The sequence below is a fragment of the Salmo trutta genome, chromosome 20 (genome assembly GCF_901001165.1).
Source record: "Salmo trutta chromosome 20, fSalTru1.1, whole genome shotgun sequence".
NCBI classification, from domain to species: Eukaryota; Metazoa; Chordata; class Actinopteri; order Salmoniformes; family Salmonidae; genus Salmo; species Salmo trutta.
This window is the reverse complement of record NC_042976.1, coordinates 22,219,584-22,284,041: the sequence shown is the minus strand read 5'-3', so window position 1 is coordinate 22,284,041 and position 64,458 is coordinate 22,219,584. Positions and strand designations below refer to the sequence as shown.

The following is a 64,458-nucleotide window of genomic DNA, read 5'->3' as shown; positions in this document are numbered from 1 at the left end:
TGGGAGTTGTGGAAGATTGGTCTCTGATATGCGGTTTAGGATGTCTGTGGCCAAGTCTTAATTTATGGTGTATTTTAGGAGGAAGGTTTTAACCTGTTAAATGGAAGGAAGGTTTTAACCTCTTAAATGTAAAAGACCCTATTTGATTTGTTTTATTCAATTCAGTCTGGTATGAGAACGGTAACCCCTATCTGCAAAAGCAGGGTGTCTGCGGAAAGCTGAGTATCTTGGCTATTGATCGGTGCTTTCACATCTTTGGTGTAACTTACTACCATATATGGGCATACAACTGTATAAACGCAGGCCGAACCAATGACCTCATTTCAAGATGGCTGCTACCTACATTCCGGTTAGCGTGGGAATACGTTGATACACACTGAAAGCTGGGACTCCACAGATCATGAGGATATCATATTTGTCTGCCTGTGACCTACCGTTAATGATCACCAGCCCCGAGAGTAAATTTTTTTATTTTACATAACATTTTCACCAAACATCTTGCTAGGTAAGCTTCAATTTGGTCTGTGTTTCAGCAATAACCACATGGGGGGGTGTATCAAATTAACCCTTAGGTTGGTACGAACAAATCTACACTATTGCCAATGTTATCTGATTATATATGACTTAATGTGATGTTGCCTGCTTACGCTCTGTAGGCATCCATTACACAGGGGATTGGCGACTATGGCACCTTGACAGTCTTGTAGCCAATGAGATAAGCTTTCCAGGGATATATAGTTGACCTGGGTGGGACAAAGCAAGGCTTAGACCTTTATGCGTAATGCGAACTATTGCGACCTGGCTCAGAGACGAGACGCACTGAGCACGCTACATTACTTTGTAAACAGATTTAATCGCTTTAATTGAATTTCTTTGGCGTGAAAGATGGCTTCTCAAGGGGGGAGGAGTTAAAAACTAAGAATATTGAACAGGAACCTTAAAAGAAGGCAGTGTGGCGATCCACACTTATTTTCAAGACATTATATAGCTAATTTACTATATGTATTTCGTTTTTTTATAAGTTGTCTGCTTTTTGTGCTTTGGATTTAGTTTACATAGGCCTATGTAACAAGTCATTTTAATGTTATATAATTCCAAAGTAGTTATTGGCAATGTTTCATATTAGTTCACTGTTTCCTGTTCCATTCTTGTAATTTTGGAGGCCACTAATCTCTCATGGCCGTGGTTCTCACCTCTGCCTTTTCTCCAAAGTGTTACTGTTTGCATTGTGTGTGTCCTTCACCTATGTGAGTCACTGTACAGGTGAAGTTTAGGCTTGGTGTTTTTACTTTACAGTAATGTAAATTTACTTAGCTGTAATTCTGTGACTTACAAAAATATCCCTTTATTTTATTCACCACAGAGTGGAGGATGCAGAGGATTTGGATGATGAAGTTAGGGAGAGACCCCTCCCCAGCAAGTGCCGCCACCAGTCAAGGTCTTCACCCCCCACTGCAATGTCAATCACCCCGCCTGATGGTTCTACATCCACCACTCGACAAAGACCCCACTCCTCTTCAACCACCCCCACTGCAGCCCTTGTACCACTTCCCACTGCAAGTTCATCTGGAGGTGCAGGGCAGGGAGGAGATCTAGGCCTAAACAGAGGAGAGGCAGTGGAAGCAGCACAACAGAGGGAGATGAAACTGAGGACAGGTGGCATACGGTCCTTGAGGATGATGAGGAGCCAGAACAATTTAGGTAAACCCAAAAGACCAGAAGGCCCACAGTTGCACAGGGGGGAAGGAAGATGTCCTAGAAACCTGTCACCATGGGTGTCATGCTCAACTACATGTCCTTGGTGATATACATGGGACTGGTAAAGGTATCAAGACTAGTTGACAACTGGAGCAAGTCCCCACTCTATAGGTTCGAGTCCCTCACCTCCATTAGTGAAAACCGATTCTTGGCCATCAACCGTACTCTTCACATGAGTGACCCACAAAAGGATCAGGAGAATGACCAGAAGAGGGGCACTGCAGGGTATGATCGTATTACAAGTGTCATGGTGGAGGCATGCAAAACGTACTTCCAGCCTGCTCAAAATTAATCTATAGATGAGCGCATGGTTGCCTCAAAAGCTCGAATTGTCTTGAAGCAATATATGAAAAATAAGCCGACCAAATGGGGCTACAAGCTCTTTGTGCTAGCCGATTCTGCCTACACGTGGAACTTTTCATCTATGAAGGCAAGGTGATCACACCCACTGGGAAGGGCCTTAGTTATGACTCTGTCATGCAACTGATGGACTTCCCCTTACTTGGCAGTGGGTACAAGCTCTTTGTGGACAATTTTTATACTAGTCCCATGCTTTTCATAGACCTCTTGAACAAGAAAATGGGGGCGTGTGGCACCATTCGTCCTAACAGATTAGGTTTCCCCAAGACCAAGGTAAACGACATAACAAAGACAGCGGAGAAGGGGACTGTACGTTGGGTCAGGACTAACACGCTGCTTTTTGTGAAATGGAACGACACTAGGGAAGTAACCATGCTCCCCACACAGCATAAGGCATTCAATAACGGGGCATGGGTGAGGAAGAATGTCCCTGTTTCTGTGAAGGACTAAAATGCCAGCATGGGGGGTGTCAACCTATCTGATGCTCTGACAGGCTACCACCAGGTCCTCCACAAGACCAGGATGTGGTATAAGACCATTTTTTTAACCACTTTGTGGACATTTCTAGAGTAAATGCTTTCATTCTGCACAAGCAGATGGCCAAAGCAAAAAAGTCAAACCCCTCTCTCACAGTTGGCCTTCCGAGAGCAGCTGGTGTTGGAAATGGCTGAATTGGGGGGCCCAAAGCAACCTCACAACCATCACAAGACCCCCCACTCAAGGTGAGCGCCACTATCCAACAGACATGACAAAAGGAAGAACTGCAAGCATTGCACAAAACACAGGGGCAATTTGTTTTTTGAAATGCCAAATCTAATGTCCGAAATCACTGCCTCATTGCCTGTATCCGTAATGGGTCTGCGATCAAACGACCACCCCTCATCACTGTCAAACGCTCCCTAAAACACTTCTGCGAGCAGGCCTTTCTAATCGACCTGGCCGGGGTTTCCTGGAATGACATTGACCTCATCCCGTCAGTAGAGGATGCCTGGTTATTCTTTAAAAGTGCCTTCCTCACCATCTTAAACAAGCATGCTCCATTCAAAAAATGTAGAACCAGGAATAGATATAGTCCTTGGTTCAGTCCAGACCTGTCTGCCGTTGACCAGCACAAAAACATCCTGTGGCGTTCTGCATTAGCATCGAATAGCCCCCGTGATATGCAACTTTTCAGGGAAGTTTGGAACAAATATACACAGGCAGTTAGGAAAGCTAAGACTAGCTTTTTCAAACAGAAATTTGCATCCTGTAGTACAAACTCAAAAAAGTTCTGGGACACTGTAAAGTCCATGGAGAATAAGAGCACCTCCTCCCAGCTGCCCACTGCTCTGAGGCTAGGAAACACTGTTACCACCGATAAATCCACTATAATTGAGAACTTCAATAAGCATTTCTCTACGGCTGGCCATGCTTTCCACCTGGCTACCCCTACCCCGGTCAACTGCCCGGCACCCTCCACAGCAACCCGCCAAAGCCCCCACCATTTCTCCTTCACCCAAATCCAGATAGCTGATGTTCTGAAAGAGCTGCAAAATCTGGACCCCTACAAATCAGCCGGGCTAGACAATCTGGACCCTTTCTTTCTAAAATTATCTGCTGAAATTGTTGCAACCCCTATTACTAGCCTGTTCAACCTGTTTTTCGTATCGTCTGAGATTTCCAAAGATTGGAAAGCTGCCGCGGTCATCCCCCTCTTCAAAGGGGGTGACACTCTAGACCCGAACTGCTACAGACCTATATCTATCCTACCCTGTCTTTCTAAGATCTTCGAAAGCCAAGTTAACAAACAGATTACCGACCATTTCGAATCCCACCGTACCTTCTCCGCTATGCAATCTGGTTTCAGAGCTGGTCATGGGTGCACCTCAGCCACGCTCAAGGTCCTAAACGACAGCATAACCGCCATCAATAAGAGACATTACTGTGTAGCCGTATTCATCGACCTGGCCAAGGTTTTTGACTCAATCACTGCATTCTTATTGGCAGACTCGACAGCCTTGGTTTCTCAAATGATTACCTCGCCTGGTTCACCAACTACTTCTCTGATAGAGTTCATTGTGTCAAACCGGAGGGCCTGTTGTCCGGACCTCTGGCAGTCTCTATGGGGGTGCCACAGGGTTCAATTCTCGGGCCGACTCTTTTCTCTGTATACATCAATGATGCCACTCTTGCTGCTAGTGATTCTCTGATCCACCTCTACGCAGACGACACCGTTCTGTATACTTCTGGCCCCTCGTTGGACACTGTGTTAACTAACCTCCAGACGAGCTTCAATGCCATACAACTCTCCTTCCGTGGCCTCCAACTGCTCTTAAATGCAAATAAAACTAAATGCATGCTATTCAATCGATCACTGCCCGCACCAGCCCGCCTGGACGGCTCTGACTTAGAATACGTGGACAACTACAAATACCTAGGTGTATGGTTAGACTGTAAACTCTCCTTCCAAACTCACATCTACAATCCAAAATTAAATCTAGAATTGGCTTCCTATATCGCAACAAAGCATCCTTCACTCATGCTGCCAAACATACCCTTGTAAAACTGACCATCCTACTGATCCTCGACTTCGGCGACGTCATCTGTAAAACAGCCTCCAACACTCTACTCAACAAATTGGATGCAGTCTATCACAGTGCCATCCGTTTTGTCACCAAAGCCCCATATACTACCCACCACTGCGACCTGTACGCTCTCGTTGGTTGGCCCTCGCTTCATACTCGTCACCAAACCTGTAGCCAGTGGGTTATCTACCAGTCTCTGCTAGGTAAAGCTCCGCCTTATCTCAGCTCACTGGTCACCATAGCAGCACCCACTCGTAGCACGCACTCCAGCAGGTATATCTCACTGGTCACCCCCAAAGCCAATTCCTCCTTTGGTCGCATTTCCTTCCAGTTCTCTGCTGCCAATGATTGGAACGAACTGCAAAAATCACTGAAGCTGGAGACTCTTATCTCCCTCACTAGCTTTAAGCACCAGCTGTCAGAGCAGCTCACAGATCACTGCACCTGTACATAGATGGGCTCTTTACAGATGGGCTATCTACCTAATCCCCATACTGAATTTATTTATTTATCTTGCTCCTTTGCACCCCAGTATCTCTACTTGCACATTCATCTTCTGCACATCTACCATTCCAGTGTTTAATTGCTGTATTGTAATTACTTCGCCACCATGGCCTATTTATTGTCTTAACTTACCTCATTTGCACTCACTGTATATAGACTTTGTTTTCTTTTTTCTACTGTATTATTGACTGTATGTTTTGTTTATTCCATGTGTAACTCTGTTGTGTTGTATGTGTCACACTGCTTTGCTTTATCTTGGGCAGGTCACAGTTGCAAATGAGAACTTGTTCTCAACTAGCCTACCTGGTTAAATAAAGGTTAAAAAATAAATGCCAGATCGCTTTTTGTTTCCTGGCAGAGAGAGACTGCTTCAAAGACTATCATGACACGCACAAGCTATGGTGAAAGTGAAATCTAATCATCTACACCTGGGATGTAATACGAACACGAATGCCATTTGTAAATAGTTCAGCTTTTTTCTAATTTTGCACATTTTTATGTGTAACTAAGTTTGTGTTTGAGACATTTCTATAAATGTTTTAATATATTGTATGTCTGTTGCTTTTATATTGTTTTTGTTAACAGTTCATTTCTATGTGGGACCAATACATTGGACATGCCTAGGCTAAACGTTCAGGCACTTTGGAGAGGTTGGAAAAAAACACTTATCCTCTGTATGTCCCCCGACACCACCACAATGTTTGAGAGATGTTGGTGTTGTAATTTTTTTTAATAGTGAACAAAACTTTTAGCCACATCCAGTGTGCAAAAACAGTGCAGTTACCATATTCGGACTCTTTGGAGAGGTTGAAAAGACACTTGAATGTACCCTGTATACCCCATAACACCGCCACAATGTGTGAGTGAGATTGATATGTTAGAAATTGTGTTTTTATACTGAACAAATAGCATTTAGGGATTGCAAATATGTAATGGCACTTGAATTATCTAATTTACAGACACATGCCACTTTGGAAAGTTTTAGGGACACTTGGAAATGTCCCGTGACCACACCTGACATCACTTACTTAAACATCTGCCAATTTCTAGTTATCAATCCCATTTTTTTCTGATGTTGTTCACATGTTGTGGAAGCCATCTGCTTTCAGCTCTAGTCATCAATAATTCTCTTATATCTTGTCAATAAAAGATTACTTTAAAAATAAAAAAAATTCAACGGTTATTATGTATTCTGAACTATGTAACTCCTATCTTCTGATCATTTCCTTAATCTCCCAGATGTCGTCTTTCCAAATATTCCAAGTTTTTGCATGTCAGTATCATGTAATTACACATGAATAGCAGTTACTTTTGGGTATGTCTATTTAGGGTGTCTGAATTTAAGTATTCAGGTATGTGGTCTGATGAGGCCAACGTGGAAGAGACATGTTGAGCATATTGAAATTAAGTGTAGGAAGGTGCTGAACCTCATGAGGGCAGTGGCAGGATATGATTAGGGGTCGGATAGACAAACATGGTTGTATATGTACCAGGCATTGATCAGGTAATCTTTGGATTATGGGTGCTTTGTATATCAATCGGCAGCCATAACGCTACTACAGCTCCTGGATAGCATACAGTCAAGGGCCCTGAGGTTGTCTGTGGGTGCATTCAGGACGACACCTGTTGAGGCAGTGCAGGTGGATAGTGGGGAACTGCCACTGCGTATAAGGTGTGACAAACTTGCATTAGCGTACTGGGTGAGGTTGAAAGGGAGTTCAGAAGGACATCCTGCAGTCAAGGTAACTGGGGGAATGCTGGGTGTGAGGAGTGGATAAGCAGAGGGCGTACGCAGGGGCGGAAATCCCGGGGGGGACACGACCCCCCCATCCTGGGAAAAATATGATTTGTATATCACTGAAACATAACTATGTAATTTAAATAATGTTAATAATATGCAATGAAAGCAATTGTGCTGATTTATAGACACTTAATAGCGCGTTTTTAAGTTTCAAAAGTTTGCGACCCCCCCCACCCTTTGCCTCACAATGGTTCGTTGCAAAAGCTAAATTGTTGCAAGGGAACATTTATTTATTTTATTTCACCTTTATTTAACCCGGGTAGCAAAGATTATAGCAAACACCACTGAAACTGAATTGGTGCTCGCTAGCTTTGCAAATTCAGCTATTGTTGGAAGCCAGCCAATATGAAACAAACTATTAAAATGACAAAAGGTTGCAGCATATGTTGTGTAAATGGTGAACTCATACAGCTGTCAACTCTTGTCATTTTAATCCGTTTCACATTTGCTAGCTACCTTTTAGATCGAAGCCCAAATAGAATGATTGAAGATGATAGAAGCCCATCTCCTACTGTAAATAACCTACACACTGTGTGTGTAGCCAGCCAGCCAGGTAGAAAAATGGCAGAAAAATAAAAGACGGACATCAAGAGTATTTTTCAATACACCAAAACGCATCGTAAGAACCCTAGTAGCCTAATATCTCAAAGACTGATAAAATGTTCATAAGAAAGAAATGAAATTCTAATGGAAATGTTTCACAATGATGTCATTAGGCAGAGCAGGCAACAGATGGCACACAGACAGCAGAGTTGGGGACAGATATGCAGGGACAGACTGGCAGAGACAGGGAGTCTCAGGTAAGTTTGTTGAGTCTTTGTTTGGCAACATTATGAAAGGTTCTCAATTTTTTTGACTTCTAAAATAGGAACATAATTGGAAAATGCCATGGATACCCCCACTCTCAACTTAAACTGGTGACTGAACTAAGATTTGTTAAAGGCAATGGTATTGCTGTTGTGATTAGTTGTGTAGTTTTGGGTACCGGTAGTTAGGAGTACGGCAAACACCTTATTTCTTTGGTTCCTCAATATACATTTACCATATTACAATGTAGGCTATGTGTTACAGCACTACTTTTGGTGTCCCCCTCAGGAATTGCTCTTGAGAAAATTTCATGTAATTGTCCCCTCCAAAGTTGATATCAGATTTTCACCCCTGGGCGTACGGGTGGACAATCGGGCAGAAGGTGGTAGAATATGGACTGGGGGAGAGAGAGAGAGGGCTGGCAATTGCATTGGGTTACATTCCTCTGGCTGTTTCTGAAACCAAGTGTAATGTGGACATGATTGAGGGCAGGAGAGAATGGGGTGAGGACGTGAGACTGTGGGTAGAGAGATACCTTTGGTCATGTGGTGTATGTGGACACCTGCTCGTCGAACATATCATTTCAAAAATATGGGCATTAATATGGAGTTGGTACCCCCTTTGTTATAGAAGCAATCTTCATTCTTCTGGGAAAGCGTTCCAATAGATATTGACTATCAGGAACATTGCTGCGGGGACTTGCTTCCATTCAGCCACAAGAGCGTTAGTGAGGTCAGGCACTGATGTTGGGTGATTTAGGCCTGACTCACAGTCGGTGTTCCAATTCATCCCAAAGGTGTTCAATGGGGTTGAGGACAGGGTTCTGTGCAGGCCAGTCAAGTTCTTACACACCGATCTTGACAAGTATGGACCTCACTTTGTGCACGGGGCATTGTCATGCTGAAACAGGAAAGGGCCTTCCCCAAACTGTTGCAATGAAGTTGGAAGCACAGAATCATCTAGAATGTCATTGTATGTTGTAGTGTTAAGATTTCCCTTCACTGGAATTAAGGGGCCTAGCCCAAACCATGAAAAACAGCCCCAAAACATTATTCCTCCTCCGCCAAACCCAAATTAATCTGTCAGACTGCCAGATGGTGAAGCATGATTCATCCCTCCAGAGAACGGGTTTCCACTGCTCCAGAGTCCAAGGGTGGCAATCTTTATACGACTCCAGCCGGCACTTGGCATTGTGCATGGTGATCTTAGGCTTGTGTTCGTCTGCTTGACCATGGAAACCCATTTCACAAAGCTCCCGATGAACAGTTGTGCTGACGTTGTTTCCAGAGGACAGATGATTTTTACATACTTCAGCACTCGGCTGTCCCGTTCTGTGAGCTTGTGTGGCCTACAACTTTGTGGCTGAGCCATTGTTGCTCCTAGATGTTTCCACTTCACAATAACAGCACTTACAGTTCACCGGGGCAGCTCTAGGTGGGCAGAAACGTTACAAACTGACTTGTTGGAAAGGTGGCATCCTATGATGGCACCACTGAGCTCTTCAGTAAGGCCATTCTACTACCAATGTTTGTCAAGGGAGATTGCATGGCTGTGTGCTCAATTTTTTTTTATACCTGTCAGCAATGGGTGTGGATGAAATTGCTGAATTCACTCATTTGGAGGGATGTCCACATACCTTTGTGTATATATAGTGTATATAGATATTTGTTTTTATTTGTTTTTAAGGATATATACAGATGGTTCAAAGGATTCAGTCAGTGGTAGGGTGGGGTTGTAACAGTGTAGGTTCCATCCCTCTCTTCGCCCCAACCTGGGCTCGAACCAGGGACCCTTGCACACATCAACAACTGACACCCACGAAGCATCGTTACCCATCGCGCCACAAGAGCCACGGCCCTTGCAACGCAAGGGGAAACCCTACTTCAAGTCTCAGAGAGAGTGACGTCCCCGATTGAAACGCTATTAGCGCGCACCACCGCTAACTAACTAGCCATTTCACATCGGTTACAGGGGCAGGGGTGTATATCCCAGATTTCAATGTTAGAGTATGTAAGCGGTTAACTGATTGTGTCAATGTATGTGGCCGAGTTCATGGCCGCTCAGTGGTGATCTGCTCTGATTAGGCTGCAGTGTCGAGTAGTGTATAGACGAGCAGGTCGGTTAGGGGAGACTTATTTGTGGAGATGGTGGTGCTGTTAATGGGATTGAAGAGGATGGGAGTGGTGGTAAGCTTTTGCTGGGTTCCCACCTATGAGGGTGTGGAGGGTAATGAGAAGGCCAATGTGGTGGCTAAGAGTGCTGTGAGGAGAGAGGGGTCGATATTCAGGTCCCGCTTGGCCGCAGGGAAGTCAAGTCCTTGATCTGGGAAAAAAGGGCTTGATCTTTGGCAAAGGGAGTGGGGATGATAGTATTAAGGGGATGCACTTTTATCACTTGCACCGGTCAGCAAAGGAAGAGGTGGTGTCTAGGGATCTTTCACTTAGAGTAAGAGGAATAATGAAGATAATTTAATGTAGGTAGGCCATGACTGGCGTTACACTCCAGTACAGTAGGTGGCGGTGTTAATACTTTAACGTTGGATGCGATCTGCCAACCCAATCCCAAAGAACAACGCCGTGGTCAGCTGACGAGCAGCGTCTTTGGCTGTCACAACACACGATATGCCGTGTTCAAAGTGCTGCTACAATCTCTAACACTTCTGCGGCTCGACTAGGGTGTTATGTTACGGATAGCCAAAACCAGCGAAGCAGCTAGGCCTATACCTCCGGAATGGCGGCACAAATACAACCCAAACCGCAGACTCGGACTCCTGTTCTGCTCAACAAAATAGAGGCTTCCCAAGATGTTGTAAACACGGCGGTCATAATTCCAAAGGAGGACGGGGTGATCAGCGTCTCCGAGGACAGGTAGGATCATACTGTTTGAGACCATGTCAAATATGTGACTACAGTAGGTAAAATGTAATATTACAGATTGTGCACTATTTATAGCACCGCAAACATGTACTGGCACTATAAGCTCCCTATCGTCATCATGGCTGGCGTTAAAACTGAGACAAATTACCCTCTTTTCACGCCACTAAGATACGAAGTCATTTTCGTAGCAGGTTAGGAGAGCATTTTCTCCAGCCCTAAACCAAACCATAAACTCAGTATCCTAACTGAGGAACGCGAAACTCCGTTCTTACTTCGAGACCGAGTTGAGTATTGATAACTAGTTGCGCCATCTGTTAGCAATAACAATGCGTCACCATCAGTCGATACTTGTAAAAATGTAAGTTCTGATAACTGTTAGGCCTGCCTGTACCTATAATTGCGGTCTTTCCGCGGGGTTCTGAAATTCATACTTGTCATGACTTTTTTCAAATACATCCACCGACTTATGAGGAAAAGGTCGGTGGTTTTATTCACTAAAAGTATGAACCCCACAGGTGTACAGGACAAGCATAGGTACAATATTTTTCAGAATGTACATTTTTACAAGTATCGACAGGTGGTGACTCAATGTTGCTAACAAATCGCGCGACCAGTTATCGCTACTCAACTCCGCCTCGATATAAGCGAACGGAGATGAGCGTTCCTCCGCTCTCTTCCAACCTGCAGCATAAATTCTCATAACCTGTTATGAAAAAGTGACGTCGGTAACGAAGTGGTGTGAAAATAGTTTTCTTAACTAAAAGACGCAGAGATTGAAACTCAGCAAAAAAAAAGAAACGTCCTCTCACTGTCAACTGCGTTTATTTCCAGCAAACTTAACATGTGTAAATATTTGTATGAACATAAGATTCAACAACTGAGACATAAACTGAACAAGTTCCACAGGCATGTGACTGACAGAAATTTTATGTGCCCCTGAACAAAAGGGGGGGGGGGTCAAAATCAAAAGTAACAGTATCTGGTGTGGCCACCAGCTGCATTAAGTACTGCAGTGCATCTCCTCCTCATGGACTGCACCAGATTTGCCAGTTCTTGCTGTGAGATGTTACCCCACTCTTCCACCAATGCACCTGCAAGTTCCCGGACATTTCTGGGGGGGAATGGCCCTAGCCTTCACCCTCAGATCCAACAGGTCCCAGACTTGCTCAATGGGATTGAGATCCGGGCTCTTCGCTGGCCATGGCAGAACACTGACATTCCTGTCTTGCGGGAAATCACGCACAGATTGAGCAGTATGGCTGGTGGCATTGTCATGCTGGAGGGTCATGTCAGGATGAGCCTGCAGGAAGGGTACCACATGAGGGAGGATGTCTTCCCTGTAATGCACAGCGTTAAGATTGCCTGCAATGACAACAAGCTCAGTCCGATGATGCTGTGACACACCGTCCCAGACCATGATGGACCCTCCACCTCCAAATCGATCCCGCTCCAGAGTACAGGCCTCGGTGTAACGCTCATTCCTTCGACGATAAACGCGAATCCGACCATCACCCCTGGTGAGACAATACCGCAACTCATCAGTGAAGAGCACTTTTTGCCAGTCCTTTCTGGTCCTGCGACGGTGGGTTTGTGCCCATAGGTGACGTTGTTGCCGGTGTTTGGTGAGGACCTGCCTTACAACAGGCCTACAAGCCCTCAGTCCAGCCTCTCTCAGCCTATTGCGGACAGTCTGAGCATTGATGGAAGCATTGTGCGTTCCTGGTGGAACTCGGGCAGTTGTTGTTGCCATCCTGTACCTATCCCGCAGGTGTGATGTTTGGATGTACCGACCCTGTGCAGGTGTTGTTACACGTGGTCTGCCACTGCAAGAACGATCAGCTGTCCGTCCTGTTCCCCTGTAGCGCTGTCTTAGGCGTCTCATAGTACGGACATTGCCATTTATTGCCCTGGCCACGTCTGCAGTCGTCATGCCTCCTTGCAGCATGCCTAACATGCTGACCAGACCGGACACGTCACATGGGCGTGCGTTGCAAAATAAATTTAGAAATCCATGTTATTCAATTATTGCACCCACACTGCTTACGCGCGCCAACAAACGTCTGCGATGCCAAGGGCTAAAATAGAACTCCTTTCTATTTCTGACGCAGATCGCTCTGAAAGTCCTGCCTCTCCCATCTCCTCATTGGTTTATAGAAGCAGGTACCCACGTGCCATCTCCTCATTGGTTATACCCACGTGGGTGATTGAAAGACGAACTGTTTTGCCGGTCGTCGTGGTAATACTATGAATGTTTAGATGCCGATCACCATATAAGTTCAAAGATGAAAAAGCCTGGAAGGAGAAGAGATGACTAGAAACGATTCGGTTGGCCGTTTTATGTGCATTAATTGTCGGCGTAGAGGACCTTGTGCATTTCAGGTAAAATAACAACCTAATGTTTATATCCCAGGACAAATTAGCTCGCAACAGCAAGCTAGCTAAATAGGACAAATTAGCTAGCAAGTGCAAGCTAACTAGCTAAATTACCATACATGTTTAATGCTTTTCGACCTGTCCCCAAATTAATATAATTGGTTGAGTTTGTTTTGATATTTTAACCTGCGTGTTGTGATCGCGTTTGGTGTGGGGGGACAAAATACATTTATGCACGATGGCGCACGCGCTCAGTCGGTTTGGGTTTCGAGTTAGGCACATTCACGCAGATGAGCAGGGACCCTGGGCATCTTAGTTTTGGTGTTTTTCAGAGTTCGTTGAATGGCCTCTTTAGTGTCCTAACTGTGACCTTAATTGCCTACCGTCTGTCTGTAAGCTGTTAGTGTCTTAACGACCCTTCCACAGGTGCATGTTCATACATTTTTATGGTTCATTGAACAAGCATGGGAAACAGTGTTAAAACCCTTTACAATGAAGATCTGTGAAGTTATTTGGATTTTTACGAATTATCTTTGGAAGCAGGGTCCTGAAAAAGGGAGATTTCTTTTTTGCTGAATTTATTATATGCTACTTTATTTTAGTCAATACCTCTCTGACATGGTGGTGCCTACGGCAGTTTGATAGTCCCGACCAATACATAACCAGAATGGCTTTATGTGACCCGCAGGACAATCCGGATATGGCTGAAGAGAGACAGTGGCCAGTACTGGCCCAGCGTTTACCACACAATGCCAGGTGAGTCATCACCTCTCATGACTTACTGGGCGATTCCACGCCAGCAGGAGTGGAAAATATGTTTGGTATCTCAGATTGTTCAGGCAATTCTCACGTTAGAACTTCATTGGGAGGAAGTATGTTTAATATGTTTTTTTACACTTATATTCCAAACCATTTTTGGGGAAAATCATGATGACATTTTGCCATTTTAGGTCCTTTTTTGACCTATACATGCCTCCTGTAAGACTTTGTCGTTATACTCCTTTATAGTGTGCTCTAACACATGGAGTATGTCTAGAATCTGAAATGCAAATCTTCACATTAATTTATTAAACATAACATGAACATCTCAAAAGTACCCTTTTTGATTTAGTTCATTTTAAGACATATTGTTTGGAACAATATACTATATAAGTGCATAACATTTCCAGTGGGCCTTGACTTTTTCCACATTTTGTTACGTTACAGCCTTTTTCTAAAATTGATTAAATCATTTTTTTCCCTCATCAACTACACACAATACCCCATAATGACAAAGCAAAACGTTTTAAGTTTTTATGCATCTAAACTGAAATCACATTTACATAAGTATTCAGACCATTTACTCAGTACTTTGTTGAAACACCTTTGGCAGTGATTACAGCCTAGAGTCTTCTTGGGTATGACGCTACAAGCTTGGCACACCTGTATTTGGGGAGTTTCTCCCATTCTTCTCTGCAGATCCTCTCAAGCTCTGTCAGATTGGATGGGGAGCGTCACTGCACAGCTTTTTTCAGGTCTCTCCAGAGATGTTTGATTGGGTTCGAGTCCGGGCTCTGGCTGGGCTACTCAAGGACATTGAGACTTGTCCTGAAGCCACTCCTGTGTTGTCTTGGCAGTGTGCTTAGGGTCATTGTCCTGTTGGAAGGTGAACCTTCACCCCAGTCTGAGGTCCTGAGCGCTCTGGAGCAGGTTTTCATCAAGGATCTCTGTACTTTTCCCCGTTCATCTTTCCCTCGATCCCGACTAGTCTCCCAGTATGCTGCCATCACCATACTTCACCGTAGGGATGGTGACAGGTTTCCTCCAGATGTGACGATTGGCATTCAGGCCAAAGAGTTCAATCTTTATTTCATCAGACCAGAGAATTTTGTTTCTCATGGTCGGAGTGTCCTTTGGGTGCCTTTTGGCAAACTTCAAGCTGGCTTTCATGTGCCTTTTACTGAGGAGTGGCTTCCATCTGGCCACTCTACCATAAAGGCCTGGGCTTTTAATGAATTGGTGCATTGTGCCTGGCAGCCTTTTAAGTTGTAAATGCATTCCAAATTGTGATTCCTAGAGATAAGCCTATGCATGTGCCTGTCTGGAAAGGCTTTCTTAAGTCATTCAGGAAGTCACCACCCTCTTCAGTTCCATTTCCTAAAGTGTACTGCAAGTAATCATCTTAATTTTGACATGTTCCCTACTTCCCTTGTTTTTTCTTTCTGCATGTTGTGCAAGACACTTTAATTCCATCATGTAGTCACTAGCCCAGTCAGTGATTTTCCCCTCAAAGCACATTGCAATGGCACTGGAGAGTGGAGACACCCCACACTTGTATATGTTGCAGACATTTTCTTACTTTATTTCCTTTCTCTTCCTAGATTCTTGCTCCTGTATGTCCTTTAACCCAGAGACCAGAAGGCTGTCTATGGGTATGGAGAATGGAACCATCTCCGTAAGTGACTGTTTCTGTTGTCTAAGATACACTCATGATTGGGCGTCGTACTTTTATACCAAGCATCCAGCCTTATCCCCCAGTCAAGCCTGATACACATACCAAAACCCATACCCCAGGGCCAGATTGGGTCATGATTTCATGTTTAACATTTAGCAGGTCACTAAGTAGCTAGCTACTGTCTCTTGGTCTCGCGCTCTTTCGCACTGACTCTTTGCTTCTCCATACACCAGCACTGATCAATACTGCCAGAGGGGTTGCATCTCTGAGTAACCTAATCTTCCGCATGATTGGTTAAGCAGTTAGGTGTATCAATCAACACAGGGATACTAAATATGTCTATATACAGGAGGTGTAGATCTGGGTTTCTGTATGGGATTCATAGCCTAAAACTAACATGGATATACTTTGCTAAACCTAAGCTCTTCCTTTTGAGTCAGGTAATTTCAAGCGTTGTGTAATTTTGACCTAAAAGTATGTCCATATCAAAGAAATACTGTGCTTTCTCTTGGGAAAACCAGTGAGTGACATACTTTCTGTGTTTCAGGAGTTCATCCTGTCAGAAGACTACAACAAGATGACCCCGGCACAGACCTACCAGGGTGAGATGGGAAGTGTGGCCACAGGCTGTGTTCTTTATGTGACTCAGCTGACTCTGGTCAATGGCAGGAAGGGATGAAACATGGCAAAATAATGGATTTTTTTTCTATTGATGGTGCTTTGGTTGGTTTTTAGCTACAAGGCCTCTAAAAGCAATGCACTAATATTGAGCTTCCTGCCAACAGTTCTACTGTACGACTGCCATCTTGTCTGTTTTTATCCATTTTAAAGGATGCAAAGAACACCAATCCGTTTACTTTTTGACTATGTACAGTATATGACCAGTATTATTTTGTTTATTATCATGACATTGTTCTGTGTCAGCCCACCAGGGCAGAGTGACAGTGGTGCTGTTTGTGTTGGAGATGGAGTGGGTCCTCAGTACAGGACAGGACAAGAACTTCACCTGGCACTGCTCTGAGAGTGGAACACAGCTGGGGCTATACCGCACCACCGCCTGGGTCTCTGGACTGCAGTATCCTTCATCTTTTACAAACCACATTTCTCTATTCTATTTTATTCTAGTCATTCTATTCCATTCACATGCTGTTAGTGATGGGGTTAAAAAATCACTACAGTTACATATCGCAATATTATTTTTGGATGATATTTGATTCCAAGTATCAATTTGTAAAAAATAATAAAGATTTAAAATAATAATAATATGCTACTGTAGGTAGCGTTAGCTCTAGTTGCTCTAGTTGCTATGAAGCAAATATCTTAACAAGTACTACCTGTGTGTGAAGTCTAAAGCCACAGACAACATTTCAAGTGGTAACAGCACTCGACTGTCTCCTTCACCTCAAACAAGTATATATTTGAGGCGCTATGGGAGGATATGGCCCTCTTGCGCTTTCTCCTACGATGCAGTAGACCAGAGAGGGAGCCAGGTAAGCGTTCCAGTAGCTTTTCTTAACTGGGAACGCCAACGATAGCCTTCAGTCATGCGGCCCAAGGCAATGGCCCGGGAAATTTCTGTAATGGCAAGATATAAGGTTTGGGTCCACTCCTCTGTGGTGGACTCTCGATATCAACTAGCTCTGTGAGGTCTTGAGACTGACTTATGCTTCAAAGACAGGGATAAACAATTCCAATGTTAAGTACAACAAATAATTTTTTCGGATTTCTTCCTGACATACATATGGCAGCCATTTTGTTTGTTTTGGCTTTGTATACCTTTTTATAAACCCAGAGAAGTCATTATTACATTTGTACATAGATTTTTCTATTGTGTTATTGACTGTATGTTTGTTTATTCCATGTGTAACTGTTGTTTTTGTCGCACTGCTTTGCTTTATCTTTGCCCAGTCGCAGTTGTAAATGAGAACTTGTTCTCAACTGGTCTACCTGGTTAAATATTTTTATTTTTTATGTTATTCAAAATTCTTGACATGAAGGAACTACTTGGAATGTGTTTTTTCTTTAGTATGTCATCCAGCAAATGTTTCTAAACAACCACGGTTTCGTGTTCTGAGAAGATTTGTCTTATTGTTTTCTCTCTCTTGATTGCTTTTATTTATCCTTCTAGCCTCTCACTGAAAGGTCTCTCTTGAGCTCAGAGACTAAATACATATGATTTTGTAGCTAATGAACAGTTAACTGTGGTGTAAGTTTTTACTGATGTGGGTTGTTTTTTGTTAGTAATTTAAGAGGTGTAAGGCAGTCAGTCCTTCACTGAATAGAATGAACCACATACAGATCAGATACGAGTAGGTTTCAACCAGGAAACACTGATTGAATAGAATAAATAGTGTGTGCAAATCCGTGAAGTTGCTCAGATGCAAACAGTTCAGTTAAACGATCATTGCCATCCTTGACCCTGCCCCTCCCAGGTTCGATGTGGAGACGAGGCACGCCTTTGTGGGCGACTACTCTGGTCAGGTGACCATCCTCAAGCTGGAGCTGGACAGCTGTAGTCTGGTCACCACCTTTAAAGGACACACAGGTATTACTACTACACCCCATGTTGCAAAACAACACTCGTCCCCTACCCCCTAGTACCCCATCCTCCCCCAGCCTTGAAACACCACCATTTGGGACTACTCCATTGGTTCCAATATGCAGAGGAAGCAAAATAAAGTGCCCCTGAATATTTGAAAGAAAACACACATACTATTTTAAACCCATGGAGATTTTATAAATCGGTCTACTACCACTGTTTATTTCCATGTTTTCACCCTAACTGACCGTCCCTCCTGGCCACTCGGCCACCTGCCAGCAGTGACAGAGGTAGTGTGGGACATTGTACACTCCAGAGGACAACACTCACAGCTATTTATGAACTCTCTGTTCTGATCTGGGGTCAGTTGTTTTAGCACTCTCACATCTCCTACTTCCTATATTGACAGAAGAGCGTGTGACTGACAATGCTGCTGACAGCACCACTATTCCAGGCCTATCTGTTATCAGTGGGGTTACACATGTTTGTCATTATGCAAATATCTGCCGGTGAAAAGCACTGGAACATATTTCTCTTTGAATTAGACACAAGGGGGTGCTCAAGCATGGCTCAAGATGGATGAATTTTGGTTCATTAAAAGCAAAAGACTTGGCAATTATTGAGAGGTTAGTTAATTTCAACTTGAATTTGCTCTGAGTCACTTTTGTCCACTTTCTAATAATTGAAGCCTTTTAGTTCCTTGTTTTTGTTCCACTTGTCCAGGTCAAGTTTAAGATCCAGTGATGAGCTGAGGAATGTGTGTTTTGTGTTCTGCTGTCTTTAGGCAATGTGACAGCTCTGTGTTGGGACCCAGTCCAGAGAGTGTTGTTCTCCGGCAGCTCAGATCACTCCATCATCATGTGGGACATCGGGGGACGCAAAGGCACCGCTATTGAACTTCAGGGACACAAGTAAGATTCACACACTGAACCTCAACAGAGTCCTCCAATACAGTCTTCAAATGTCTCCATTGTAGTATTAAAACCCCCATTATAAACTGCGTGGTTCGCGTCGGGAATTCTGATTGGCTGACAGCTGTGGTATATCAGACTGTATATTTCTACTGCTCTAATTTCGTTGGTAACCAGTTTATAATAGCAATAAGGCACCTCGGGGGTTTGTGGTATATGCCCAATATACCACGGCTTAGGACTGTATCCAGGCGCTCCGCGTTGCGCATAAGAACAGCCCTTAGCCGTGGTATATTGGGCATATACCACACCCCTCGTGCCTTTTTGCTTAAATATATTAAAGGTCCAATGCAGTCGTTTTTATCTCAATATCAAATCATTTCTGGATAACAATGAAGTACCTTACTGCGATTTGTTTTCAATTAAAATGGTCAAAAAGAAGCAAAAATAGCTTCTTAGCAAAGAGCAATTTATCAAGCAAGAATTTAGCTAGGACTGTTGAAGTGGTCTGAGTGGGGAGGGGAAAGGGGAAAAGTATCTGTTATTGACAGAGGTTTGGAACACTTCTTATTGGTCTATTAATTAATGATGATGTGATGTCACCAGGCAGGCCAAAATCCATCCCACCAAAATAGGCTGAAATTTCAGGCGGTCTTTTCAAACAGCTCTTACGCGAAAAGGGCTTTATCATAATTTTCACAATTTCACAGTACTATACCAACCTCATAATGTGGAAATGTGTATAAAACCACAGGATACTCACATGTTTGACTGCACTGGGCCTTTGATCATTATGGTAGTCTTAGAAACTGTTGAAATGTCCTTAGTAGTCTCCTTTAGGGCGCTTCATTATCCATAACTCCAGGATGTTTCACGTTCAGTTATGTTGTTGGGAGAGTTGGAAAGTGACTCATGTCCCACCCAAGGATGTCATTGCGGTGGTGGGTAGAATCTACAATATTTCTGTACCACATACTCTTGTGTGTGTGTTAACAATGCAGTGAGAAGGTCCAGGGCCTATGCTACGCGCCACACTCACGTCAGCTGATCTCCTGCAGCTCAGATGGGGGCATCGTCATCTGGAACATGGACGTGACCAGACAGGAGGTGAGGGAGGGATGGACTGATAAAGATGGAGGAGGAAGACACAACCTCAAGTCAGTGAGACGTGCGTGTGTGTGTGAAGTAGACAGGTTGAGTTCCTGGCACATATTGTCACCAGAAGGGGTTCGAAGGTTCACACACATCCCACAAACTTAAGCAACTTGGATGCAATAGGACTGTGAGGGAAGGAGAATGAATGTGCTATGGAGCTAAATCTGCAGTGAGGCCTGAGTGTTGGGCAGGGCTGTGTATAGGATTTGCTGGAGCACAGGGCCGGGTTGTGTCACTCAGACATAAGCACACCTTTCTTCCGTAGAATCCGTCTAGCCCTAGATATGGGCCAGTCACAGCTCTGTGAGTGCATTGTCACCTCTGTCATTGACAGCATGGTATGGCAGAGTGCTTTGTCTGGCTGTTTCTGTCACCATGGAGGGATACCTGAAATGTGAACACGTACAGAGAGAGAATGACAAACTCTGAATGAAATTCAGAATGGTAATGTACTGAATGCAAATTAGTGTTCAGTGTAGACTACCTGTGACTCTGACTGGTTCTTTCTCTCACTTTCGTTATACCTAACCACTGAATCTGGATTAGTTTCCTTTTAAAACTCCTGATAGTTAAAGGTAGGATTGAGTAAGGAAAAGCTGACTAGAGTAGTATTTAGAGTCTGTATTTAACCTGTCTGTGTTCCCTCAGACCCCAGAGTGGCTGGACAGTGATTCGTGTCAGAAGTGTGAGCAGCCATTCTTCTGGAACTTCAAACAGATGTGGGACAGTAAGAAAATTGGCCTGCGACAGGTAAAGTGGGCACCATACTGTCACTGTGGGATATAGTTCACATATTGTCCACAAGAGGGCAGGAGAAAAACGTAGTTAATGTTGTTCCTATAAACGGGTTCGGTCACAAACAATGCTCGCTCTTCAATGGGGCAGAAATTTGTGTTGTGATTCTGGATGGCTAGATAGCTCGCAACAATGACAAGAAGCTGCCATGTGGTGAATCATGGCTCGTTTTAGCTAGTTTTATCTTGTTCTTGATACCATGTCTTGTTTTGACTGATGTACTCTTGTCTGCTAATATGGCCAAAATGTGATGTAGTTGAGAGACAAGTGCTCATTGTGCAAATGTATTTATGTTTTCAATAAACATTGGAGACAAAATGGCCAACCCTGCCTGTTTTACTACAGGTGTAGACTTTACAGTGAACCCCTCTATGGCAATGTGAAATGCAGAAACATAGACCTGGTGTGGCCTCCGCTGTTTGTGACTACATGAGTGAGGGCAAGTGAGATATATGCACATTGGCCTTATCTGTAGGCTGAACCCAAGGCTCAGTGTCTCCTGTCTCCTCTGTCCAGCACCACTGCAGGAAGTGTGGGCAGGCAGTGTGTGGGAAGTGCTCGGCCAAGCGCTCCACCATCCCTCTCATGGGCTTCGAGTTTGAGGTGCGGGTGTGTGACAGCTGCCACGAGTCCATCACGGACGAGGAGTGAGTAACATGCACTCACAAAAAAGCCTTAAATATCATCCTCTGGTCATCACATATAATCCTATACTTTAATTCCCATGGTGATAACACTATTTTGCCCCCTCCCCATGTCTTACAGCCGGGCGCCCACGGCGACATTCCATGACAGCAAACACAGCATAGTTTACATGCACTACGAGCCTACCACGGGCTGGCTACTGACCTCTGGGGCAGACAAGGTCGTCAAGGTGAGACAAACACTATGTCTCTAAGGCAGCGTGTAGATAGGCAGCCCAATTCTGATCTTTTTTCCACTAACAGGTCTTTTGACCAATCACAGATCTTTTCACATCAGATATTTTTCAGAGTTGAGCTGATTGAGGGAAGAACAATTAGTGAGAAAAATATCAGAATCGGATTTGACTGTATAAACGCAGCCTAATACAGGAATGGGAGGCATTAATACAATGACCTTTTAATGACAGTGCATATACACATATGAAGGAGGCATTGTTTCTTTTGTTATACACCTTTGTTTGTGTCAACAGCTCTGGGACATGACTCCAGTGGTGTCCTGAAGGTCATTTTTGATGGAGCTTACATCATGGTGGCCGTCATCCTGAGAGGAGGTGGTAATGTCCACGAGAACAAAAACCACCACAACAATAGCTGAGTAATATCCACAGAACCTAGAAACACCAGGCCTTTCTTGCCTGCCCTTGTCCCTCTTGGTGACTAAATGTGCTGAGGAAGAGCTGTACTCTGGCTCCCGATATGGATGGAAAGATTTGGAATAGAGACGCCTTGAAGAGGACAAAGGTGTGTGTGCTGAATCAGGACTATGAAAGAGCATTTTTTTAGTTTGTTTTATGGATCCCCCTTACCTACAGTATGTCACTCTGGAACAACATTTTGGAACTTCAACTAAAATGTTATTGTGCATACATAGGGAATTATGTTCTTTGGTTTATTATATTTATAACAATGGGTCCATAGTAAAAGGAACTCCGTGTAGGCTACCTGCTGAACAACAAATACAGCTAGTCGGGCAAATATAAAGATTATATTTAAGTGCCTTCCTCTTATCATATTGCACCTCTCACTATGGCAAACAGAAAGCATGAAAAAAGTAGTTTATGAACCAATTGTTAAAATAACGTTGTAAAAAAAATGTACTGGGGTTGTTATGACTATCAGTGAGGTATGTACGGTAGCAAGATGGAATAATCTAAAAGAATCACGAAACTCAAGAAGGTCCCAAAGTTGACCTCCTTACAAGACTCATCCTGTTTGGATTGGCTCTTTGCTTGTTAGCTGCTGTACATAGAAGCAGCAGGTGGAGGGTAGAATAGCCCTGTTTCTGGGTGGACCCTGTTTCAGTTGAGGTGTCAGAAGTGTTCATAGCCTACTGTACATACAGATAACTGCCAAAATAAAGGAACCGCCAACAGTGTCTTAATAGGTCATTGGGCCAACAAGCTGCCAGAACAGCTTCAATGCCCCTTGGCGTAGATTCTAAGTGTCTGGAACTCTTTTGGAGGGATGTGTCACCATTCTTCCACAGGAAATCTGTAATTTGGTGTTTTGTTGATGGTGGTGGTAAAGGCTGTCTCAAGCACCGCTCCAGAATCTCCCATAAGTGTTCAATTGGGTTGAGATATGGTGACTGAGACACACAGTTTAAACCCCCTATGCTCATTTGAGACCCCCCTTTCAAATTCACTAAGATCTCTTCTAACCATGCTAGCCAAAATAATTGGGCAACTGGGCATTTTTGTACATGACCCTAAGCATGATGGGATGTTAATTGCTTAATTAAGTCAGGAACTACATCTGTGTGGAAGCACCTGCATTCAATATACTTTGTATCCCTCTTTTACTCAATTGTTTCCATTTACTTTGGCAGTTACCTATAGCTTATAGGCTATCCTATCATACATACACACAACTGGTGAACAAGTCTACAGGTGGTATCTCACTGTCGGGTAACGGTTGACGACCACAGATGTAGGAGACGTGGAGTAAGACATTTCATTCTTTAGTATTTTTTTCAAATTAATATTGATTTGCTAACTAAAGTTCTTGATTAGGCTTGCCAGTTGAAATGATAAATCGTAAAGAACAAGTTAATACCAATCATCTTTTTATGATTTATTTTTACTCTATTGTAGAGTTATTGAAATGTCACCTACTACTCTTTGGACTTCGGTGGTGGACCAAAACATTATTCACCATGTGTCGTCTCTAGTTTCTATGCACTTCAGTTGTTACGGTTTGATTTCTAAGAGAACAAAATCATAGCTAAGCACTTTTTGTCCAATGCATACACTTACAATATGTTATTATCTACAAATGACACATGGTTGAAGGCTGAAAAGATTTTTCTATTGTGTACGTATAACTGACTGGTGATATGTTAGTGGCTGTGTGTTATGAGTTTATTTATTGCTGTGTGTTACTGTTGCCTCAAAGCTAGACATCTCTCATGTAGCCTACTACACCACACGTGTCAAGGTCATTCTCAAATGTTATTGATGGTTATGATCGGGGTTATCATGGATATAATATAGTTCAAGTTAAGTTCATGCACTGGATTTGCTTTTAGACAGAACCACTATTGTAAAACAACAATCTGTCTGCATGTTGATATTTGGGATATAAAACCTAATTACCCATTGTCATTTTTCACGTACTAGCATGTTGATTTAATAATCAGCGAAGCCACACATCTTGGGCCTAGGCTAATGCATATCTACTGGTGGAGAATGCTCTATCAGGCTCTAATGCTATTTACAGTAGTAGTCAATCACTGGATTAAATAATTATACTATCCCTATTCGTTTCCTCATTTAATGCCCTCTGTACAGTAAAGAACAATATCTGTTATCATTGTTGGTGGTAAAAATGTGTATTAGTTCCATGCTGATTCATACAGCAAGACTAATTTACATTATCTGAATGACTGCCCTAGGATTTGAAATAACTTGATAATAATATTATTAGGTGTGTATTGTAGCCTGGATACCAGTCTGTTTTTCTGCTTATGTCAGCGTTTTGTCATTGGCAACAGTGTTGTTAATACAGAAACTGTCTTGCTCCCAGGCTAGTGCTTCTGTGTGGTGTAGTATGATGCTCACAGGTGGCTGTACTGTGTGTGTGACTCCAGGGGGGGTTTGTCACAAAGCTGGATTTGTTTATCAAAGTAAGGTGGATAAGTCCTTTATCCTGCTTTGTGACATTCTCCTCAGGTCTTGATGTGCGTGGTGTGTCCAAGCAGCACACTAATGAAGATCAGCAGTCCTACAGGAATATCATTACTGCATGTCTCATCCTGGCCCTAAAGCTGATCTGGGAACTGATGTGTTCATATCATTCCATAATTACAGTTCCTCTTGTTGTCCTGCTGCTGATGTACACGTTTGAATTTGATTAAATTGATATGAGGTGACTGAAAGACAGGATCTGTCTCTTTTTCATGTGAATGCTTATGCTTACAGTGGGGGAAAATAGTATTTGATCCCCTGTTGATTTTGTACGTTTGCCCACTTACAAATAAATTATCAGTCTATAATTTTAATGGTAGGTTTATTTGAACAGTGAGAGACAAAATAACAACAAAAAAATGCTATAAAATTATTTTGCATTTTAATGAGGGAAATAAGTATTTCACCCCCTCTCAATCAGAAATATTTCTGGCTCCCAGGTGTCTTTTATACAGGTAACGAGCTGAGATTAGGAGCACACTCTTAAAGGGAGTGCCCCTAACCACAGCTTGTTACCTGTAAAAAAAAGACACCTATCCACAGAAGCAATCAATCAATCATATTCCAAACTCTCCACCATGGCCAGGTCCAGCTATATGGACACTCAATCACTATGGTACTTTTTAATGGTAAATGTACAAACGTGTCTTATGGTGAAATAAGTATAGCCAGTTATAATTGTAATTGCTTAGCAGATAAATATTTTTCTTATCTGGCTCAAAGAGAAGGTATATCCTATCTATTGTTTACAGGAAAGTCATTTAACAATTTTAGATAAAGTTGTGTGGAAAAAGGACTGGGGGGGTGAAATATAGTTCTCCCATGGGCAAAGAAACTCGAAAGGGGTGATGATATTAATTAACAGTCATTTTGATCCGGATGTGCAAATTGTCCAAATAGATCCGCAAGGTAGATGGATGATTTTAAAAATGTTATTGGACCATAAACAGATATGGCTCATTAACCTTTACGGACCAAATAATTATGATCCACACTTCTTTGAAAATATATATATAATAAATGATCAACCCTGCAAGCAATACAATATTCTATTATTATGGTGGTAGATTATAATACTGTTTTAAATACCTCAATGGACCAGAAAGGAAACCACACTACAGACTATCATCCTCATGCTCTTAAGGAAATCATGAATGTCATGGATATATTGGAATTAGTGGATATAGGTTTAATTAGTGGATATAGGCTTAATGATCTATGTTGATATAGGCTTCTCCTGACCTAGGAAAATATACAGTTGAAGGAGGAAGTTTACATACACTTAGGAGTCATTAAAACTCGTTTTTCAACCACTCCACAAATTTCTTGTTAACAAACTATTGTTTTGGCAAGTCGGTTAGGACACCTACTTTGTGCATGAAGCAAATTATTTTTCCAACAATTGTTTACAGACAGATTATTTCACTTATAATTCACTGTATTACAATTCCAGTAGGTCAGAAGTTTACATACACTAAGTTGACTGTGCCTTTAAACAGTTTGGAAATTTCCAGAAAATGATTTGATGGCTTTAGAAGCTTCTGATAGGCTAATTGACATAATTTGAGTCAATTGGAGGTGTACCTGTGGATGTATTTCAAGGCCTACCTTCAAACTCAGTGCCAATTCGCGTGACATCATGGGAAAATCAAAAGAAATCAGCCAAGACCTCAGAAAAAAAATGGTGGACCTCCACAAGTCTGGTTCATCCTTTGGAGCAATTTCCAAATGCCTGAAGGTACCACGATCATCTGTACAAACAATAGTACGCAAGTATAAACACTATTATGGGACCATGCAGCTGTCATACTGCTCAGGAAGGATACGCGTTCTGTCTCCTAAAAATGAACGTACTTTGGTGCGAGAAGTGCAAATCAATCCCAGAACAACAGCAAAGAACCTTGTGAAGATGCTGGAGGAAACAGGTACAAAAGTATCTATATCCACAGTAAAACGAGTCCTATATCGACATAACCTGAAAGGCCACTGTGGTGGATGAATCAGAATTAGTTGGGTAACATAGGTAATTAAGATGTCTTATCTGCATAATATGCTTATGTGATATACTTGTTATTAGAATGTATCCCTTTGGACTTTGGTGTTGGCAGTTGTATTTCTTCCCTCAGCTGGGGCTGAGTCACTTGGGGCCCAGATAGGGGAGAGGTCAGGCTTGTCTTTTACATGTCTCCGGTGCTATGCAGAATATCAGAAAGGGAAGAGGACAGGATGGAACATTGTCTTCATATGTGAATGTGCCTTTACCTATTCTTAAACCATGTGAAGGGATGGCGTGATTAATGGGGAACCAATTACTTGTCTCCACAATGTCTGTGCGCAAGTCACTCCCTCCTTTGGCATTGGGGGGAGGTATATGGCAGTGTCTGGAACCATTGTATGTCCCCTCTGATGTTGCACTTATCCTGGGATAGTGTATGACCTAGAGGCTCACTCCCCTCAGTGAGCTTGTCCAGGAGAGGGGTCAAGAAGGGGTTTTACTTGAGATGGGAGTATCTAGAGTTGACAATTGAGTTATGCAATTGGATGAGTTGGTGTTTTTGTGCTATGAAGTACCAGGAACAAGATTAGAACCTCGTTTTAGGGACCAAACTGAACGATAAATTATAGCGAATGCTATCTGGCTACGGGATACTCCTTTCTCATTATAAAGTCTTCCTTTGTGAACTGTTCCTAATGTCTGTGGTTTGTTATGTCGACTAGGGGGGTGGATCTTTGCTATAGAAGATCTCAGTAGCCATTGTGTTGTCACTCTCAACGGTTCATTAGAAATAGGGAATCGTTGAAAGTCATTGGTATTGCAAAGCTCTTATTATTAAAGATGTAGTTTAAGTATAACTCTGACTGGTGTGTGAAGTTTGTCTCTCCTCATTTGGTAATACAGAAATTAACCACCACACCGCTCAGCAAGGAAGAAGCAACTGCTCCAAAACCGCCATAAAAAAAGCCAGACTAAGGTTTGCAACTGCACTTGGGGACAAATATCATACTTTTTGAAGAAATGTCCTCAGGTCTGATGAAACAAAAATAGAACTGTTTGGCCATAATGACCATCGTTATGTTTGGAGGAAAAGAGGGAGGCTTGCAAGCCGAAGAACACCATCCCAACTGTGAAGCACGGGGGTGGCAGCATCATGTTGTGTGGTGCTTTGCTGCAGGAGGGACTGGTGCACTTCACAAAATAGATGGCATCATGAGGGAGGAAAATTATGTGGATATATTGAAGCAACATCTCAAGACATCAGTCAGGAAGTTAAAGCTTGGTCGGAAAAGGTTCTTCCAAATGGACAATGACCCCAAGCATACTTCCAAAGTTGTGGCAACAAAGTCAAGGTATTGGAGTTGCCGTCAAAGCCCTGACCTCAATCCCATAGAAAATTTATGGACAGAACTGAAAAAGTGTGTGCGAACAAGGAGGCTACAAACCTGACTCAATTACACCAGCTCTGTCAGGAGGAATGGGCCAAAATTCACCCAACTTAATGTGGGAAGCTTGTGGAAGGCTACCCGAAACGTTTGACTCAAGTTAAACAATTTAAAGGGAATGCTACCAAATACTAATTGAGTGTATGTAAACTTCTGACCCACTGGGAATGTGATGAACAAAATAAAATATTCTGACATTTCACATTCTTAAAATAAAATGGTGATCCTAACTGACCTAAAACAGGGAATTTTTACAGGGATTAAATATCAGGAATTGTGAAAAACTGAGTTTAAGTGTATTTGGCTGAGGTGTATGTAAACTTCCGACTTCAACTGTACTGTACATGGCGGAGGCTTAATCAAGATAGTCATCTAGACTTTTTCTTATGTCATTTTCGTTGGCACCAAAAGTTTCAAAAGTGTTGATAGGAGATAGAATGCGGTCGGACCATCAGATAATTGGCATATACATTACTCTTACTGAATTTCCATGTGGTCGAGGATATTGAACATTTAATCAAAGCCTATTATTGCATCAAATGGTTGTTTTATGCAACAGAATAGAGTATTCTGTTAACTATTGTGTGTGTGTTCTACTGAGGATGGGCCTCTGGGAGATAACACTGAAAGGAGAGATTTACGATGTATTTTGGGTGATAAAAACTACAGAGCATTCCAGAGCATGAGTTAATGTTTCTGTTCTATACCATACCAGGGAGAGATGGTACCAGTTTCGAGTCGGAGGGACAGACACTGGTCTCTATGCAATGAAAACTGTTGACACAGCAGATACTGTCTGCTATGTATTACAGGTATCTTTCATACAAATCTTAACCTTGTGACCCATTCTACATATTTGTTGTTCGTCATGTAGGTTGAAAGGGGTGTATCTTGGCTATAAAAGACCTTTGTACTTTTGTCTCAGCGCTCTCAACTAATCATCAGAGAGGGTGATTCGTCGACCAGCCATCGCTATTGCAAAGCTCTCACTAATAAAGATTCAGTTTAAGTATAACTCTTACTTGTGTGATAAGTTTGTCTGTCCTCATTTGATAATACAGGAATTAACCACCACAAAGGTCTAACAGAACAAATAGAAAAGACTGGTTGATAAATGGATAAAAAACGGTACCATGAAGGCTCAGAATAATTTAGAGGAAAAACAAAAAGAAATGGAGGAACTTATTCAAGAAAGATCAAGTGTAATATATTATAAAAAATAAAGCAAACTGTAGATAAGATCTTGCTACCATGGAAAGGTAAATACCTGCCTATTTGTGGAAAAATCCCCCCGATTAATTTCTTTGTCATATCCCAGTTTACCTATTTGCTTATGGTCTTGCTTACACCTAGCGAACAGTTTTTTAAATTATTTGCGAAAATGTTTTTTTTTTTTTTTGGAATGGCAAGCCAGACAAAATTAAACGGGCCTATAGTGGTTCTGCTTCTCTAGCAAATTAGGGTGAGACATTCTTACTATGTTCAAGAATGGCCTTTTTTCCTTTATTCAGATTACAACCTCTCACTTTCAGTTATTTGAAAAGGAAATCATCTCCCAAATATCGCTATGTTTAAAACAAGCCATAGAAAGTCGGTTGCAATTTCTATTTAATCCACCAGAAAAGACAGAACAAATAATACAACAAATTGTGGTTATACTCAAATATACAAATTGATTAAAAAAAACAAAAGTATAATCTACGCAAAAGATATCATAAATAGGACTGGTGGAGTTATGTCACACATGCAGCTAACAAAAACATATGGAAATTTCTGCTCTACCCAACACTAAAACCAACTAATTGCAGCGTTACTGCAAAAATGGAAGAGGAAAGTGGAAGGGGGAAAATTAAGAAACTTGTCTCTCTGTGTACCTGCTCAAGTAATACACAATGTTTCTACTTCATAAACGCTACCTTCATGAGCTTATATTGCAATAAAATGTTGGCAGCATCCATTCCAAGTCGAAGAACAGGCATGACTGTAGACTCAAGGAAACCACCTCCTTCCTTCCCAGGTGTGTTGCTCTTCTTGAACTCCTCTATTTCCTGTCTCATTAAGTCAGCCTTCTCCTTGTGGCCCTTCTCCAGCAGATCCTTCTGCTCCTGCATCTTGCACTCCAAGGCCCTGTGGAAGTCCCGTTCCTGTTGCTTCATCTCCTCCTTCATCTTCTCTTCCATCTGCTTCAACTTCTCGTCTTTGCTTCTGCGATCGTCCTCCATGGTGCGCTCCATCTCCAACCGCTTCTCTTCAGCAGCCTTCTTCTCCTGCTCCAGCACAGCTGATCTATCCTTCTCCTCTGCATGGTCCAAAAGAAGAGTTGAGGAAGGAAAACACTAACTTCGAGACTACTCATGTTCTGTTTCATATGGAGGCAACAGACAGCCCCTGATCTTTTCCAAGTTCTGGAGTAAGCCATAACTTTTAGGTTAAACTTTAGCCCGCATACGTACTCTTTCAAACATCCCAGATCTATCCAATTTGTAAGTCGCTCTGGATAAGAGCGTCTGCTAAATGACTTAAATGTAAATGTAAATCTATGTTGACTTCGTGCAAGTGCTAGATTATCACATATTTATTGTGAGAAGTCACTCAAACCAGAAACCTGAATTCAAGCAGAAAATAACATCCCAATGCTATATTTTGGACTTACCGTAGATTTTTTTCTCATTTTCTGTCAATTTTTTGTCAGCCTGCAAGATGGAATTCTTCTCTAGACTCTTCTCCCTCAGGAACTGCTCAAGAATCTCCTCAGCCTGCAGAAAACACCCCCAAAGTCTACATGTTTTACCATTGTTTGATGGCAATCTAAAACCGGTTGGATGTGTTTCTGGTATGATGCTATAGATTCCTAGAAATACTTTATGGAAGATAATGTGAATCATAACAGTCACAGAGGTTCATAGAAACAGCAATCCATCTACGACATTGAAACTTCTGTGAGTGGATCGACCTGAAAGACGAGAACAACTCCAGTGTTCAATATGGATTTTTTTTAATTAATGTTTCAGCCCTAGCAAGGATTCAGCTCGAAGCTCTTACCCTAACTCCTTTGACGGGCTCGGCTCGGTACTGTGCAACCATGTTGTCAAGGTGATTGCAGTAAAGCTCATATCCTCCAGGTGTGGTGTAGATCCCCTCCTTAATCTTCTGGGCCATCGGAGCAGACAGCTTCTCCAGAAGGGCCGCACACTTCTTCTCTGAGGCATCCTCATTCTGGATGAGAAGGTCCGCATAGTGCTTTGCAATGGCCACCTGCAGGAGTCAAGACTGTTTTAGGGAAGCATTTGTAAAAAGTGGTCCTTGACAGAGTTAAGAACTAAAGCAGTGTTTGTGCCAGGCACAGATCTCAAATGATGACCCTTACCGCCAACGCTTTCAAGAAATCCCCATTTTCGTCTTTGAAGGATCGTTTCATGAAAGCCTGCGTGGCCTGGTGGTCTGAGCGGAGGTGATGAGCTGAAATCTGACCCATGGCCACAGGGAATAAGGCCTTCACCTCCTCCATGCCCCTCTGGTACACCGCCAGGCCCTCATCCACAGCAGCCTGGTTCTCAATTTGAGCCATGGCCAGCACCGCATTCTCCAGACAGGGCACAGAGCCTTTGGCTATGGTCTCCACATAGGTGTTAACCAAGTGGCCGAGCACTGCAATCAGATAGAGGCGGGAAGAAAAAGTACAAGTGTATACATTTGGTGGTACAATAACATAGGCTACATTCAATGCATCTGTGCAGAATCTGCTGATATTTGACTTACTTCTCCCGGTAACTTTGTGGCCCCCTTTGACAGTTTTTGTACGGCTCTCCTGGAAAATGAAGCGGCAGAAAGTATCTGCAACCTTTCGGAAGGTTCCACAGAGGTCAGCCTCGTCCATGGAATCCAGATGGGGCATGTTGGCAGGAGTTGTAGGGGTGGGGAATACAAAGCACTTGCGCGAGGGGAAGTAGTTCCGGATGCACTGTCGTGGGAGGTTGTACATCAGGTTCTTTTTACCCCCACCTGAATGATAGTCAGCATTCACCATTACAGTTGACATTAATCTATTTTTAGGGCTGGTTTCCCAGACACAGACTAGCCCTTGTCCTGGACAGAAAAGTGTGTTCAGTGGAGAATCTCGTCTAGAGGCCTAATCTGTGTCTGTGGTACCGGTCCTTAGAGTTGACCATCCAAACACACAGTCATTACAGACAAGCATATACAGATATATGCTTAAATTAACATGAGGCAGAATACTTTATGTCCAATAAACCAACTGGATAAAATCATTTGGTTTATGTGTCTGTTTGATTATGAGTGTAATCCTATATTACATTTTCATAGGAATGATTTTATAATAGGTCATTTTGACAGGCAGAGCCAATATCAATCATCTTGTTTCTCAACCCCTATGCTCTTTGTGAGATAGTGATTGTTCCAACTGAATAATTGTTCATGGGGAGCACTATTCTAGAGACATTGTGCACAGTTGATCATTGGGGTGGTGGCTAGTGCTAATGTCACCTTTTCTGAGTTCCAGGGAATGCTCCAGATACTCATCTTCGGTGACGTTTTTACCATCGATCTCGAGTAGTAGAGTGAAATCTCTGATGGCCCACACAAAATTCGGAAAGAACTGCACAAACTGGGCGTCCCCTCCTTCCTCGTCATCGTGAGAGGATGAAGCTGCACTGGAAGAATTCACCTTGATCCGCTCTGTCAGCTCACTCACGTATCTATAGGGCCGGTTGAGGATTGACTGATAAAAGCTACCAAAGTAAAAAAAAATCATGTGCGTCTACATTGACATGTGACTGCTACAGTTGTACAAGGACTTGCTATACAACAGTTATAGCATACGAGCAGTTTCAGTTTATTTTTGAATGGACTGTGTCCACATGCACTGAGTAACCCCTAAGGGAATGGATCCAACAAAGTACAGTGTGTTGAACATTCTGCAAACACATAATTAACGCTGTCAGTAACACAATATATTGCTCCAGGTCTATAAAGTCATTTTGCTCAGCATCCAACAGATATACAAACATACAGCACTTTCACTTTCAATATGAGAAGGAGTTCCAAGAAATGGCCCGGTAGGGGGAAATATCCCCTAACCATGTGATATGTACACCTGTTAAAGTCAACAGGAGAGGAAACGGGAGGTTTGCCATGGGGAAATAGATATTGGTTTAAAGGATACTGGAGGTTCTCCACGGCTTGATTGTCGATGGTCCCTCGACTGTTGTAGACCAGAGTACTGCTTAACAGAATGGCCAAGGAGAAGATCCAGGCATCATTCTTAGAATCTCCCTGAAACAAGTATGACAACAGCAACATGCCTATTGGTGATATGGCTAAATGAAATGAAATCATTTCAAATACACTATATATACAAAAGTATGTGGACACCCCTTCAAATTAGTGGGTTTCGGCTATTTCAGTCAAACCTGTTGCTGATAGGTATATAAAATCGAGCACAACGCCATGCAATCTCCATAGACAAACATTGGCAGGAGATTGGCCTTACTGAAGAGCTCGGTGACTTTCAACGTGGCACCATCATAGGATGCCACCATTCCAACAAGTCAGTTCGTCAAATTTCTGCCCTGCTAGGGCAGGCTCCGGTGAACTGTTAGTGCTGTTATTGTGAAGTGGAAATGTTTAGGAGCAACAACGCAATGGCTCAGCCGTGAGTGGTAGGCCACACAAGCTCACAGAATGGGTCCGCTGAGTGCTGAAGCTCGTAGCGCAAAAAAATCTTCTGTCCTCAGTTGCAACACTCACTACGGAGTTCCAAACTGCCTCTGGTAGCAACGTCAGCACAAGTCCGGTTCATTGGGACCTTCACGAAATGGGTTTCCATGGCCAAGCAGTAGCACAAAAGCCTAAGGTCACCATGTGCAATGCCAAGAGTCGGCTGGAGTGGTGTAAAGATTGCTGCCATTGGACCCAGCAGCATTGAAAACGCGTTCTCTGGAGTGATGAGTCATGTTTCACCATCTGGCAGTCCAACGGACGAATCTGGGTTTGGTGGATGCCAGGAGAACGCTACCTGCCTGAATGCATTGTGCCAACTGTAAAGTTTGGTGGAGGAGGAATAATGGTCTGGTGCTGTATTTTATTGTTTGGGCTAGGCCCCTTAATTCCAGTAACTAGGGGGCAGTATTGAGAATTTTGGAAAAAATATGTTCCCATTTTTAACTGCCTCCTACACCAACTCAGAAGCTAGAATATGCATATTATTGTTCAGGTTTGGATAGAAAACACTCTGAATTTTCTAAAACTGTTTGAATGGTGTCTGTGAGTATAACAGAACTCCTATGGCAGGCAAAAACCTGACAAGGTTTCAAGCAGGAAGTACCCTGTCTGACAAGGAGTCGTGCGTCTTACATCTTTTTATTGAAAAGTAAGGATCTTAGCTGTAACGTGACAATTCCCAGGGCTCCGATAGGCTCTCAGAGCCCGGGAAATAACTGAAGGTTTACGAGGGAGTCTCAGGCTGAAACACATTATCACCTTTTGTAAGTGGCTGCTCCGAGGACCTTTGAATGAGGCGCGTGCATGAGTCGCTCCTGAGGAGAAATTTTATTCGGCTGTTTAGGCTCAATGCATACTCCCGGTCGGAATATTATCACTAATCTACGAGTTAAATGGCATAAAAATTGGTTTTAAACAGCGGTTGACATGCTTCGAAGTACGGTAATGGAATATTTAGACATTTTTGACACGCCAATGCGCCATGCGCAGGACCGTGAAGAAGCATTCTAGAACTCACGAACAAAACGTCGCTGTTTGGATATAACGATGGATTATTTGGGACCAAACCAACATTTGTTATTGAAGTAGAAGTCCTGGCAGTGTATTCTGATGAAGAACAAGCAAGGTAAGAACATTTTTCTTATAGGAAATGTGATTTTGGTGGAGGCTGACCTGGGTGGGTATCTAAATAGCTAGCCCTGTAATGCCGGGCTATGTACTTAGATTATTGCAAAATGTGCTTCATCCGAAAAGCTATTTTAAAATCGGACATATCGAGTGCATAGAGGAGTAATGTATCTATAATTCTTAAAATAATTGTTATGCTTTTTGTGAACGTTTATCGTGAGTAATTTAGCAAAATGTTAGTAAATTCAACGGAAGTTTGCGGGGGTTATGCTTTTTCTGAACGTCACATGCTAATGCAAAAAGCTGTTTTTTTGATATAAATATGAACTTGATTGAACAGACATGCATGTATTGTATAACACAATGTCCTAGGTGTGTCATCTGATGAAGATCATCAAAGGTTAGTGCTGCATTTAGCTGTGGTTTGGGTTTATGTGACATGATATGCTAGCTTGAAAAATGGCTGTCTGATTTTTTCTGGCTGGGCACTCTGCTGACATAATCTAATGTTTTGCTTTCGTTGTAAAGCCTTTTTGAAATCGGACAGTGGGGTTAGATTAACGAGATTCTTGTCTTTAAATAGCTGTAAAATAGTCATATGTTTGAGAAATTGAAGTAATAGTATTTCTAACGATTCAAAAATCGCGCCACTGGAATTTCAGTAGCTGTTACGTAGGTGGGACGAAATCGTCCCACATACCCCAGAGAGGTTTTAAGGGAAATCTTAACGCTACAGCATACAATGACATTCTAAACAATTCTGTGCTTCCAACTTTGTGGTAACAGTTTGGGGAAGGCCCAGTTTGCACATGACTTTGGAATGAGATGTTAGACGAGCAGGTGGCTACATACTTTTGGTCATGTAGTGTATGTGTGTTTAGATATTTGTTCACTGTGCTAGATTACTAATGTGGATTTTAAAGAGACTGAACTTTGACCTCTCACCTTCTCCACGTCCCCCAGCCCCTCTGTATCCAGCAGCACCAGGGTGTGGTCTCTTTTTTCAGGGTGAGGCACACACCACATCCAGATTCCCTTAGTCTTGGATTGGATGGTGGCTCCCAGGGCAAAACCTAAATCAATATTTCAAAGACCGTTTTTAGACGAAAACATTTAATATACTTTTTCTTCTGAAAGAAATGTACAGATGCAAAAAATTGGGAATTGTCTATTGAGGCACAGATTATACCCAAACCAGTTTGTGAATTCAGATATGTCTCTCAGCATCAGTCAGTCTCTGTCTCACCTCTTCTCTTTCCAGCCAGCTTGTTCATGAGGTAGGACTTGCCGGTGCGGTACAGCCCGACCACCGCCACCACTATGACTTTCTGGTTCAGTCCCATCAGGTACTTGATGGCACCAGGAACTACATGAAGCTCGCCATCGGCGTTTTCGACCAGGCACATTGGGGAATCCATGGTCAAGTGGCTTCACAGGATGATCAGCCTACAGCTCCCACAAATAGTCAATCTATAATACAACTATGAATTAAATATAGTTCAGGTGAATTATGTGAATATTATATAGACTAGGACTACTGCGAAGGTTAGGTAAGAAATATTATTAAGATCTGCATAATTAAACAGCTGAGCCATATGCATACAAAATTAAAAGTGAAGTTAAAATATTGTCCAATGCTAGCTTCAATTTCATTACGAAATTAGTCTTCAGACATGTAACTGTTTTCCTGCTATGGAAAAGCATTAGTCGATAGTAGCCTACTCACATAAACGACCTCTCCAAAAGCCTGCTCCAAACCAACTGTAAAATTGCAGAGGATGTCGCAATCTCGAGTACCTATTTCAAGGGGGTTTCAACTAGTTACCACAGCCACAAAGTCAAAATTGTCTGTAATCATAAAAATGAATGAAAACAAAAATGTTTGCTTTTTGGTCTTAATTTAAGGTTAGGGCTAGACATAACGTTAACAGTGTGGTTAAAGGTTAGGTTTAAAATTATATTTTAAGAATGGAAATTATGGAAATAGATGAGGTTTATGACGTTGTGGCTGTTGTAACTAGTTGTACCTATTTGTCTGCAGATACAGAAAGTGAAAGTTGTCTAGACTATGTTTCATCAATTATTTTCACCAGTCAAATAAGATATGGAACTGACGCATCCGACTTTTAATTAAAAAAATTAAAAAATAATTGTTTTAATGGCGTTATTGAGCCAATTATCTGTCTTTTGTTCCAGATAGGAATAGTGATTCGTTCTAGTGCTAGTTGGAACAAGAAAACTCGGTTATGGTCGACTTGCTAACTGGTTGTAGTTCTACGTGTTGGTTATACACATATCGCGTTCATACCATTAGTAAGTCGAACTTTTCTGAGTTCCTAGTACCTACCAGCACTTGAACGCGGTATTTGTCAGGTCATGTTTCACTGCAGCAGAGTTTTTGGGGGGAAACGTCGTGCTTTCCCGGAAGCTTAATTGTTAACGTAAGAGAAACACTTTCAGTTTCAATATCACAACCGATCTCTTTTGCCATGCAAACGCGGACAACAGACTGAACAACAAGCTCACTGTACGGTATAGTGTTGCCGAGGTAAGCCTAAACTCTCTTTCACTTCTAAATGTGGGCTTTTTTACTATATGATATATAGCTATTGATTTGCAAAATGACAGGTTTAATGTTGGCTGGTGAAAAAATATTTTTACAACAAAACATTTGCGGTAAATTAATTGATTGGATAACCACGCCTGTACATGCAAGCACATTCAGAACTATTCATGGAGTCTATTCATGGAATAGCCTCTACGAATCAGAGTGGAAGACTCCTCTCCTGTCTTTGAATTTGAACGTACTTTTCCTGTTGTCTGCTGTTTGGACACACCTATTCATTCCAAGGTTTTTCTTTAATTGTACTATTTTCTACATGGTAGAATAATAGTGAAGACATCAAAACTATAAAATAACACATATGGAATCATGTAGTAACCAAAAAAATTGTTAAACAAATCAAAATATATTTTATATTTGAGTGTCTTCAAAGTTGCCACCCTTTGCCTTGACGACAGCTTTGCACACTCTTGGCATTCTCTCAACCAGCTTCATAAGGTAGTCACCTGGAATGCATTTCAATTAACATGTGTGCCTTGTTAAAAGTTAATTTGTGGAATTTCTTTCCTTCTTAATGCATTTGAGCCAATCAGTTGTGTTGTGACAAGGTTGGGGTGGTATACAGAATATAGCACTATTTGGTAAAAGACAAAGTCCATATTATGGCAAGAACAGCTCAAATAAGCAAAGAGAAACGACAGTCCATCATTACATTAAGACAAAAAAGTCAGTCAGTACAGAACATTTTAAGAACTTTGAAAGTTTCTTCAAGTGCAGTCTCAAAAACCATCAAGCACTATGATGAAACTGGCTCTCATGAGGACCGCCACAGGAATGGAAGACCCAGAGTTACCTCTGCTGCAGAGGATAAGTTCATTGGAGTTACCAGCCTCAGAAATTGTAGCCTAAATAAATGTTTCACAGAGGTCAAGTGACAGACACATCTCAACATCAACTGTTCAGAGGAGACTGCGTAAATCAAGGCTTCATGGTCGAAGAAACCACTACTAAAGGACACCAATAAGAAGAAGAGACTTGCTTGTGCCAAGAAACACGAGCAATGGACATTAGACTGGTGGAAATCTGTCATTTGGTCTGATGAGTCCAAATGTGAGATTTTTTGTTCCAACCGCCGTGTCTTTGTGAGACACAGAGTAGGTGAACAGACAATCTCCGCATGTGTAGTTCCCACCGTGAAGCATGGAGGAGGTGGTGTGGGGGTGCTTTGCTGGTAACACTGTCAGTGATTTATTTAGAATTCAAGGCACAATAACCAGCATGGCTACCACAGAATTCTTCAGCGATACACCATCCTATCTGCTTTGCGCTTAGTGGGACTATCATTTGTTTTCCCACAGGACAATGACTGTGTATTTTTAAAATCTAGATATATTTTTAAATTTAACCTTCATTTTACTAGGCAAGTCAGTTAAGAACACAATCTTATTTACAATTATGGCCTACCGGGGAACAGTGGGTTAACTGCCTTGTTCAGGGGCAGAACAACATATTTGTACCTTGTCAGCTCGGTCCAGCAAACTTTTGGTTACGACCCCAATGCTTTAGTGGATGTTGAGAATTGAATGTTCACCTCTCTACCATGTAAGGGCTATTTGACCAAGATGGAGGGTGATGGAGTGCTTTATCAGATGACCTGGCATCCACAATCACCCGACGTCAACCCAATTGAGATGGTTTGGGATGAGTTGGACTGCAAAGTGAAGGAAAAGCAGCCAACAAGTGCTCAGCATATGTAGGAACTCCTTCAAGAATGTTGGAAAAGCATTTCAGTTGAAGCTGGTTGAGAGAATGCCAAGAGTGTGCAAAGCTGTCATCAAGGCAAAGTGTGGCTACTTTGAAGAATCTCAAATATATATAAAAAAATGTTTAACACTTTTTTGATTACTACATGATTCCATGTGTGTTATTTCAAAGTGTTGATGTCTTCACTATTATTCTACATTGTAGAAAATAGGAAAAATAAAGGAAAACCCTTGAATGAGTAGGTGTGTCCAAACTTTTGACTGGTACTGCACACACACACACACACACACACACACACACACACACACACACACACACACACACACACACACACACACACACACAGTGTCCTACTCAATCAAAAGTTAATATGCGTGTCCTTGCCTTCGTTTCTATAGGTCAGCATCATGTCAGGCCAGACAGTACCCATGAAGGAACCAGTATGTCTGATAGAGAACGACAGTGATGGGAAGCTGCGTGTGGTCCGCAGTGCACTGGACATCCTGGACCAGATTGACCAGCATGTGGTAGTGGTGTCGGTGGTCGGGCTGTACCGCACCGGCAAGTCCTACCTCATGAACAAGCTGGCTGGGGAGAGGAAAGGTAAGCACATCCACTAAAGCATTTTTTAAATCTATGTTCCGATCAAGTTTCATGAGCCTAAAATAAAAGATCCTAGACATTTTCTATATACACAAAAAGCTTATTTCTCTGAAATGCTGTGCAGAAATTTGCTTACATCTCTGTTAGTGAGTATTTCTTATTTGCCAAGATAATCCATCCACCTGACAGGTGTGGCATATCAAGAAGCTGATTAAACCGCATGATCATTACACCAGTGCACCTTGTGCTGGGGACAATAAAAAGCCACTCTAAAATGTTCAGTTCTGTCTCACAACACAATGCCACAGATGTCTCAAGTTTTGAGGGAAAGTGCAATTGACATGCTGACTTCAAGATTGTCCACCCGAGCTGTTGCCAGAGAATTTAATGTTAACTTCTCTACCATAATGTAACGGCTGTTTTTGGAAGAAGAGATCCAAGGTGCAGTGTGGAATTTGTTAATCTTTTATTTTGGATGAAAAAAGGCACTTCAAAGAAAAAACAAACGACAGCCAAACAGTCCTGTCAGGTATCCTAACACACTAAACAGAAATTAACCACCCACAAAACCCAAAGGAAAACAGGCTACCTAAGTATGACTCCCAATCAGCGACAATGATGTACAGCTGTCCCTGATTGAGAGCCATACCAGGCCAACACAAAGAAATACAAAAACATAGAAAAAGGACATAGAATGCCCCAAAACACACAGAAAAACACCCCCTGCCACACCCTGACCAAACTACAATAACCCCTTTTACTGGTCAGGACGTGACAGTACCCCCCAAAGGTGCAGACCCCGAAATGCACCTCAAACAAAAAAAAACACAAAAACAACCCCAAACTAAAAGGGAGGGAAGGGAGGGTGGCCACCGTCAACGGCGGTTCTTGTGCTACACCCCACCCCCCCACCTTCCCAATCCTCCCCCCTACGGAGGTGGCTCAGGAGCGGGATGCACGGACAGGCGGGCGACTCTGGCTGCGCCGGACAGGCGGGCGACTCTGGCTGCGCCGGACAGGCGGGCGACTCTGGCTGCGCCGGACAGGCGGGCGACTCTGGCTGCGCCGCAAAAAATGCTATTCACTGACGAGTCGCGGTTTTGTCTCACCAGGGGTGATGGTCGGATTTGTGTTTATAGTCGAAGGAATGAGTGTTACACCGAGGCCTGTACTCTGGAGCAGGATCGATTTGGAGGTGGAGGGTCCGTCATGGTCTGGGGCGGTGTGTCACAGCATCATCGGACTGAGCTTGTTGTCATTGCAGGCAATGTCAACACTGTGTGTTACAGGGAAGACATCCTCCTCCCTCATGTGGTACCCTTCCTGCAGGCTCATCCTGACATGATCCTCCAGCATGACAATGCCACCAGCCATATTGCTCGTTCTGTGCGTGATTTCCTGCAAGACAGGAATGTTCTGCCATGGCCAGCGAAGAGCCCGGATCTCAATCCCATTGAGCACGTCTGGGACCTGTTGGATCGGAGTGTGAGGGCTAGGGCCATTCCCCCCAGAAATGTCCGGGAACTTGCAGGTGCCTTGGTGGAAGAGTGGGGTAACATCTCACAGCAAGAACTGGCAAATCTGGTGCAGTCCATGAGGAGGAGATGCACTGCAGTACTTAATGCAGCTGGAGGCCACACCTGATACTGACTGTTACTTTTGATTTTGACCCCCCCCCACCTTTTGTTCAGGGACACATTATTCTATTTCTGTTAGTCACATGTCTGTGGAACTTGTTCAGTTTATTACTCAGTTGTTGAATTTTGTTAAGTTCATACAAATATTTACACATGTTAAGTTTGCTGAAAATAAATGCAGTTGACAGTGAGAGGACGTTTCTTTTTTTGCTGAGTTTATATATTTGGCTTCTTCACCAGCTGGATCGTCTGAGACCAGCCACCTGGGCAGCAGATGAAACTGTGGGTTTGCTCAACTGAAGAATTTCTGCACAAACGGTCAGAAACCGTCTCAAGGAAGCTCATCTGCGTGTTCGTCATCCTCGCCATGGTCTTGTCCTGACTGCAGTTTGGTGTCTTAACCGACTTCAGTGGGCAAATGCTCACCTTCAATGGCATTATGGTATGGGCAGGCATAAGCTACTGACAACGATACTGTGACGAGATCCTGAGGTCCATTGTCGCGCCATTCATCCGCCGCCATCACCTCATGTTTCCGCATTATAATGCAGGGCCCCATGTCGCAAGGATCTGTACACAATTCCTGAAAATGTCCCAGTTCTTACATGGCCTGCATAGTCACCAGACATGTCACTCATTGAGAATTTTTGGGATGCTCTGGATCAACGTGTTCGACATCATGTTCCAGTTCCCACCAATATCCAGCAACTTCGCACAGCCATTGAAGAAGAATGGGACAACATTCCTCACACAACAATCAACAGCCTGATCAACTCTATGCGAAGGGGATATGTCACGCTGCATGAGGCAAATGATGGTCACACCAGATACTGACGGGTTTTCTGATCTACCCCCCTATTTTTTATGTTTTATTTTCTGATTTCCTTATTTGAACTGTAACTCAGTAAAATCTTTGAAATTGTTTCATGTATTTTTGTTCAGTGTACATAACAATATGCATGACCTTAACACTGTTATATGGATAAGGAATGATTATGTATAATATCATTATTTCTCATAAAGATAGGGTAATAGAAATGTGAAACAAAGTGTTAACTTATGTACAGAAGATGTACTGCATTTGTCATTCAGAGTTAGAGAGACAGATAGGATACACCAAAGTACTAATTTGTCCTGTTCTGACCACATTATGATTTGATGTTTTTTTTCTCTCCAAAATTGGAAATTCGACACACCTGTTACGGGTGTGTAAGGGAGGCGAAGTCAGGTGCAGGAGAGTAGCGTGTAGTAACAGGTGCACTTTTATTCCGTTCCAAAACGACAGCACAGAATACAATAAACGTGCCCAAAACACGGAACATGAACAAAAATCAGGCACGTGGTAAATACCCACATAACATACAACAATTTCACACAAAGACATGTAGGGGAACAGAGGATTAAATACATGCAGTGTGATTAGGGAATGAAAACCAGGTGTGTATGGAACAAGACAAAACAAATGGAAATATGAAAAATGGAGCGGCGATGGCTAGAAAGCCGGTGACGTCGATCGCCGAACGCCGCCCGAACAAGGAGAGGAGCTGACTTCGGCGGAAGTCGTGACAACACCCTGTTATTGCATTGTGGAAACTACAGTTTCTCTTTCAGTTTTACACCATAACGTACAACCAGACAGCAGAGCAAACATAAAAAAAACATTTTGTTCCGGCCACATTTGTTCTAGGTGGGTTGTGTAGATAAGTGTGCCATTTTGCACTGGCTGCTAGTTTCACTTTCAGTCTGTCAGTATGATATACAGTATAATTAGACAAAATGGTTCATCTGAAAACCAGCTGCCTTGAGTAAACACTTTACATCCTGCTGCCTCTTTACAGATTCCATCCTAAGAACCGTTTTTATCCTCTGTCCTCAAGGTTTTGCCCTGGGAGCCACCATCCAGTCCAAAACTAAGGGCATCTGGATGTAGTGTGTGCCTCACCCTGAAAAAGAGACCACACCCTGGTGCTGCTGGATACAGAGGGGCTGGGGGACGTGGAGAAGGTGGGAGGTCAAAGTTCACTCTCTGTCAAAAACCTTTTATGGCTCAGATTGTTTAGATGACAGAATATAAGATTGTTATGGGTAAAATCCCATGTTATCTCAATAAACTGTGTGTAGTACTGATAGCTGATGTCATCAACTGTATATAATGTCTGACTTATAAATGTATGATATTAGAGGTCGACCGATTATGATTTTTCAACGCCGATACCGATTATTGGAGGACCAAAAAAGTCGCTACCGATTAATCGGACGTTTTTTTAAATTTTCTTTTTTATAATGACAATTACAACAATACTGAATGAACACTTATTTTAACTTAATATAATACATCAATAAAATCAATTTAGCCTCAAATAAATAATGAAACATGTTCAATTTGGTTTAAATAATGCAAAAACAAAGTGTTGGAGAAGAAAGTAAAAGTGCAATATGTGCCATGTAAGAAAGCTAATGTTTAAGTTCCTTGCTCAGAACATGGGAACATATGAAAGCTAGTGGTTCCTTTTAACATGAGTCTTCAATATTCCCAGGTAAGAAGTTTTAGGTTGTAGTTATTATACACTGCTCAAAAAAATAAAGGGAACACTTAAACAACACAATGTAACTCCAAGTCAATCACACTTCTGTGAAATCAAACTGTCCACTTAGGAAGCAACACTGATTGACAATACATTTCACATGCTGTTGTGCAAATGGAATAGACAACAGGTGGAAATTATAGGCAATTAGCAAGACACCCCCAATAAAGGAGTGGTTCTGCAGGTGGGGACCACAGACCACTTCTCAGTTCCTATGCTTCCTGGCTGATGTTTTGGTCACTTTTTAATGCTGGCGGTGCTTTCACTCTAGTGGTAGCATGAGACGGAGTCTACAACCCACACAAGTGGCTCAGGTAGTGCAGCTCATCCAGGATGGCACATCAATGCGAGCTGTGGCAAGAAGGTTTGCTGTGTCTGTCAGCGTAGTGTCCAGAGCATGGAGGCGCTACCAGGAGACAGGCCAGTACATCAGGAGACGTGGAGGAGGCCGTAGGAGGGCAACAACCCAGCAGCAGGACCGCTACCTCCGCCTTTGTGCAAGGAGGAGCAGGAGAAGCACTGCCAGAGCCCTGCAAAATGACCTCAGGCAGGCCACAAATGTGCATGTGTCTGCTCAAACGGTCAGAAACAGACTCCATGAGGGTGGTATGAGGGCCCGACGTCCACAGGTGGGGGTTGTGCTTACAGCCCAACACCGTGCAGGACGTTTGGCATTTGCCAGAGAACACCAAGATTGGCAAATTCACCACTGGCGCCCTGTGCTCTTCACAGATGAAAGCAGGTTCACACTGAGCACGTGACAGACGTGACAGAGTCTGGAGACGCCGTGGAGAACATTCTGCTGCCTGCAACATCCTCCAGCATGACCGGTTTGGCGGTGGGTCAGTCATGGTGTGGGGTGGCATTTCTTTGGGGGGCCGCACAGCCCTCCATGTGCGCGCCAGAGGTAGCCTGACTGCCATTAGGTACCGAGATGAGATCCTCAGACCCCTTGTGAGACCATATGCTGGTGCGGTTGGCCCTGGGTTCCTCCTAATGCAAGACAATGCTAGACCTCATGTGGCTGGAGTGTGTCAGCAGTTCCTGCAAGAGGAAGGCATTGATGCTATGGACTGGCCCGCCCGTTCCCCAGACCTGAATCCAATTGAGCACATCTGGGATATCATGTCTCTCTCCATCCACCAACGCCACGTTGCACCACAGACTGTCCAGGAGTTGGCGGATGCTTTAGTCCAGGTCTGGGAGGAGATCCCTCAGGAGACCATCCGCCACCTCATCAGGAGCATGCCCAGGCGTTGTAGGGAGGTCATACAGGCACGTGGAGGCCACACACACTACTGAGCCTCATTTTGACTTGTTTTAAGGAAATTACATCAAAGTTGGATCAGCCTGTAGTGTGGTTTTCCACTTTAATTTTGAGTGTGATAAATTGGATTTCCATTGATTATTTTTGTGTGATTTTGTTGTCAGCACATTCAACTATGTAAAGAAAAAAGTATTTAATAAGATTATTTCTTTCATTCAGATCTAGGATGTGTTGTTTAAGTGTTCCCTTTATTTTTTTGAGCAGTATATTATTATAGGAAATATAGGACTATTTCTCTCTATACGATTTGTATTTCATATACCTTTGACTATTGGATGTTCTTATAGGCACTTTAGTATTGCCAGTGTAACAGTATAGCTTCCGTCCCTCTCCTCGCTCCTACCTGGGCTCAAACCAGGAACACATTGACATCAGCCACCCTCGAAGCAGTGTTACCCATGCAGAGGAAAGGGGAAAAAACTACTCCAAGTCTCAGAGCGAGTGACGTTTGAAACGCTATTAGCGTGCACCTGGCTAACTAGCTAGCCATTTCACATCGGTTACACCAGCCTAATCTTGGGAGTTGACAGGCTTGAAGGGGTGGGTATAATTTATGGAACGTTCCAACAGGAATCTGTTCCAAAAAACTTAAAGTAAAAGGTTGCTAACCAACAACGCATACAAAGTAGCAACGCATACAAACCTAGCTAACTAGCTGCCGAATAGGCATCAACTCACCACGTAGCTTATTCTTAATGTTTGTCCATAGGCAGACAGACATTTTTCGGAATAAACGTGATGAGTGAAAAATGCAATGAAATAGACCACTCCCTACCCGGTATCTTATTCTGCCGCTATACAACTTTGTATGCGTTGTTTTTTGGAAACCTTGTTATTTACGAAGTTTTTGGAATAGATTCCCGTTGAAACGTTCCACAAATTATACCCACCCAGGTTGAAGTCATAAACAGCGCAATGGTTGAAGCACAGCGAAGGGCTGTTTGAATTAATGCTTACGAGCCTGCTGCTGCCTACCACCGCTCAGTCAGACTGCTCTATCAAATCATAGACTTAATTATAATATAATAAACATACAGAAATACGAGCCTTGGGTCATTAATATGGTTGAATCTGTAAACTATCATCTTGAAAACAAAAGTTTTTTTCTTGCAGTGACATATGGAACCGTTCCGTATTTTATCTAACGGGTGACTAGGTCTAAATATTCCTGTTAGGCATTGATGTTTATGGTTAGGTACATTGGTGTAACGACAGTACTTTTTTCGCAAATGCGCTTGTTAAATAACACCTGTTTGTCGAAGTAGGCTGTGATTCAATGAAAATTATCAGGCACCGCATCGATCATATGCAACGCAGGACACGTTAGATAAACTAGTAATATCATCAACCATGTGTAGTTAACTAGTGATTATGTTAAGATTGATAGTTTTTATAAGTCCAATGCTAGCTAGCAACTTACCTTTGCTTCTTGCTGCCCTCGCGTTACAGGTAGTCAGCCTGTTAATCCTTGTGGAGTGCAATGTAAGGCAGGTGGTTAGAGCATTGGACTGGTAACCGAAGGTTGCAAAAACGAATCCCCCCTGAACAAGGCAGTTAACCCCCGTTTCTCGGCCGTCATTGTAAATAAGAATGTGATCTTAATCTGACTTGCCTAGTTAAATAAAGGTGTAAAAAAATAAATAAAAAAAAAACGCAAATCGGTGGCCAAAAATACCGATTACCGATTGTTATGAAAACTTGAAATCGGCCCTAATTAATCGGTCGACCTCTATATGATATATACCAATTGATTCTAAAGAGTATAACAAATAAATAATGACCCATGAGCTTAGTTATAGGCTTGTTTTACTCCAATGTTTGTAAATGTAATTAAACACTGTATAACATCATGGTTAACTACAATTATGATGTCACGGATAGTGTGTCATTGCACCCTGTTACGCCCTGACATTTTACATTACATTTTAGTCATTTAGCAGACGCTCTTATCCAGAGCGACTTACAGTAGTGAATGCATAGAGAGCCTTTTATTCTCTATGTTGGTTAGGTCGGGGTGTGACGAGGGTGGGTAATCTAGGTTGTTTTATTTCTATGTTGGCCTAGTATGGTTCCCAATCAGAGGCAGCAGTTTATAGTTGTCTCTGATTGGGGATCATATTTAGGCAGCCATGGAATCTTGTTTTGTTTTTGTGTAGTTGCCTGTGAGCACTCCAGAACGTCACGTTTCGTTTGTTCTTTGTTTTTTTTGTGTGGTTCACGTCAAATAAAATGTTGAATCGATTTCACGCTGCGCTTTGGTCAGAATGTTCTTACAACTATCGTGACAGAAGATCCCACCACAACAGGACCAAGCAGCGTGCCCAGGAGGAGAGAGTATACTGGACTTGGGAAGAGATTTTGGATGGGAAAGGATCCTGGACTTGGGAGGAAATTCTGGCAGGACAGGATCGCCTTCCTTGGCGGCAGACGCAAGGAGAGAAGGAAGGACAGCAACGACGCCGGGGTTTGCGGCCACAATGAAAGCCCAAAGGACAGCCCCAAAATATTTTTTTTTTTGGGGGGGGCACACGGGGTGGTTGGCGGAGCTGAGGAGCGAACCAGAGCCAATCTGGGAGAAGAGGGAGAAATTGGAGGAGAGTGAACGGAGAGAGTCAGAGACCGTCAGTGAGTTGATGGAGAAATTGGAGGAGAAAGAAATGAGAGTTGTTATGTTGGTGTATAATGCACGACATTCGCCCTAAGGAGCGTGTTATCTGTTTGATGCCACCTGAGTCAGCTCTCCGTACTTGTCCTGAGGAGCGTGCTAGCAGTCTGGTAAAAACTGTGCCGGCTCCACGCACCAGGTCTCCAGTACGCCTCCACAGCCCTATACGTCCTGTGCCAGCTCTCCGCACTCGCCTTGAGGAGCGTATCATTTGTCCAGTACCATGTGTGCCGGCTCTACGCACCAGGTCTCCAGTGCGCCTCCACAGCCCAGTACGTCCTGGGCCAGCTCCCCGCACTCGCTGTACGAAGTGTGTCATCGTTCCGGTACAATTTGTTCCGGCCCTACGCACCAGGTCTCCAGTGCGCCTCCACAGGCCAGTACGTCTTGTACCAGCTCCTCGCACTCGCCCTGAAGAGCGTGTCACCAGTCCGGTGCAACCTGTGCCGGTCCCACGCATCAGGCCTCCAGTGTGCCTCCCCAGTCCGGCAAGTCCTGTGCCTGCTCCCTGCACTCACCCTGAAGTGCGTGTCACCAGTCCGGTGCAACCTGTGCCGGTCCCACGTCATCCGGCCTCCAGTGCGCCTCCCCAGTCCGGCAAGTCCTGTGCCTGCTCCCTGCACTTGCACTGAAGTGCGTGTCACCAGTCCGGTGCAACCTGTGCCGGTCCCACGCATCAGGCCTCCAGTGCGCCTCCCCAGTCCGGCAAGTCCTGTGCCTGCTCCCTGCACTCGCACTGAAGTGCGTGTCACCAGTCCGGTGCCACCTGTACCGGCTCCACGCACTAGGCTTCCGGCAAAGGTCCCCAGTCCGGAGCGTCCGGCGACGGTCCCCAGCCCGGAGCGTCCGGCGACGGTCCCCAGCCCGGAGCGTCCGGCGACGGTCCCCAGCCCGGAGCGTCCGGCGACGGTCCCCAGCCCGGAGCGTCCGGCGACGGTCCACAGCCCGGAGCGTCCGGCGACGGTCCACAGCCCGGAGCTTCCGGCGACGGTCCACAGTACGGAGCTTCCGGCGACGGTCCACAGTCCGGAACCTCCTGCGACGGTCCACAGTCCGGAATCTCCTATGACGGTCCACAGGCCGGAGCCCTCCTTTGCGCCGGTGCCCAGTCCAGGAACGGCGTCCAGTCCAGCTCCAAGGCCGGAGCCTTCCTCTGCGCCGGTGCCCAGTCCAGGCACGGCGTCCAGTCCCGCTCCATGGCAGGAGCCTTCCTCTGCGCCGATGTCCAGGCAAGGCATCCAGTCCCGCTCCAGGGCCGGAGCCTTCCTCGGCGCCGGTGCGCAGTCCTGGTGCGGCGTTCAACCCAGCTCCATGGCTGGGGTCCTCCTCTGCGCCGAGGCCCAGTCTGGGCACGGCGTTCTACCCGGCTCTATGGCCGGACCCGTGGTCTGGGCGGGGGCAAAGTCCCGCACCGGAGCTGCCACCGACGCTAGATGCCCATCCGGACCCTTCCCTATAGAGTCAGATTTTGCGGCCGGAGTCTGCACCTTTGGGGGGGATACTGTCATGCCCTGACCATAGAGAGCCTTTTATTCTCTATGTTGGTTAGGTCGGGGTGTGACTAGGGTGGATAATCTAGGATGTTTTTATTTCTTTCTATGTTGGCCTGGTATGGTTCCCAATCAGAGGCAGCCGTTTAATGTTGTCTCTGATTGGGGATCATATTTAGGCAGCCATTTCCCCACTGTGTTTTGTGGGATCTTGTTTTGTTTTTGTGTAGTTGCCTGTGAGCACTCCAGAACGTCACGTTTCGTTTGTTCTTTATTGTTTTTTTTGTGCGGTTCACTTCAAATAAAATGTCGAATTGATTTCACGCTGCGCTTTGGTCTGAATGTTCTTACGACGATCGTGACACACCCATAGCTCAGTCTATGAATTTGAGTGGTTACATTTCTCCAGGCCCATCCCTCAGATTTTTTTTGTTAGCTTTTTTTTAACCAAAACTGAGGCAGGGTGGGGCTTGGTTAATGTTTCAATTAAGGATTCCAGCTTTGACCTTTATTTAGGTAGGGAGTCCATAAAACGGCGTATGGAGTTGACATTTAGTTACTGACTTAATTTCACTCTAGTATGAACAGAGTACCAATGTGTTCCTTCTGTTGTGTCTGCAGGGTGATGAGAAGAATGACAACTGGATATTTTCCTTGGCTATCCTGCTCAGCAGTACTCTGGTGTACAACAGCCTGGGAACCATCGACAACAACGCACTGGAGAAACTACAGTATCCTTCAGCAGGCCTATAAAGAAATATAGTGTAGTGTTGTATGTCTGGGTTCATTTCATCTCCAACAACCGAACCGACCTCAAAAAGCACTAATCGCTCAGCACTATACTGCATGTTAGTAAATCTGGGTTCATTTTGTCCTCAACACCGCCTTCTACAGCTATGTGACAGAACTGACAGAGCACATCAAGGTGAAGTCCAACCAGCGAGACGGGGAGGAATCTTCAGAGTACCTGCGTTACTTTCTTCCTTTGTGTGGACAGTGTGGGAGTTAATGTAAAGAAGCTAGATGCAGCTGCTATGCTGAAGAAACATAATTGAATAGCACGAAGTAGCAAGGACAATGAGTACATTGACTGGATAGAGAGCTAGGGGGCTACTAGGGGCAGCTGATATGCTGAGCCACTAATGTAAACAATGAGTACATTGGCCGGATAGAGAGGTGGGGGCATGCAATACAATTGCCATCTCTGAGTAGGATGTCATGCCAAAGATTGCATTAGCTGAGAACATAGATACATTTGTGCCTTCTGATGTACCAATGTCAGGAGGAAGCAGGAGGAAGGATGGTGGCAAATTGACCAACATGTGAACCATATGCAATAAATGTATTATTTGTTGTATGAGATAGGGGGTTCTGCCACTATTGTAATCCAAACCGGAACAGATGTGTGTGTCATCAGGCGTAAACAAGCAAGAAACTCGGGTTGGAAGACAATGGTAGTGGAAGGGCTAAGGGGATGTACCCATATGCTGTATGTGCATAAAAGCAGAGCCGATGCTCAGGGAAGTTAGATGCTCCGCGGACCACCTCGGCTTTTGCTACTTTGTATTAAAGCCTAAATTGAATTCATAAGTTCTTGTAAGAGTATTATATTCTTAAGACAATTTTCCACTACATATTTGGCGAGCTAGCCAGGAGATCGAAGGGACCTCGGACAGTGGCGTTCTTGGCTGGTGACAGTTTCTCTGGACAATCTCACAAACGGGTGGCCGCCCAAACCTATCAGGTAAGCTTGTTCTTACGCAGTTGAAATGTTTGTGTAGATTGATTCAGGGATTCTGTCTCAGCGGAGGGGACGTCACGTAGGTCTCTCTTTAAATTCCTAAAAAAACAGTAATACTTAGAGCTTTTGAATTCAATAAAACTGCATGCATACATGAATTTTGGGGGCTGTTAAATGTATGCATTTGTGAGGACTAAATGTGTGGTGAGCGGTAGGCCTGGCCTGGTATGGGGCTGCTGCTGCCTGCCCATATGGTCAAAACAAATAAATAAGTAGGTAGAAAGTTCACGAGACCACCCTGGGATGGGGGTCGGCCTGGGTGAATAGTTAGGGAGCAGGAAAAAGTCGACCCGATTAGGCGAGGTTCAACTGCAAAACAGATCCTACAGATAAAACGCTCCGTCTAGCTAACGGGGTCGGTAAATCAGTAGGCCATACCTCGTTGCTGCTCTGAGGAACAGAGTATAGCAGGGAGGGGGTGAGTGAGATATGAAGGGAAACTGTCCCGTTTAGGCAGAATTTCCGTCATATCGTAAAATCCTGTAGAATAATGTCTTCTGTGTTGAGGAAGTGTATCAGATTAGGCTAAAATGGGTCGTTTTAGGTAAAACGCAGTGTGTATGAACGTGAATAGGATGTGAAGGAAGACTGACCCGTTTAGGCAGAATTTCCATCATATTGTGTATGAACGTGAATAGGATAGGAAGGGAAACTGACCCGATTAGGCAGGACTTCCGTCATACCATAAAATCCTGTAGAATAAAAGCTTCTCTGTGTCTGCGGAAGTGTATCAGAGAAGCTAAAGACTGCAGTTAAATATAGTATATACTGGTGTGTGTGTGTGCCAACTAGACAAGGGGAAGGAATGGGCAAACCTCTCTGTGACAGTTGATCGAGTGTAATATGAGAAGGGTGTGTCTAGAGTGTACTAGGAAGAAGAAATAATAAATCAATAGGTATTGATTAAAAGGAACTATGTAAAGATAACACATTAACATAATACATGTGTTAAATAACTATTCTGGAATGCATAGAACTTGTGGTAAAAAGTATTAAACAAGACACATCGTATATACGGTGTGTGAAGTGAGAAGATAAAACATACAGATAAGCAAAATATATACTATATGGTTACAATAAACTCAGGCTATCTAGAGTAAATAATGACAGCAAATACATAAAGAAAAGTACCATGGTATAGTCTGTAGTATATACTAGAGATATTACAGCACCGTGAAGGACGGTAGGAGGAAAATAGTGGGTAACATTGTAGCTGCAGGACCCTTAAGAAGTTACAGCCTGGGGGGAGGACAGAAGCGTAAAGTTAGACACTAGCAGAAAGAGTGGGCCTGGAGAAACTCAGTGAAATAGGAACTAGCGCTGAGAATAGATAGGATAAATTAGGAATATAAGTAATAGTAGGATAGAATATCATAAGTGAATAAATATTGTGGCAAAGAAGGGGGTCGAGTGATAAATGGCAGATATGTGAGGGCAGAACTAATAAACGGGCTCTGCCCGATCACTAAAATGGCCACCCCGATCAGAACTACAGATCACAAAATTGCCGACTGCCAAAACTACAATTCCCAGAAGCAAGGGGAACCCTCAGATGGTGGAGCAGACCCACAGATAAAGGGTCAAGAAAAACCAGGAAGAGAGAGAGAGGGCGGGAAGGATCTATGAACCATAGAGAAAGAGACAATCTACATTGGCTGGATTTACTGTGTACGAGCTGGACTGTTTTGGACTTACCTGTTGGCGTTTAGACCTGGACCTACCGAGAACCAGATTTGTGTACCGAACCCTGCTATCCTTGACCTTACCTGCAGCCTGGGTGGACCAGGACAGAGAAACAAACACACAGGTACTGTCATGTTCGAAATAACTTTCATTCTGGGCTGACTTTGGTGACAGTTTCCCACTTAATTTGTGACAAACGCTCCTAACTTTGAAGAGGTTTGCCACACGTGGTGGAGAATGTGGGCACTGGATTAACCATACCGCTGGTTAGGTAGGAACATTTTTTTTTTAGTTAGCACTCCAAAGGGGAGTCAGGTTTTTCTTTGTGGCTTTGTTTGGTTAAGACAGTTTTTTCAGGAAAATGAGTATTACAAGCGGTGGCCGCCCAACAAGAGGCAACTAGAGCTCAACAAATAGCTCATCAGGATGCAATGCGAATGTATCAGGACACGTTACAGGTCCAGCACCGCACCAACCAGCTGCTCAGAGAAGAGCAAGAGAGAAACACCCGGGAGTTAAGAGAAGGCCTAAAGGGGCTAGCGGACCAAATTGGGGCTCAGTTACCAGCTGCAAATACCCAAAGGTGGGCCAATCATTTTCTTCAACAAAAAAAAATGACAGCGCAGGATGATGTGGAAGCATATCTTACCACCTTTGAAAGGACGGCAGAGAGGGAGAAGTGGCCGAAAGAAGAATGGGCAGGGCTTCTGGCACCATACCTGGCAGGGGACGCTCAAAAAGCATATTTCGACCTGGAGTTGAAGGATGCACAGGATTACGATAAACTAAAGGGAGAGATTCTGACTAGACTGGGAGTGACCGATACCGTGAGGGCACACCGCTTCCACCAGTGGTCCTACAGACCGGGACAACCCCCCCGAACACAGATGTTCGACTTGATTCACCTGGCACGGAAATGGTTGCGACCGGAGACCCGTTCGTCCGCCGAGGTCATCGAGACCATCGTACTCAACCAGTTTCAGCGAGGTTTACCCCAAGAAGTGCAACAATGGGTTGGCCAGAACGAGGTACTTTCCGCCGACCATCTCGTGGGCCTGGTTGAACGGTATTGTACGGCAGGAACAGCTGAGCAGGTGCAGGAGGAAAGATTCCCATTCCCCAGGCCTGGGCGAACCAGCGGACAGGGTAAGACTGTCCCAACAGGCGGAGGGGGAGGAGAGCAGCGTGGGGCCATGAGGATAGAATCAGAATCGGGCCGAGACACTAAGGAAAAAGACGGAAACCGGGACTGGGGGTCGAGGAGGTCTCCCCCTGAAACCGTATTATCTGTTACAATTGTAATCGACCGGGACATATTGCAGCCTACTGCCCTATTAAAGAAGAACCAATGCAATGTAACCTCGGTGAAAAAGAAGATGAGATATGGTATGCATGTCCTGTGGTAACCACTGTACTTGAAAGATCAAGAAACAAACATATGTGCAGGGTGAAGGTTGAAGGGAAAGAGGTTGAAGCACTACTGGATTCCGGCAGTATGCTAACCCTGGTCGTTGCAAACCTAGTGCTGACTCATAAACTGGATACAAGTCAGGATATCAGTGTTACGTGCATTCATGGGGATACCCGTCTGTACCCCACAGCATTAGTGAGCATACAGAGGACGGTCTGCTGGATTATGAGGTCGGCGTTGTCCCAAAGATGCCATATGATGTAATATTGGGTAGATACTTTGCTAACTTTGCAAAGTTAGGGCCAAAAGAACAGCATATTTGAGAAGCCAACAACCCTGACCAAGCAGGAAGAAGCATGGGGCCTTCAACCAAGGCCAAGAAAAGAGGTCTCCCAGGGGCCAACCTCACAGGTACTAGTAGGGGAGGATGAGGATGAAGTGGCAAACCTCGTTGATAATGAACAGCCCAGTACTAGTGGGGCTGGGGTCGATCTGAATCCAGAGGATGACTATCTAGAACCAGCAGACCTGGCAGGGTCCATGACTAATTTCGGGATGGCCCAACACCAGGATCCAACCCTGCAGCAAGCCAGAGCAGACATGCAGGTCGTAGATGGTACTCCCATAAATGATGGGATGATGCCTAATAGTTTTCCCCACTTCATCATGAAAAATGGTTTGGTGTACAGAGTCTCAAAAATAGGGGTTGATGTGGTGGAACAGTTGTTGGTCCCCACCCGGTACAGGAAGACAGTACTGGATCTAGCTCATGGGCACATACTGGGTGGACACCTTGTTATCGATAAAACCAGAGACCGGATTGTAAGGAGGTTTTTTTTTACTTTGGTGACAGTTTCCCACTTAATTTGTGACAAACGCTCCTAACTTTGAAGAGGTTTGCCACAATATAAAGAGATAAGTAAGTGTAGATATTATAAACAGCTGAATTAGACAGAAAAATGTGTTAAATAGGATGTAATAAAGTTAAAGTAATGGAATTTAGTAAAGCCATGGAGTCGATGAGAGAAGCGCACAATAATTCCACCAATTCGGTTTGAATGTGAAAGAGCAAACTGGATAATGTAGGGCAACATTACCCGGTAAACTGGATAAATAAAATACAATAAAAAAAAGAGGCAGGTATGAATTGAAACAATCACATAAAACCAGAATAAGAAGCTCAACTTGCCAGTGTTTTGAAATCAGCATTCTATCATCAGAAAATACATTACGATGGGGGGCCAGATATGACTCTGCTCGCCTCGCAGACGTTTTAGATATGGGACTATGGGAAGAATGTGGGAAGAATGTGTGTAGGGAGACACTGGAACCTAGTGCAGTAGCAGGAAATGCAGTTATACGAGAGTTTGCATCCTTTTCAAAAGAGCAACAACTAATCGTTTTGAGGTTAGTAAGAATGGAACTTTCACATAGCAGTGTATGATCTCTGATCGATCAATGAGTGGTTCATAGAGATTACAGTTTCTATGGAAGGCGTATTAGATCACGTTTTACCTAACTTCTAGTAGAGTACCGATGGGATTTACAAATAGCCCCACTTGGTATCATTTTGCTTTGAAACAATCGTTTCTGTGGTGATAAAATCGAGAATGATTTGTTATTGTCGTCAAACGACGGAAAATAAAGTTATATGAGAGATCACCACCTTTGTAAATTAATTGGAGGAACAGGCAAAGCAAAATGTAACATATTTGAGGTTTTCAATTTCTGAGGGCAAGACATAACCCGGGATCAGGTAGAAACTATGCGTTCTGTGGCATGGCTAAGCACTCCGCGCATGCTCAGGAAAACGTAAGGGGTTTTCAGTTTTGTTAGACATATTATGCCGTCATTCTCAGAAAGTGCTAAGACACTTATAGAATGGAATCAAGAGTGTGAGGAAATGTTTGTCTAGTTAAAGAAGTAATTGGGTTAAACGTCAGCATTGGGATCGCCAAATTCAACTTTTAAAATGTTTTAGTTGGTTTATGAACATAGTGGAGGATTGAAACAAACATTTAATGATTGGAGTAAGGATAGTGGAATTATAATTATAATGTTCAGTATATAAGTAATACTATTGGCTTGCTGATTAAAAGGTAACATTGTGAATACTAACGAATTGTACACTTTCTTTTCCAGAAGGGGTTTTCATTTTCTCTTGTCGGAAATGTCCTTGGAGACTGCGATACTGGGAAAAGCAGTTAGTGATAGTCGGCTGTTTTAAGAGTAAAAGTATCTGGATTAGGCTATAAATGGAGTTCCGGATAAGTGAGGCCGGTTCCTGTGTGTTCTTGACCTACCAGCAAGTACACACCATACCGGGAAAGAATATGCGTTAGTGGATTTATTTTGAGAAGGGATAGTGTAAAATGGGGTGCTTGGTAATGTTGTTCAGGCTATTTTGGTGGGATGTCAAAAGCACTAGTATGGATATACCAGAGTGCAGAATAACGGATTAGTTTACAAATGTCTGATTGAATATTGCCAGTGTCAGTAAACATCAGGGAAGTAACATCATTGGAATTATTGCAAGCAGCACAGTTAAACGTTAGCTTGGGTGTTTGACTGCCAAATGGGAAAAGTAGTATGAACTAATGATTCAGAAAGTTTGGTTCAACCCTGTTCAATACGACATATTTGGGGTTTTGAGAACCATGTGACTCAAGAAAAACGTAGTCTTTGTTTCGGTATTCAAAATAAATGTATTAAAGTGACATAAGAATTGGCTGATGTATTTTCTACATTTGGTGCTTTACAGGTTAATCTTAAACTAAAGGATGTTTAATGAGTGTTGACAGTATGTGAATGATAATATATTATGTCTTTATAGCACTCAAATGACGCGATATTTTAGTAAATTGAAAACAAAGGTTTCAATACAAGGATATATGATGAGTAAATTGAACCTTGAGATTGTAAAAATAATAAAAAATAAAATAACTTGCGGTTGCAAGCAAGCAACTAGTGCGATGTTAGAAATAAAGGTACAAATAAACATGACTATTGTTTGGTTTTATAGTTAGATAACACTAGTAAATTTGAGCAGGAAAGTTATGTATTCTGGACATTATAAACTGTTTCCATTATGTGGTACAGTGTCTAGTAATACGAGTAGAAGGAATTACGTATTGACTAACAAGATGATAAGACATCAACTTTTTGAAGGTTCTACAGTGGTTAACCAATAATTTTGTATTATACTAAACTAATTACACAAGTTAAAATGATAAGATTACTGGAAAGGGCCTCTGGGTTTTAATTTGGATGGACCTTTTACAATTCAGTTTTAAACTGGGTATACAGGAAGATGGAAATGTTTTGAAATGTGTCCAAATGGTTTCTGAAGGACAGGGACAGAGAAGGGAGAGGAAACATTTAATGGCGTCAAATGCCCTGAATCCTAAAAAATTCCCGTGAAGACTGATCAACTTCACTAGAAATTATTGGAACAGGTGGGATTTAAATATAAAATGACTAAGAAACACCAGTCTCTATTCAAAGTGTACAATTACTTTGAAAGTCTTATTTCTAATATGAAAATTATGAAGAGGTGTAATCGTGAATTGACTAGTTACTCAAATAATTGTATTTTTTTATTTAACATATTGTTATTGAATCATGTGTTCATAGGGGAAATGATCAGCTCCCTGGAGTTATGGTCTTTGTTCAGTCTGCCTATAGAAGGGTATGTTATTCTGTTTTTGGGTTGGACAATTTATAAACGTTTTAGTTATGATTTGGATATAGAACTGTTTAAATTTACTAGGCCTAGGCAAGCTCTGGAAACTAAATCCTGAGACAGGGAGGTTGACAGAACTTACAAAAGATTAGATTAAAGGTTTTTGTTTCTTGTGTTTTATTATGTCATTAGAAATGTAATGTTAAATTGTATTGATATAATAAATGACATAAAAGGTTAATAGTCTGATTTGCGATAACACCCAGGGATGGAGAAGGAGACCAACATAACATGGGCATAGAACGAAACAGATGGACATGTTTCCCAGGTTTAGTTACATTCTGAGTAGTGGTGATTTGTTAAAAAATATGCAGTTATTATATTTTAATTTTCTCTTTTCTTGTCTGGTCAATTTATTTTTGTTTTAAGGAACATAAGTGTGTTTATTGTTCCTGAGGAGGGAATGTTATAAATTGACAAAAAATGATTTGAGAATGTTTTGGTATGTATCAAACAGTGGAAGGAAATAGAAGTAGTAAATGATGTGTTATGGGTTAGAAGAACTGTGACTGCATTGGGGATCTGAGGGGCTCATAAATGAGGGTTATGGTAGTAGAGGGGTGTTATTTCCAGAGACAATGTATATTAGAGGAAGATAACTCACAGAAGAGAAAGGACAGCTGGATGTGTAAAATATAGGGACAATTCTGAGTAAATTGAACATTACACATACCTAGATTATGGTAAGAGTAAAAGTGATAGTGGTGACATTTAACACTATGGTAAAAGTTTAAGAAACTTATGACTTGGATTTTTAAGAGGTTGGATAGTCTTCCAACTGGAAGACACTTGACTGATTACATGTTATTCTTACAGCAGTTGCTATAGGAACCATAATTTGGCTATCATTATGTATAAGTATATCTGTGGTAGGAGGCGAGTTATTTGAGACAATGTTTAAATAGGGCTGTTATTTAAATATTACAAAGTAGTGATCTTGACATAAGAAGAAAGTCTGTTGTCAGGAAATAACCCATGTGTTAGTGTGTATGTCCACAGGAGAAAAGCAGCACATAAGAAGCCAGAAATAACCAAGGGCATGGGCTGAATTCTGGAGATTGAGTGTACATCAAGGTACACCAGGCTGGGGGTATACTTCTTACAGCACCTGCAGTGGTAAAGATCGTCATGTCTCTCTTCGGTGGGTGCATAATTCTCACAAGAAGTAAGTCCCAGCTGAATAATGGGTGAGCTTGAAAACTCTATGACAGAGGACGCAGAGAGAGAGAGAGAGAGAGAGACTAGATTCCACTGTAGACATATAGATGGGTTGGGTTTGGGACCTACTTATTTTATTGGTTAATGCATCATATGAAAAAGGATGGATGTTAGGGTAATTGTGTTCTAAACAACATGTTGAAAGCATTAATGTGAAAGCATATACAGTGTTGAATTACTTCAAGAAGATATAATGTTGATTATGAATATGCACATGCCTATCAGTTGAAATGGAGCGGACGGGAAACAGTGAAAATGACATGATTTGGGAACACCTCTCAGAACCTGGGGCCGAAAGGGGAAGACTGGGTGAAAGCATGAGGAAGCTTTTTAAGGTTTTTATTTTTGTGGATTCCAGCAGAAAAGTATCCTGGAGGCATAGAGTCAGGTGAAGAGAGAGTGGGAATTGTCATGGTCTCAGATTTCAGTTTTCATTAATATATTTATGCATGACATATCACATTATCAATAATGTTGTGTTTTTGTTTTTCCACTTTCCAAGTCTTATGCTTAGGAACCAGAAGGAGAGGGGTCGCCAGCTTCAGCTGGAATGTTAGTTGGTGTATGATGAGTGATGGAAATAAGTGGATGTATGGTATGATCATAAAACAGAGGCCATAAGTCTCTAAGTTTGAATGCCTCACAGAAAAAAGGCAGAAACCTGAACCAGGACCAGAGGTTCCACGTCTGGTGATCCAAAGTGACCAGGTCCGAGTGTTCCGGAAGAAAGGAATGAGCCAAGGAGGGAGGGTCCCTACAAGGAGGCTCGAACAACGTTAAAACCTCTTACATCTAGATGTGCCGCTAGCGGAACGCCTCGCCAATATCCAATGATAGAGCGTGGAGCGAATTACAAACACCTCAGAAATCCCAAAACTTCAATTTTTCAAACATATGACTATTTTACACCATTTTAAAGACAAGACTCTCCTTTATCTAACCACATTGTCCGATTTCAAAAAGGCTTTACAACGAAAGCAAAACATTAGATTATGTCAGGAGAGTACCCAGCCAGAAATAATCACACACATTTTTCAAGCTAGCATATAATGTCACAAAAACCAAAACCACAGCTAAATGCAGCACTAACCTTTGATGATCTTCACCAGATGACAATCCTAGGACATTGTTATACAATACATGCATGTTTTGTTCAATCAAGTTCATATTTATATCAAAAAACAGCTTTTTACATTAGCATGTGACGTTCAGAACTAGCATACCCACCGAAAACTTCCGGTGAATTTACTAAATTACTCACGATAAACGTTCACAAAAAACATAACAATTATTTTAAGAATTATAGATACAGAGCTCCTTTATGCAATCACGGTGTCCGATTTTAAAATAGCTTTTTGGTGAAAGCACATTTTGCAATATTCTGAGTAGATAGCCCAGCCATCATGGCTAGCTATTTTGACACCCACCATCATGGCTAGCTATTTTGACACCCACAAAGTTTGGCCCTCACCAAACTCAGATTTACTATAAGGAAAATTGGATTACCTTTGCTGTTCTTCGTCAGAATGCACTCCCAGGACTTCTACTTCAACACCCAATGTTGTTTTGGTTCCAAATAATCCATAGTTGTATCCAAATAGCTGCGTTTTGTTCTTGCGTTCAAGACACTATCCGAAGGGTGACGCGCCGGCGCGTATTGTGACAAAAAATGTAAAAATATTCCATTACCGTACTTCGAAGCATGTCAAACACTGTTTAAAATCAATTTTTATGCGATTTTTCTCGTAAAATAGCGATAATATTCCGACCGGGAGACCTTGTTTTCGTTCAAACACTGAAAATAGAAAATGGAGTCTTCACATGCACGCGCGCACCCATGTCATTGTTCTCAGAACGACCACTTTCCAAAAGCCCTACTGTTTTTCGCCCAGGGACTGCAGAGTCATCATTCCCCGTTCTGGCGCCTTCTGAGAGCTTATGGGAGCCTTAGAAAATGTCACGTTACAGCAGAGATCCTCTATTTTCCATAAAGAGGCTATAGAAGGCCAAGAAATGGTCAGAGGGCACTTCCTGAATGCAATCTTCTCAGGTTTTGGCCTGCCATATGAGTTCTGTTATACTCACAGACACCATTCAAACAGTTTTAGAAACTTTAGGGTGTTTTCTATCCAAATAAAATAATTATATGCATATTCTAGTTTCTGGGCAGGAGTAATAACCAGATTAAATCGGGTACGTTTTTTATCCGGCCGTGAAAATACTGCCCCCTATCCTAAACAGGTTAACTGCTGTCCAGGTGAAAGGAAGAAACACGTGGTACCGTATAAACCACTGTACCAAAGTCCTGTCGGAAAGGAGGAGACAACCACCAGGCCATGAAGACACAGAGGATGCTGATACATCAGGTGGGTGTCCAAAGGGAAAGGGAGCAGAGGAGATCGAGGAGCCAGGCAGGAGCCGAAGAAGAGGTGGAGCAACTTCCAACAGCAGACAGACACTATCTCCTGAAAATCCAGAGAGTCCAGGGATGGGGAGGAGTGACATGCCTGTTGCTCCTGATTATATACCTACTCTGGCAGATACCCCTGACAGAGGTGCTGTCCAAGGGGACGGAGAAACAACGACAGGAGAGTGGAAAGGAGACTTTCTTATCAACTTCTCTGTCCTCACATGGTCTTTCTAATAGACAGTGAACCAGGACAGATGAAGAATGGTAGAATGGTCTTGACAGCAACAGCGACAAACTTACAAGAAATTGTAAAATCACCTCCCGCTAGAGACTAGTACACCAACTAAGACAATAGCAAAACCACAAGAAAGTGGGTTGATGCAGAGAATCTGGACATCTGTTACCAACTGGGGTAGCTACAATGAAGAAACTACCCCAGAATCAAACATTCATCAAACATTTTGAAAAGCAATAACAAATGGCGTGTATAAGTGGGCTCAGTAAGCAGCAACTAAACATAGGATGGACAATAGCATTTTGTCTAGCAAATCACATTTGTCTGATCTTTTAATAGTACCTGAACTTGCATCTTTTGAAGAATGTGTTAGGTGGAAAATGTTCAATGTATTCAGAGAAAATACTATATCTCTTTGTGCAACATAGAATGTAGAATTGCCTTAGGTAGTACCAGGGGTAGAAGTGTCTTAAATGAAACTATGTTGGGAGAACATGAATGTACAACATATGACATAAGAACTGAATGAAATGGTCCTCATAATGATAGGTTTACTATTTTAAAAAGTAGATATAAATGTTTCTACAGCTGTGGAGATAATGGGATAGATGTGAGAAACACTACAGTTAATTGTTAAATTATTTGGGTGTTAGAAACTGCAGGAGTTGGTAAATTTGATAAGGGAATGATTGTGAATCAAAGGTAAATGTGGTACTAGAAAAGTGTCAATACAAACCAAGGCGAACATAATCTGTTTCTTAATAGTGTGACCCTATGGTTGGGAGAATGCCACTTCCTTTTCCTACCATTAGTGTACTGTACAGTGTTGTAGACATTACAAAGGTCATTGGATTTTCATTGAGCCCACACATTCACACCCCTTAATAGTGGGTCCAAAGGCAAGGGTTATTATGGGTAGGTTATTCATATGGGTTGAGAGAGCGAGAGAGCGTTTTCTGTTATTGTGGATGTGTCTTCCTGTGGCTGCTTACATATTGAACACAAACTGTAAATCCAGTTTTACATCCAAATGAACATCAAAGACCAAAGTATATATTCTAGGACCTGAAGGAATAGCTACTGTAGAAATTGCCATCATAACATTTTCAGCAACCTGTTTGAATGACTCATCTCACTGCTATTACAAGGCTATTACAAGGTGACTCAGTAAATAGGAGAAATGTTGGTGGGGCAACAGTTGATTAAATGCACTGCATTTTCCCCAAGGGAACTTCAGGTGTGGCGTTTGTTATTCAGAAACACACAATGCGTGAGAGAAAATCCATGGCCTTAGCAATGGGGAGAAGAGGGAGAAGTCATGCAGAAAAACAACTGACTTGTTATAACTTTCTGGTTGTTAAAAGTGAGATTAACATGATTAAATTAGCAAAACATTTCTAGGTAATCAAATTTTAGAATTCAAGATCAACACAGGAGGAAAAGATTGACAGAGAGTGAGTTAAAAGTCATCTTAATCGTGTTAGCTAGCCAAATTCAAATTTGTCAACTAGCTTACCGTCTAGTTCCAACCGTTTACTGGTGGTAACTGTTACGGAGACTAGTTGATAGGTAATCGACTAGCCGGACTGTTCCCCGGACTCCGCGTGTAGGGATTTGTACAATGCATGAACAAGGCTATTGAACTTGACATTGGTGTCTGTCTTTATTCCTTTATCCAACATATCATACTGAAACAGTAACCATAGCAACATGGCCACTGAGGCAGCACCAGCAGAAGCAGAGACTAATAGACTCCCCCCCTCTTTTTGAATTTCCAGCAGGAATTGTCGTGGAAATATTCAGTCAATCATATTTCTCAAATACCTGAGCCTGTGAGTTCAAATATACTTTTATTACGACATAAGAAAAGCCGAGCTAGTTCATGAAAACAACTAACTTTCCAGTCTTGGCACATACTTCTTATACATTTTTCCTGCTTACAACACACCCATAGTAAACTCCTCTTAATGACTCATCCCATCTGGCATTTAGCCACCGTTATCATATTGCCTTGCACTAAGTTTAGTTTGGTTTCATATTAGGGCATGAAAACAGTAGAGCCACAGCAATAGTTCAAAAGGACAGGCATGTTCTCGACTAAGACAGTTGCATGCATGTAGGACCAGTCCTTGGCACTTTACAGAAATAACCAGACATGTCATCCTGCTAACTCCTCTGAAAGGGACACCCATGTCCTGGAAAAGACCCAAGCGGTGTAACCATAGAAACAGTATATCAGGCCATAACACA

General features: G+C 42.9%; 3 protein-coding genes across 9 annotated transcripts; 2 read left to right on the top strand and 1 right to left on the bottom strand.

The window, feature by feature from the left end:
* The first annotated feature begins 10,381 nt into the window (after positions 1-10,381).
* Positions 10,382-24,957, top strand: LOC115155704 (WD repeat and FYVE domain-containing protein 2). Of its 2 annotated transcripts, none has more exons than XR_003868113.1 (12): positions 10,382-10,661; positions 13,732-13,799; positions 15,404-15,477; positions 16,025-16,079; positions 16,402-16,552; positions 17,910-18,022; positions 18,801-18,927; positions 19,929-20,084; positions 20,731-20,832; positions 21,394-21,524; positions 21,643-21,751; positions 22,052-24,957. XR_003868113.1 is itself a non-coding variant. In XM_029702601.1 (12 exons), exons 1-12 carry the CDS (start codon positions 10,525-10,527, stop codon positions 22,079-22,081), a joined length of 1,203 nt encoding a protein of 400 aa, XP_029558461.1. In that variant the 5' UTR covers positions 10,382-10,524; the 3' UTR covers positions 22,082-24,957. The 2 variants fall into 2 exon arrangements, 1 of the variants encoding a protein (XP_029558461.1); XM_029702601.1 differs by having other exon boundaries at positions 19,929-20,034.
* A 4,734-nt stretch (positions 24,958-29,691) lies between these two features.
* Positions 29,692-37,534, bottom strand: LOC115155702 (guanylate-binding protein 1-like). 2 transcript variants are annotated; one of them, XM_029702598.1, is made up of 11 exons: positions 37,422-37,534; positions 36,801-36,871; positions 36,321-36,544; positions 36,020-36,147; positions 33,390-33,499; positions 32,711-32,922; positions 31,967-32,209; positions 31,575-31,855; positions 31,250-31,462; positions 30,861-30,963; positions 29,692-30,506 (listed from the first exon to the last, which is right to left on the bottom strand). In XM_029702598.1, the coding sequence occupies exons 3-11, from the start codon at positions 36,490-36,492 to the stop codon at positions 30,106-30,108; spliced, it is 1,863 nt and encodes a 620-aa protein (XP_029558458.1). In that variant the 5' UTR covers positions 36,493-36,544; positions 36,801-36,871; positions 37,422-37,534; the 3' UTR covers positions 29,692-30,105. The 2 variants fall into 2 exon arrangements, with proteins under 2 accessions (XP_029558458.1, XP_029558459.1); XM_029702599.1 differs by having other exon boundaries at positions 36,321-36,520.
* Positions 37,496-63,439, top strand: LOC115155703 (guanylate-binding protein 1-like). 5 transcript variants are annotated; one of them, XR_003868110.1, is made up of 7 exons: positions 37,496-37,622; positions 39,805-40,004; positions 43,519-43,645; positions 50,330-50,439; positions 50,603-51,452; positions 56,746-59,510; positions 61,805-63,439. XR_003868110.1 is itself a non-coding variant. In XM_029702600.1 (3 exons), the coding sequence occupies exons 2-3, from the start codon at positions 39,809-39,811 to the stop codon at positions 43,569-43,571; spliced, it is 249 nt and encodes an 82-aa protein (XP_029558460.1). In that variant the 5' UTR covers positions 37,496-37,622; positions 39,805-39,808; the 3' UTR covers positions 43,572-43,770. The 5 variants fall into 5 exon arrangements, 1 of the variants encoding a protein (XP_029558460.1); XR_003868112.1 differs by lacking the exon at positions 61,805-63,439 and having other exon boundaries at positions 51,358-51,452; positions 56,746-60,215; XR_003868109.1 differs by lacking the exon at positions 61,805-63,439 and having other exon boundaries at positions 56,746-60,215.
* The last annotated feature ends 1,019 nt before the right edge of the window (positions 63,440-64,458 follow it).

Coding starts and splice junctions, on each gene's coding strand:
- LOC115155704 (XM_029702601.1), top strand. CDS start 10,525: ATGGCGGCACAAATACAACCCAAACCGCAGACTCGGACTCCTGTTCTG. Junction 10,662..13,731: donor ATCAGCGTCTCCGAGGACAG/GTAGGATCATAC, acceptor TGTGACCCGCAG/GACAATCCGGATATGGCTGA. Junction 18,928..19,928: donor ATTGAACTTCAGGGACACAA/GTAAGATTCACA, acceptor TTAACAATGCAG/TGAGAAGGTCCAGGGCCTAT.
- LOC115155702 (XM_029702598.1), bottom strand. CDS start 36,492: ATGGATTCCCCAATGTGCCTGGTCGAAAACGCCGATGGCGAGCTTCAT. Junction 31,856..31,966: donor CCACAAAGTTACCGGGAGAA/GTAAGTCAAATA, acceptor ATCTGATTGCAG/TGCTCGGCCACTTGGTTAAC. Junction 31,463..31,574: donor ATTTCTTGAAAGCGTTGGCG/GTAAGGGTCATC, acceptor TGACTCCTGCAG/GTGGCCATTGCAAAGCACTA.
- LOC115155703 (XM_029702600.1), top strand. CDS start 39,809: ATGTCAGGCCAGACAGTACCCATGAAGGAACCAGTATGTCTGATAGAG. Junction 40,005..43,518: donor GCTGGCTGGGGAGAGGAAAG/GTAAGCACATCC, acceptor TCTGTCCTCAAG/GTTTTGCCCTGGGAGCCACC.